At 43.2% G+C, this 72,089-nt stretch overlaps 1 protein-coding gene across 1 annotated transcript; it reads right to left on the minus strand.

Annotated features, from left to right (window-relative positions):
- Positions 1 to 17,155: 17,155 nt before the first annotated feature.
- HEMK1 (HemK methyltransferase family member 1) lies at positions 17,156 to 59,611 on the minus strand. The gene is made up of 10 exons (XM_056862243.1): positions 59,369 to 59,611; positions 58,640 to 58,731; positions 50,830 to 50,923; positions 37,150 to 37,311; positions 30,585 to 30,649; positions 28,205 to 28,254; positions 25,885 to 25,990; positions 24,608 to 24,703; positions 18,312 to 18,425; positions 17,156 to 17,210 (listed from the first exon to the last, which is right to left on the minus strand). Exons 1-10 carry the CDS (start codon positions 59,609 to 59,611, stop codon positions 17,168 to 17,170), a joined length of 1,065 nt encoding a protein of 354 aa, XP_056718221.1. The 3' UTR covers positions 17,156 to 17,167.
- Positions 59,612 to 72,089: the final 12,478 nt, after the last annotated feature.

Here is a 72,089-nt window from a genome sequence, read left to right on the forward strand (position 1 = left end):
GTAAATAACAGATAAAGACGTAACATTTACTAAGCTTGGGACTGATATTTGGAACCCTTCTTTTGACTCTGGCCTTTGTGCTGTCATTTTTGTTTTGTGGAACTGGGGTGGGTGGGAGGTGGCCCAAAGTGGGGGATCCTCCATTGCCTGGTGGAGGTCCGACAACCCTAATTTTAGGCCTAGAACACTTGCAGCACTTGTAGGCCTTTGCAGCATTTTCAGATCCCTGTCACATCTACTTTGGCCCTAAATCCAAACCTATCCTCCTGTTTTACAAACCACATAAGAATGTTATCACCTCTCTTTCCAAAATGTTTCACCTCTACTCTGCTTCCGAATGACAAGCAGTGCATACTGAATACTATACTATAATCAACAAAACAATGCAGATTTGCCAGCACACATTAGGCAAGTGGCTGTGAACATGAATTTTCCATTTACTCACCAGCATCATGAATTCAGAGCTATGAATTTTTAAGTGTCAGGCATCTTGCTGCATATGTGTTTCGTTTAATACGAGGAGGTGTTAAGAAAGGCAGGGTAATATAAGCTAAGGGGATGACCAATATGAGGAAGGATCTGTTCAGGGCCAGAACATTCAAGGTCGAGGTCCTAAAATATATCAGTTTAAGAGGCCCCGTACAATAAATGTCCTGAAATAGCAGAATCAAAAAGTGAATACTTTTGATTGTGAAAGAAGCTGGATATATTTTAAAGAAATAAATACAATTATTATTATTATTTTCACAGAAAGGACACTGAAAATATAAACATGAAAACGATATATAAACACACAAAGGTGACAGCACAAAGAAATATAATGGAACTCTCCCTACTCTTATTTAGAGGCCTTCATATTGTGGAGTCTTAAGACATGGCTTTCTTTGCTTATTGGCCCAAATCCAGCTTTGAACCTAATAGTGTCTTGCAGTGGTGGATACTTTATCCCTACAAGTAAACTGGGTTTAAAATGGCTCAGCATGCTGCTAAGGACTCCTCAAGACTTCATGGGAGTTCAAGGTAGGGTTGCCAGGTCCCTCTTTGCCACTGGGGGGGGGAGGTTTTGGGGGCAGAGCCTGAGGAGGGCAGGGTTTGGGGAGGGGAGAGACTTCAATGCCATAGAGTCCAATTGCCAAAGCACCCATTTTCTCCTGATTTCTATCAGCTGGAGATCAGTTGTAATAGCAGGAGATCTCCAGCTAGTACCTGGAGACTGTCAAGCCTGGTTCAAGGTGGGCTGTGGATTCTTCCTCTCCCTAGCTCACTTGTAGAACTGCAATTCTTGTGACTGAAGAGGCAGAGGGAGGGTGCATGGACACTTTCTAAAAAAATCCACTACTTAGTTCCTACAGGACAGTGTGACCTATAGGGGGCTGAGGGCCAAAGTAGACATGATGGCATCCATGAGGACCCCTGCCACTTAATCATAATTTTAAAATGCAGGATTGGGCCTGCAGTGTAGGGATGCCAGCTTCCAGGTGGAATCTGGGGATCCCCTAGAATCATAGTTCATTTCCAGACTAGATAGATCAGTTCCATGGCAATGTACCCCACTGAGGTCTCTGTCTTCCCCAGACTCCACCCCCAAATCTCCAAGAATTTCCTAACCTGGAGCTGGTACCCCACCAGTTGCCAAGAGGGTCCTCGCAACCCTACTACAGCATAGTGCTCTTCCACAGAACCCCCTCCGCAGCTGTTTCGGCACTTGTGATGGTGGGGAAAGAGCGCCTCAATCTGTCATGAAACAGGCTGAATCAGGATTGGGCCCTTGTGGCATTTTACAATGACTTTAAAATGGTGGCAGTGTTCTCTCTTATGGTGGCCACGAGGATACCATCCTGTCTAGTTTGGCCCTGAGAAGCAGGATGGACTGAGGTCCTTAAAGATGCCCACCTCACTTCTCTGCAGAGGCTCATAACAGCATAGCTGGTAACTAGTCCTTAACAAAGTTGCTTTTGTTTCCCTAAACTGGCAGATTATGAAAATGTCCTGAAATGGCAGAATAAAAAAGTGGCAATGCTTTGCTATCAACATGTCTTTGGTCAGGTTGTTGGTTGGTGTAAATTGACATTACTCTTCTGACTCAAAGTGATGATAGTTTTAAACAGCAGAGAGATCTGGGCCATTAACTTTAATTAGAACAGGCTGGCTAGAACGCAAATCTGGCTCAATATTCCTGGCATGCAGAGCTCAAGTTTGGGTTTGGACAGGTCTCTATATTTAATGTACAGTATGCTAAGTGAAGCAATCAAATCAGATCCCTAAATAGATGTGTTGCTCTGCACGTAATGAAGGGTATAGATTGCTTTCTTGGAATTGCAGGCAGACAGATTCATGGAAACAGTCATGAAAGGAGAAGGAAGCAAGATGTTGTCAACAGACTGCAGGCTATACCCTACAAAGCATACTTCCTTCATCACACACATACACACACAATCTGTGGCCCAAAGCTTTGGAGTTGCCTGAAATACTGGAGTGTTATCAGAAGGTAACATTTCAGAGATTAAAGCTAATGCTAGAGGATTTAATGACCACAGTCAGGGAGTCAAACTGTACTTGGATTTAGAATCGGGTCTGGAGGACATTGATTCATGTTCTCAGAGGGTTCCCTAGCTCCCCCAGAAGGTTTCCTGGATTACTGGAAAGGCTTTATACATTGTAAAGCAGGGGTGGGGAACCTTTTTCCCGCCAAGGGCCATTTCGATATTTATAACATCATTCGTGGGCCATACAAAATTATCAACTTAAAAATTAGGCGACCAAGCCCCAAGCAGGCAGCTGCCCCAGATGACCCCCCCCCCGTGCGGGCAAGCAGGCAGGCATCCAACCAGTGGTGCACTCGCCCACCTGGTGGCACAGGATGGTCTGTTGCACCAGCCAGGTGTAGCCATCCAGCCGCATGCCGAAGTTGCTCCTGCTCTGCATGGTTGGGGCTGGATTTTACAGCCAGCTCCTGCTACCTCTGCCTGCAGGGATGAAATGATTGAGGACACACTGGCTAAGAAATTCCCACCCCCCGCGCACATTCTGGCCATGCCCCTTTTAACCCCTCCATTGTTGCCACTTCCGCCCTCAGCCCTCTTGTAGTATAGAGAGAATATGTTTCTCCATGGCCCGGGTGAGAAAGGGTTAACACAGTTTCTTGGGCGTTCCTAGCAGCTCCATAGCTAATGACTCTTCTGCAAGGGAGAAAAAAGGTTCATTTTCTCAGCAAAACAAACTCACATCTGCCTTGAATAGAGGCTATTCCTGTCAATGGGAGGGGGCAGATCACCAGTCTTAGATCCTTCTGAGCTAGAGATCTGCCAAGACCCATGAAGGGCCAGACCAAATGATTTTGCGGGCCTTAAACGGCCCCCGGGCCTGACGTTCCCCACCCCTGTTGTAAAGAAACGACTTTCCTCAAATGTATGTTGACATTTCTCAGTCTCCTTTGCAAAACTGCTGCAGTTCTCAGTTCTCTAGACTTGGCACAAAGCTAGTCACTCAATGCGTTGTTCCTTCAGTTATATCACATGATCTTGCTGCGTGGCTAAGGGAGAGCTGTGCCAGAAGAGAAGTGGGTGAGTCAGAGAAGGGATTGCTACAGCAGTTCCTTCAGGCACACATCTGTGACAAAGCCCCAAACTCAATACACACGTTTTACACAATTTTACAGACACTAAGTGGGTTGAGGAGCCTTTTAAACTGATGTGCCCTTATCTTGCTACAAGGATGAATGATGTCACACCACCTCCTGGGATGATTTAATTGCAAGTCCACCCTAGTTATACTCTCTGATCCTTTGTGGGAGGTATCCAGAAACCAAATAATTATTGATTCGTTCATAGCTTTTGTTTCCTTGGATGAGAAGAGTTTAAGGAATGTTACAGGAATGTTGCAGTGGGATATGCTTTTTATTAGACCGTTCACCCAAAATACAGTTATGTGTTTCCTATTTATGGGCAGGTGTTTATCTTCCAAGGAACAAAACCTGAAGGTAGTAGCTCTCGGACTGCCCATGTACATGCTCTGCTCACCTACCTTACCGAGAATTGAGCCATATGCAGTCTGAGAAGGATTGTCATGAGGTATTGAAAACAAAAATGCAAACAAAATCAAACATGAAGAACAGTCCTTCTTAGTCTGATTGTAATGGGCACACTGGATCTGCTAGGACCTGTATAATTAAAGCCCTCTAGATCCAGCTGATTCTTGGTAATCTGCCATTAAATGGAGTTGGATACTGACTGACTAATCCAGGCCTGTTGGGGGGGGGTCTCTGCTCATGGATAGGGTTGCCAACCTCCATGTGAGGGCAGCAGATTTCCTGCTATTACAACTGGAGAAAATGGCCACTATGGACTCTATGGCATTATACCCCATTGAAGTCCCTCTAGGGTTGCCAGGTCCCTCTTTGCCACGGGCGGGAGGTTTTTGGGGCAGAGCCTGAGGAGGGCGGGGTTTGGGGAGGGGACTTCAGTGCCATAGAGTTCAGTTGCCAAAGCGGCCATTTTCTCCAGATGATCTGATCGCTATCGGCTGGAGATCAGTTGAATTAGCAGGAGATCTCCTGCTACTACCTGGCAGTTGGCAACTCTAAGTCCCTCCCCTTCCCAAACCCCGCCATCCTCAGGCTCTACCCCCAAAATCTCCAGGTATTTCATGACCTGGAGCTGGCAACCCTATTCATGGAGCATGCATGCATGAGTGTTGGAAGAAAAAACTTCTTTGCCTGTAAAGGAAGCCTGGATCACTTTTCGTGTTTCTGCAAGACTACAACATCTCCCCCTCTCCTATTCCTGGCAGAGTGAACTTGGTGACAGGCTCATGTGGAGAAGGTAACACAGCAAGTCCGCCAGAGTAAAGCCTTGACAAGCTGATTCAAAGCACATGGGGACAGGCAAAGGGAGAGGGGTGGTTGGGGAAGGGAAACAGAGCTTAGAAACAAAAGAAAAAGAGTTTCTGGTTAACTTTAAACTGATTTACGATGTTTCTCTAATAATCATACCTCCCTTGCAAAAGCTGGGCAAGTCTTTCCCCCTCTCACAGTTGGAATCTGATAGGGCTCACAACTGGCAGACAGATGCTGGTGACAAAAGGCCTCCTTCTTGCTAGTCCCAACTGATTTGGCATACAGTTTAAGAATTACTCTGCCACATAGGGACATGCAGGGACAAAGAGGCATAAAACGTTAATAACAGAACATCTAAAGGTACAGCCTGTATTTGTGCTGTTGCTAACCCTGGAGATCTGTTGATTAAAGAGCAGATTTCTAAGAAAGGGTGTGGATGCTAATAGATCACATGATAAACACTTACTAATTTGTGTCTGTACATGCTATAAAGCCCCAAGTCTTCAACCAGGAGAGAATTTGCCCTTCTTGAGTTAGACGAAAATTTGCTCCTTGAAAGTCAATTTTGCTAATGATCTGTGTAATACAGAAGCTCTTGGCAGTGGTGCTATCCAGAATGCAAAGGTTTAAAACCATTCTAGCCCAATAGTCTCCCATTTGAACTGCTGCCAGATTCCCACCGGTTGAGCCTGGGAGCAACTGGGAAATTTCACTACTCCTGCTGCTTTCTCACTGATGCAGGAATGATAAAAGGAGAATTTATGATAACCCCTTCAGGGTGGCTTGCCTTTCCTAGGAGGTCCACGTAAGCCTTCCGTTTGCAGCTGGAACGAGAAAAGAGTAAAAGAAGAAACGCATTGCTAGTGAACACCTTTCTGGATGGAAAGCAGCCTCTGCTTAGGGGAGTCGCTGGTTGTCCCCCCAAGTTTCACTGGACTTCATATCATGTGAATTGGCTCTTCTTATTTAAAAACTCTCCCTTGCCACTGACTGGAATACTTGTAGTCAAACATGGGAGGATTATGGAACACAGCAGTATCCATCTTGCTTAGTTACATTGATGGAGGTGGAAAATAGGTAGGGAAGGATGGGCTCCATTATAATCAGGGAAAATGGGATTATCACCTGAATGTCAGTGAATTAATCCAGATCTGCCAGATTAATGGCTTTATTAGTCTTAGGAGCCCAAGGGCCTTTGGATAGGGCTGAGATGAACTCTTGTCTTGTGAAATTCCTGGAGATTTGGGGTGGTGTCTGGGAAGGGTGGAGTTTAGGGAAGGGAGGGAGGTCAGTGGGGATGTGATGCCATAGGGAACATTCTCCAAACCTGCCATACCCCTGGAATTTGGGTTGCCAGCCACTGGCAACCAGTGGGAGGGGACAGGGACGGGGATGAAACCAGGTTTTGACCAATCCTGGAGCTTTGTGCTGATGACACACTGGTGACATGACATCACTTCCAGGTATCATGCTATGGTTTGATGCTATTTGCTGTTGCCCATCTTTGCTGTTACAATCTTGTTAATACCTACTTTTATATCATACACTCCATCAAATATCCTCCTTAATCACAAGGAAAATAATAAAACAATATTAAGGGCTAAACTAGGTCTCACCCCAGCTTTCCTCAAGGCTGGCAGATACCACTGGGAAAAGACTGAGAGAGCACATAGAAAATAGCTTAGTAGATTCATAACATTTTGCTGCAAAATGTAGAATTAAAAGTTATAAAGTTTAAAATCAGCATAGAGAAATGGCCTGAAGATAACACTAAACATCCCACAAAATATCAAGAGAGCTTTGATTGAAATGGCCTTTATTTTGAAGCTACATGTATACATTATGTACATATACTATATTATACTCCAAAATTTGACTTACTTTCCGGGCTTAATGCAGTCTTTGCATTGGCAGTGAGGCTTTGTGTATAGGCAGGAAAGGGCTTACTCCAGCATGGATGTTACTTATATTAGTTGTACCTGACAATGCTGTGGTGTACAGAGGGTGAAACATGTGCTTCACGTAGCATGTATTGGCACCGGCGCAGACAGGATATCCAATACTGTATACACTGAGAGGGCTGGGCTAACAGTCACATTTCCAGTTTTCTTGGCTACCATACTTTAAATATTTGCATCTCCTTTCTGCAACATTTACTAACTAGGCAGATATGTCTATGGAGGGGGGGATGGTTGGGAGAGAGGAGGAAAAAATGTCATATTTTTGCTGTGCACACTAAGCATTATTTAAAAGGCAACCATAAACCTTAAAATGCAAATAGTGACGGTTATTTATGAGGGATAGGAAATAGGTACTGTCTCCATTACACATGGAGCAGTGGAAGAATATGTAAGTGCAACAGAGTGCAAAAGGCTACATAAATGCATCATAGTGCTATTATTGAATGACAGTATTACTGAGAAATCACATAAAATGTCCATCTTCCCAGTGGGAATATTTGCTGTTAAATCTTCTGTCAAGCTGCAGATGGTCAGTGCAGGGCTGTCTCTTCCTCCAATACAAGCGATTGCGTGGGGTGACATTCAGGAGAACACTGTTGGCAGCAACTCAATCACTGTCAAGTTGGGAAGGAAGCTTCTGCCATTACCTCATGCGCAGTGATAAAATGTATATATTTAGAGACATTCCCTTATATTTAGCAGTTAGACTCTGCCTAAAGGTGCACATGCTAAAAACTGTGATTTGAAAGTAATGATTTGCATGCGCTTTCAGTGAGGACTAGTGTAATGTAATTTAAGACGTTAATTTGTAGTTTGATATTCCAAGTATGATTTGCAGTTTTCTGTGCAAGCTGCAGCACATGCTTATTTATGTTTGCAGGTAGCTTACATTGGCCCAAAGAAAATCCATGTTAAAACCTTTCATGAAGACTAACAAAAAACAGTGTGAGAGCTTTCAAGTCCTCCAGAACTCTTAACCAGGCTACCTATTATAAGACAGATGGAAGAGAGGGAGAGACATCAGACAACTGAAATCTTTCTTTTCCACCCCCACGTTTTTGCTTTTTTAACTTCCAGCCTGATGAACAGTCCATCCTAATAAAAGGTATAACAAGGCTTCCATTAGCATAAATGTTTTGATGAATATGTTTTGGTTACTCGTGCTTGATAAATGGGTAAGTGTACCCAGCTGTCTATCATGTTTTTATTCTGCCTTTCCTCCATGGAGCTTAGCACACTGTGTTACTTTCCCCTTCATTTCATGCTGACAACCAAATCTGTGAGGCTGAGAGGATGACCGGTCCAAGGTCACCCTGTGAGTTTCATGACTAAGCAGCAATTTCAGCTCAGGCCTCCCCCACCCTAGTCCAGCTCTCAATGCCAACCTAGACGCTTACCTCTTTTTTACTTTGCCAAGACATCTAGGGTTGACAACCTCCAGGTACTAGCTGGAGATCTGCAATTACAACTGATCTCCAGCCGTTAGAGATCAGCTCACCTGGAGAAAATGGCCGCTTTGGCAATTGGACTCTATGGCATTGAAGTCCCTCCCCTCCCCAAACCTCGCCCTCCTCAGGCTCTGCCCCAAAAAACTCCCGCTGGTGGCGAAGAGGGACCTGACAACCCTGTTCTTTGCTGAGTTAATAAGCCATGCCTCAACTCACATCTAGACTTAGAGATGAATGATAACTATTCTGGTAGGCTCTTTCACCATGTTGTATTTACAGAAAAAAGCCAGGAGCAAGCAAAATGTCAAGAATCCCAAATAATCTAAGATCAGTTACACAGATCTCTTACATTTTTATTCCACCCACTTTATTCAAGGACCTCAGCACAGCGTACATACTTCTCCCCTCTTCCATGTGATCCTTCTAGGAAACCTGTGAGATAGGTTACATTAATTACTACACCACACTTGCTCTGCAAGGGCCAGCTAAAGGAATGTCTCCAAGTAAATCACCAGTACCTGAAGCTCCATGTGGCATCACAGGGCATACTTTACAAAGTTGAGGTGGTCTGAAAATGATTTAGCTATCGTGGTTTCTCCTGAAGAATCTTGAAAGTTGCAGTTTTGCGAGGAGGATGAGAATTTATTTAAAAATTGCTTAGCTTGTCAGCAAGCTGCAGTTCCCAGGCTTGTTGGACCGGAAGACAACATATTTTAATATCATTCACTATTGTGGTGCAGGACAAGTCTTGAGATGAATTGTTGGTCCAACTTCCCCTTCCTAGAAACATCATCGGGTAACGAAAACTGCAGTGGACTCCAACATGGGAAGCTTGGGCCACTCACAGTCCGCAGAAGCCACTCAGCCCCATTATGTTGACTGGCACAAGAAGCAAATTATCCAGTTTACCCTGGTTGATGGAAAGCAGTTCTACTATTTCCTCATGAGAATATCCTGTCCTTTCCTGGGGCACTATGTTCTTTCCAAAGATACCGGCTGACAGAGACTCCCTGTTTGTTTGTGAGTCGAATTCTGTTTCCAAGTGGATTTGTTTCTATTCTCAGAAGTATTGGTTGTTCCATAAACAGGGATTTGTTAAGGATAGAATGTAATACTTGGAAGAAAGCTGTGTCCTGCTTCTTAAGAACTCTTAAGGGGCATCTGTTTGGGTATTATTTGTCGCCAGCATTCAACTGGAAGCATGAGAGGAAGGGCACCAAAAAGTCCAGATCCAGATGGCATAGGAACACCCTGGACGGACATGTTGGTACTTGCAGATAGCATACATGGTACTAACCCCATGATTACGCCTGACTGCAGCACCGGTGGGACAGGGATTAGTGGAAGCTGAATGTAGTTTCTGTATGATTTGCAAGGATATTCTCCCCCAAAAGCCCTATATGGAGACACCCTTATAACTTAAAACTACTATTGCATTTTTAAGAGAACTAGAACAGTGAGGAGTATTGTGTATTAGCAGCAATTGAATATACACATCCTCAGTCCCCTCTGCAGGACAAACAGCCAGACACTAGTGTACATACAGGATACATCACACAGTTATCAGATTTAAACTGTAGAGGCTCCAGAAGGGATCCAGGGAATTACACACCAGTTAGCCCAACATCTGTTCCAGGTAAATCAATAGTAATGGTTATTAAAGAGAATTATTAAGCACATATAGGAACAAAGTCTGTGAAGGGAAACTGACATGGATTCCGCGAAAGGAAGTTCTGCCTCACCAACCTTCTGGAGTTCTTTGAGCCGGTTAACAAGCATGTGGATAAGGGTGATCTGGTAGAAATCATACACTTGGTTTTGATGATGAATACGTAACAGTACATTGCATCAACAAATGAGGTTGAAGCAAGCATAGCACAAATTCAGTGAGCAATCGTGGAGCTGGGAAAAAAATACACCCATGGGCCAGGCCTCGAGTTTTCTTCATAGCTCACATCAATAGCTGTTCAATAATCATATCAGTCCAGAACTTCTCTGATTTCTATCTTAGGCAGGCATTGTCATTTCTGCATCTGCTGGCGGTACACAAATGCTGACAAAGGCTTACATAAATTTGGATCCAGTGCGGCATTTCTCTGAGCGAATGGGTTTGGCCCCAGAAGTGCAACTGTGCAATTTGCCCACAGAGTGTAATCTTCAACTGCAACCACGAATGCCCCCTGAAATGCTGCTCTTGGGGATCCCGCCAGGAGCAGAATTTTGAAGGCAAGGTGAGACAGTCCCACCTCACATGGGGAAATCCTTCTGCTCACTGAGACACTGCAGGGGATCCAAGCCATACAATAATGTGAGTGAACAGCTGCATGCAAATATGGAAGCATCAGCTGAATGCAGTACTTGTGCAGATTCCAGTCTCCACATGGCTGTGCCCTAACTAACAAATACATACTGTTAATTTGCCAGTAATTTTGCACCTTCAAACTCAGCATCCTACTCAACAAGTGCTGGCAGGTTTGAACATTGGTTTAGGTTTCCTCAATATGAAACAGTGCATCACTGGAACAGTCCAGCTCTTGAATCAGTTACCAGGCTAGAATTGTCAGCACTTGAGATAGAGGTGCTTGTTTGTTTTGGTTCAGAAATCTGGGTGCTTTTAGCTGAATAGGTAAAAATCTGCCATTTTCCAATATGGTGGCTTCCCCCAAAGTTCAATGTGTTTTTTTTTACTTCCAAAGGGCCTTTCCACAAGGAGGGGATTTTGGTTTTGCTACTGCTAAGCTTCTTTACTGCATCAGTTTTTCCCATATCCATACAGACTGTATCATTTGCTAGCAGTTGCTGTGCCAATTTTTATTTTCTCTCAGACCACTTTTGCACCAATGTTTTTGAATGGCTCTCTCCTGATGCATTCAGGGGAGAGTGTGTACATTTTGATGCATTTTCAAAGGACTGCTCCACAGCCAGCAACCTGCATGCCCTGCTTTCTAGCCCCATTCTTTATTCCCTTCCTTGCACCCAGTTTTTTTAATCGCTCCCTATGCATGCTAAATTGTAGCATTGCCCACCACTATGGTTTTATTACATTGACATATGGTCCAGCATTTATAAGCTCAGAGAGCACGGTGAAGATTGTTCTCCTACATGCCCTGCTTCCTTCTACCTCCTCCTGTTTCCCCTGGAAGCACCCTCAATTTTTTTTAAAAAAACTTGCAGCATATCAATTAGAGTTGCCAGGTCCCTCTTCGCCACTGGCGGGAGGTTTTTTGGGCAGAGCTTGAGGAGGGCGGGGTTTGGGGAGGGGAGGAACTTCAATGCCATAGAGTCCAATTGCCAAAGCGGCCATTTTCTTCAGGGGAACTGATCTCTATCGACTGGAGATCAGTTGTAATAGCAGGAGATCTCTAGCTACTGCCTGGAGGTTGGGAGAAAATAAGTACCAACACAACGTAAATGCAACCTAAGTTTAGTACAGTGAAAAAGTGCACAGTGAACAAACAACAAACATTACAAGCAGGAAAAATACATGGCTCTCAAAGAGTCTCACGGAATCTTCAACAATCTTCACTGAAGTTCTTACTAAAGTCCAAAAGGCTTCAACAAGCAAAGTCCATAAGAAGGACGGTGGAAAAAAACGGATAGTGTGAAACGCAGTCCGGATTAACTTTAACGTTTTCACCGCCGCGCAAGCGGCTTCATCAGCACACCGTTCTAATATCGGGAGACAAGGCTCCTTTTAATCTTTGTGGGGAGGGGTTCCCTCTTGCTGCCTCCTGCATTAGTTGCTTTTTCAGGGTTTTTAAACTGCCTGGAGGTTGGCAACCCTAATATCAATATACTGCTGTACCAGATATTCAAAATGAGGGTGTTTTTTTGTGGAGGGGGGAGGAAATATTGTCTTACAGTATAACCACATGCTTACATATTCACATTCCTTTTTTGTCTTTAACATGCTGTTACTATATGCACTGCCTGACCGCCAGCCCTGGTCATGGCACCCACACCAGAGACTCACTGAGCTGTTTGAAACGTGGTGCCACCTGACCTCCAGCCCTGGTTATGGCAACCACACCAAGGACTCATTGTAATGCCTAAGTAGCAAAGCCCGCTGCTTTGGCAAGCTCTCTCTCTCGCTCCGTGCAAGCCAGGCTGTCCAGGACAAGAGACCGGGTCTCCCTTGCAGAACCAGCAAAAGGGAAGCCATGATTCCTGATTGTCTCCTGATCCAAAGGGAAGCCATTACGCCGAAGCGAGAGCGTTACGCCGCTCTCCTCTGCATCCCCCCTCCCGTATCCTGTCGTATCCTGTGTGAAAATGAAAACATCCTTAGCAATCTACATTAAAGGATTCCCCTGCCGCGTCCCTGGAGTGTAAAGATTTACAACCTCCGGAGGTCCTGTCGAACGTGAGAAGATCCAGGTCTAACCATCCCTGGAATGTATAAATCAATGGTGCCAGCTTAGTAAACAAATTGCCACTTTGCCATCTTCGGATCTGAAGTCTTTGATCCCTTTTGTTTTGGGAAAGGAGCCATATGGGGAATCTCACTCCTCCCCCCCCACCCCCAGAGAAGGGTATATTTTGCCCTCCCCAACAAGGTAGTCAGTTCAGATCTTCCCCTTAACTCTGTCCTGCCTCTCTCATGTGTTGAGTTCCACGGAGCTCCACACCCCTTCCCCCCCCCCTTTCTGGTGACTTGGCTGGTTCAAGGCTCCAGAAAATCCCTCTCCCAGACCACATTGTACTTTGTTTTACATCTATGAGCCACCCCAAATGCAAACAGTTGGTGTCAAGTACAGGAATATTTGCTCATCACTAGTATTAATTACCAACTGCATTTGGCTTTCCAGGAGTAGCAAACCTTCATTTTCCATTAATAGATATGCACAAGTAGGGACCTACAAGAAACTTGCAGGGAGGATGCATCCTTTCCCCCCTTTGTTTCCTTCGCTTTCCCTTCTCTAACAAACTTCCCCCTCTTTATCCCCTCCCTTTCTGCCAACCTTTCCCCACTCTATTTCTCCCCCCCTTCTCAAACTTTCTACCCCCTCCCCTTCTCTCTCCCCCTTTACCTTACCAGCCATAGCAGCTGTGGTATCAGGACATTGCTGCAGACCTAGAGTGGCTTCTGTCACTGAGCCAGGTGCTGCTCTAGGCCTCTGGGCCTGGCCACAACCACAGCACAGCATGGAAGCTGCTCTGGCCCTGGAGTTTGCAGAAAAATCTGTTTAGTGTCAGTGTGGCCCCAACCCGTGGATTTAGAGATCCACAGATGGGAGCCAGATTTTGCTATCAGATTTACAAAACACGAGTCTTAGGAATGATCAGGTCCTTGCCACTCTATGGGATATGAGATCTGTTAAGTGAAACAGGGCAAGCCAACTGTGTCTTTTCTTATTCCATATGTTGATGGCTCCATGTGGCTTTATGTTGGACCAGCTAAAACAAAACAGTGTAAGTCAGGGGATCTGTTTTATGTTTCTTAAACAACAGCCTCTCCATTAATATCTTAACAGCAAACGGTTGGGCATATGCGTGCTGATGGCTGGTGTTCCAGGGAGAATGGGACGGTGGGTGCTTAAAACTTCCTAAGTGGGTTGCAAAGGTAGTCCAAGTACCAAGACAACTGAGTCATGGTGAAGGTAACGTAGCTCAATTCCTGGAATTCTGAAAAGATTGCTTTCAAGTCAAGCAAGTGCATTCAATTCTTTGAAGGGGAGAAAGTTTCTGTGCTTCCTGTTCTCAGTCATGTGAAAACAAATTGTCTCACTTGGCATACAAAGGACCATAGAAATGTTTCTTAGAAATAACACATTTTTTTCTCTCTCCAGACCTCAGGAAAGATGAGCACATTAGGCAGATCACTACCCAGGACATGACTGCCTGAGTGTTACGGTGGGGGAGAGCTTACTGCAGGAACTTAGAACTTATCTGTATATGTTGAGCTATCCAAGATTTTAAAAGTTTGCCTTTTCTCCTGGTCACTTCAGTACATAGCAGTTGCAGGTAAAAAGCCTGCTCATATTGACCCCAATCCATTCTCAGAAATCCAAGCCAGCTGGGAACAATCCCAGTCAATCATAAGCCTAGCACTAACTTGAATTAGGCTGGAATTTCATTCCTAGTTTGATTCAGAAGGACAGGAGAGCTTTCTTAAAGCAAAACGCTTCCCACAGTAATACATAGCAGAACACTCCTTGCAACCGGGGTTCTCCTAATGATTCTCTAAAATCTGATAATTAAATCAGCTACAGTTGGAATGCCTGTGCCACCTCCTGGCATCTTGGCAAAGACCACATTATTTCCAGTTTCTTTTCCAGGAAAGCTGGTCAAACAGATGCCGCCTGTTGTCTCCAAAGAAACCCCACCTCCAGCAGCCTCAGAGGAAAACAAAAGCCTTTGCAAATGTTATTTCAGACAAAAAACACCCTCCCCCGCTGCTGAGGCTGCTGAGAATTAAAACATGTGCCAATTGACTACGAAGGATCTGTATTAATTTATATGATTATGTAAAATGAGAAAACAGTAGTGTTAACCTGCCTGAAGCTTTATTAAGCAATTAAAAGCTATTAAGATTGCAAGGACTCAAGTCATAAACTTTCCACGCCATAATTTTCCCTCTTAGAGAAAGCAGTTCTGGGATTGCCACTCTTCCTTTGGAGACTGCAACGTTAATACTTTCTGAAATGCTTCTGTGCCGAGTTGTTTTGCCTAATGTGTATCAGACACTCCTGCATTCACTTTTCCGGGGGATAAACCACACACTTCCCTTATTAGGGAACTTTCGGCAAGTAGCCCAGCCTCACAGAAGAGAGAATATCTATACTCCCATTGTGTCCCTGTCAACTAAAGAGTAGGCCAGCTCTGTCATGTTACTTCATTTTTACCATGCCTTTCTCCCCAGTGGGTATCCAAAGCAGCTGACACCATTCTTCTCTCTTCCATATTATCCTCCCGACAACTTTGTGAGGTAGGTTAGGCTGAGAAAGGGACGGGCCCAAGGTCAGCCAGTGAGCTTCTATGACAGAGTGGAGATTCGAACCTGAGTTTCCCAGATCCTAGTCAGACACTCTAACCACTACACCACACTAGCTCACATGTGATCTTAAAAGACCATACCATTTTTGGCACAAGTACTGGGCAATGAACATGTATAAAAGAAAGAAAATGGGAGGGATACTATAGGGATTTCAACCAGAGTGGGCCAGTAGAGAGTATGCTAGACTTGGGTATGAGTGCCAGTCCCACCTTAGCCTTACATCCTCTAGGTGGCCCAAGACACTTAATTCTTAGGCTGTTTTCCCTCTGTAAAATGGGAATGATGGTGGTTGACCTCCCAGGAAGAATAAGAATTACAAAGCATTTCACAACCTCATAGCACATTTCAACGGCTTGTGTAAAAACATGCATTGTGTATGTTTTTTACTCTCCTAAATCATTTTAAGGAGATTAGGTTGTGCTTCCTACTTGTGTTAAGAAACTGTAAAAATACTTCAGGTTATCCCATATTTAAAAAGCATATTAATATAGGAATGAGTGCAATTATCCTATCTGATATATGGAAACTAACAGCTGGAATCCTCTCCCTTACCAAACCTGAGCCTTGATTAAAACAGATTGAAGAGAAGGATGATAGGTCATGCTAATGGGCAATTAAGTAATCAATCTTTAAAATGCACTTTAAAGAATAGATTTATGAATACAAGGATAGTACCAGAGTCTCCTAAACTCAGAATAATGTTTAATGGCAAGAATGCTCTTTCACAAACAATCCAGAAAGTATATACCAAAAGCATAACATGTACTTGGAAGCCAGAGGATGGCTATTACCATTCCAAGTGTGAGGCTTGTGCTCATATTCATGGACATTTGATGAACAGGCAATGCAGAATGAAACTGCTCAGTTATTAACAATACAAACTGTGGTCCTTTCCTTCAGCAAATTTATCCCTTGCTTCTTTAGACATTCCTCCTGGTTTCTGATTCTTTTTTTCAAATCACCACAATAAAACTTACCCAAGGCTGCTGAATCTGGACTTGAACTAAGTTTAATTCAAATTCATAGTAATCAACACAATTTATAGAAAGATACACATGCATTCTGATACAACAATTCTTACACATAATGACCTGAACCTCTGTAGGGGTGGCCCCCAGACACTTGGCTAACCTAAAGGGCTAAACTCCACAGTCCAAGAGTTGCACCCTCACATTCTAAAGATATCCTAAACATGTCATATGGCCACCTGAATGGTTCATCTTGCCCTGAACAAGTATTTCTGGTAGCATTTGCAATTCTGGGAGCTCTAAAAGATCAGCAGAAATAAAGATTGCTCCCAGCCTTCCTATATTAAACAGAAATCAAGTCAGGAATATGGTAACGGTAGCCTGCTTCTAGGTTTGCATGTATGAACACTTCCCCTTCTTAACAAAGCCAGATTTGTCTATGCAAAGTTTAGTTCTTCCTCCCATCCCATGTGAACATTTGTTTTTTTTGTAAAACTTGCACTAGCATGTAGTTTTGTGGATTAGGCAGTGTGAGATTCATGAAGGATGTTCTGCACAGCCAAATTTAGATTCATGTCCTGAACTTCCTCTTGATGCAAAGCGCTTGTTGGTAAAAGTCATTGCCAAAAATGGATGCAGCTAAGCTAAAAGCAGGCGAAGAGCGATAATGTGATAGCTTGAAACTTTTTTAAAAATTTAAAAGCTTTATTTCAATGCACAAAACGAACAAACATAAAACAAACATTTCTTATGTACTGTCCACTACTGGCAAGGCATTGCCATCCCAAGAATGAAATGTCAATCACTTGTAGACCTGTTTATCATGGAAGAACTGGCTGCGTGAAAATACACCCTGGTAACAAGCCCCCCAGGAAGTGAAACTGAGGCTCAAATGCCTGTTCCAGCACTCAGCGCTACACAAAAGACTCATCCGGCAAGTAGGGCATGGTCAGAACTATTCATGACCTTCTCTCATATTTTTGGATATGTAAGAACCTTGGCCTGTAAGGGAAGAAGACAAAATCACAGCAATAAACCCCACTGGAGAAACTACAAGAGCTGAAGTGCCCTTTATAAGGTCACTTTATGAAGTCATGCATGTGTATGATGGAACAGAAATATTTGTCTCTAACGTCGGCATAGATTACGGTCATTTATGCATGGGAGTTTTACCTAAGGTTTGTTGCTGGCTGGACCCACACTTTCCAGTTGGGAATCTCTGCACCAGCAGCCTCCAAACTCAAATCAAGTCCTGCCCCTTTTAAATGCTGCTTTGTAATTGGCTTACTTTGCAGTGCTCATTGTGAGAAAATTCCCCACCCCCAAAACCCAATTGCTGCATAAAAAAGCATTTTAAGAACAGAAAACAAAAAACGGAGCAATCTGAAAGAAAGGGGGGTGAGAGAAATCCAAGCCTTGGTTTTAAAAGCCTTTCTTTTGCTCAGAAAGAGCTCTGAGAAAGCAGGAAGTATTTGAATCCCAACCTCTTTACACGCTGCTTTGTGATTGGCTGTGAGAGAAAGCTATCTTCTGTGTCCAATGCTTTCTGCAGGGAGATTCCAGCCGGGCTGAGCTCAGGGGAGAGGGAAGAGTCGGGTTAACAGAGGAATGGGAAGACACGGACATTGCGAGGGTTGGGCATAAGGTCATTTCTAATGGAAGGAAAACTCATTCAGAATTCCAAGGAACAACCGAGTCAGACAGGGGGTGAACGTGAGTCCAGGTACCCATGCATAAATGACCTACATCTCTATTTCCCTATCATCGCCAACATGACTGCTAAGGCATTTGCACTTGCAACACATGGGAGTCGGTGGGCACTTTCCTCCATCAGCCAGCATCCCCCACCCCCCGCCACTGAACCACCCAAGGCCTGCTATTTAAACAGATAATTGCTATTCTTCTGTAGTACAATAATGTTATAATGATCTATTGCCATGATCTATTAGAAAGAAATGATATATTGCCATGATCTACTGGGGAAAAAATGGCACCAGTATGGGCAGGACCTTTCCCACCCACATGACTTTTTAACATACTTGTTTCTGCAAAACTACATTACTTGATAGAAGAACAAAGAAGAATGTAAAAAACAACTCTTACTTTCCACAAAAGTCCTTGTGGATGGCAGACACAAAGAGAGATAAGTCAGGGTGACTGTGCAGCCAGTTCTTTACCATCTCTGGATGTCTGGAATCAACTTCCAGAAATACACTCCTGAAAGCAGAGGGAAAGTGAGAATATACATAATTAAACTGTCATAATGAAAATGTGGGATCAGTGGATACATACCGATCTCATTTTTATCCCACCTTTCCGCCAAAGATATCAGGTTGGCACTCGTTGCCCTCCCCTCCTCCATTTTATACTTACAAGTTTAGACTGACAAAGACTGGCTGGCCCAAAGCCACCCATTGAGTTTCATGGACTGACTAGCCTCTCCAGCTGAGAGCCAGCTTGGTGTAGTGGTTAGTGTTGGATCAGACCAAAGGCATGTGTAGTTTAGCACTCCATTTCCTACATTAGTTGAGAAGCTGATAAGTAATAGGGGTGTGCAAAAAAACAAAAATTCAGGATAATTCAGGTTCAGGTATATTGAACCTGAAAAATTTCAGGATTCCTGAACATTCCCAAATCCCCATGCCAGTATGGATTCCCCCCACCCCCCAGGAATCTGAAAAAATTCAGCTCCATTATAGCCTATGGGGAATCTTTCTCAGGCTCTGGGGGTGGGGGACTGTTATGGTAATAGCATCAAATTTGCAGCCCAGCTGCTAGCGACTCTTGTAAAGAGTCACTAAAAGTTTGGTAAAGATTGGGTGAGGGGGTGCCCCAAAGACAGTGCCCCATCCTTCCTCCATTGTTTCCAATAGAGGAAAAATGGGGCCCCATAAAATTGGACCCTCTGACCCAATCTTTACCAAACTTGGGGGCTCTTGTAAAGAGTCACCCGCAGCTATGCTACAAATTTGGTGCATCTGCCTTAAAAAACAGCCCCCAGAGCCCCAGAAATATTCCACATAGGCTGTAGAAGGGGGGAGATGTAAACTTTAAAGCGCTGCAGAATATGGCACAGATCTGCCGAAGCAGGGTTTTTTTTCTCTTTTGAAAGGGGTTTCTTTCCTTTTTACTGTTGTAGCTGGCAATCCCAAAATGATCCCAGGAAAAAGCCAAAATGTTTCAGCTTTATCGGGATTACCAGCTACAGTTTAAAAAGCCATTTTTTTCTGGTTCAGCATTACCGAATGCACACCCCAAACAAGCCAAGCAAGGTGGAGATTTCAAAAATCCTGTTGCTTGCCCTCAGAATCTGTCAAGCAGAGAGTCATGGCTTCCTAACATGGAGGCTGTATTTAGCTGGCATGACTGGTAGCCACTGGCAGACTTTTCCTCCGTGGATTTGTCTCATCTGTGTTTTAAAGCTACCTCAGGCAGTAGTCACGCCACCTCCTCTGTAATGAGAGTACATGATGTGGAGTAGCACTCTCATGCTGTCAGTCCAGAACTTACTGCCAATCAGTTTTGCCGAGTGTCCCTGAGAGTTCTAGCACAGTGAAGGAATTCAGCTTACACATTCTGCATATGCCTAACATTCATAATCCTTGCCTCCCCTAATCGTTCCTTTTAAGCATCAGAGAAAAGTCTAAACCATTATTTGTATTGTATCATGTGGTCTCTTCCTGGAGTACTTGGCCATTTTCAGTCCAGAGCATAAGGATTCGTCACCTTTATTAGAACTAGTGTCAGTCAGCCAGTCAAAGAATCTCAAAACATAAATTCCCAGGGCATACTGAAAGCCATTCTAATAACTATGTACCAAAACCAGTGCTTTTTTTTTTTAAAGAAAAGTGGTGGGGGAGGTGCTGGTACTTATATGTAAGGCTGTACAGATTTCCCCCAATTCCTCCCCCACAGGACTTTGGAGAGCCTCTCCAAAAGTTGCCAATTCCTCCCCCCCAGGACCGTGGAGAACCTCTCCAAAAGATCCCAAACCCATCCTTATTCTCAACTTGGTCACAGTTTATGGTAGTTTTGCAGGCTACAAAATAAACTGACAGAGAAAGAACCAAACCCCAGCAGTAAGTGCTTCTCGGAATTCCACCTTTTCCCCACACAAAACGCTCCCTTTAAAATAACCAGAGAGTCAGTCACACTAACAAATGGGTGTGAATCTCATCTGTGACCTTGGCAAAACTCTTTTTCCTCTCAATGCCTCCTCTATTTCTAAGGCAAAAAGGCCAAACAAAGCCCCAAACTAAAAAGTGGAAATGCTAGGAGACAGTGGTTATGCTTCTAGGCTAAAAATGACAAGTGCTGATATAACCTCTGAAGCATGAGGTCTCGTGGTTCCACTTCACAGGAGTGATTTCAAGTTGCTTTATTTGGACTGCTAAATCATCAGCACTTTTTGAAAACTCACAACGATGAAGTAATATAATGGTTTTAAGTTTTCACTGTTTTTTTGCTCAGGAAGAAACATTGGAAATTTCCCTCTCAGTTAATCTATTATTCAACCCTCTTTCAAGTGTTTATTTTTCTAAGCTCAAGTGCTTTATTTTTTAAGAGACCTACATTTTAGAAGGTTTAAAACTTTCATTCGCCTTTTTAAATGGCGTGTTTCTGCACTCTGCTAGTTGAAATGACATGTAGTGTTTTTCAACTCATCTCCAATTGTTGGCATTCATATGTGGAAAACTCAACCTTCTAAACTATGTACATAAGTGCTGTCAAGTCATAACCAACTTTTGGCAATCACAGGAAGGGGTTTTCAAAGGCAAGTGAAAAGCAGAGGTGGCCTGTAGAGTCTTCCTAGAGTCAACTCTGCTTAGCTTCTGAGATCTGACAAGATCAGGCTATACTATGCCACCTTCCCTCCCCAGTCTAAGCTTGTGATAGACAATTTCCTCAGCCCAGGGCCTGCATCTTCCATGATCAAGCTGATAGAGGGGCTAATTAGCCCCAAATTAAGTCAATGCTCATTACTTCACACCTTAGCCAGAAAGGGTGTTCTGATCTTATGGGCATTGTCTCATTAAATGTAGTGCCAGCCACCCAGGACAGTAGCCTGAAGATTGGGGCTACCAGTAATCCCCAATCTCTTCAGACCAGGGGCCCAACTTTAACCCCATCCCTCCATAAATTTGTCTAACAGTCATTCCTTCTCCTAAGGGACTCTGGAAACTGCAACTGTACGGTGAGTTAAGAATTCTAAAAGAAATTCTATTACCAACAGCAAACTACAACTGCCAGGATTTGGGAGCCAAGGAATGCCAGTTAAACCAGCATAAATCTGTGCAGTCCAGCCCACCAGTTAGTCTTCTTCCCAAGCCCTGCTCTCTGTGCCTGCAGAGGGAAGGTGGGTGGTGACCAGAGGCAAGGCTTTTTCAGTAGCATCTTCCCTTTGGAATGCCCACCCAGCGGAGGCTTACCTGGCACCTACATTGCTGTCCTTCAGTTGTAAAGCCAAAACATTTATTTTGACCCTGGCTTTTCATGGGAGGGGAGATTTTTTAAAAACTGCTTTTATGGCTTGCCTCTAATCTGAGTACGCTTTTCATGAATATAATTTTAGGTTCTTGGATATTTAATGCTCTGTTTAAAGCTTGTTCATTATTGATAATTCATATGCTGTTGTTTTTATGACTGCATTGAGTTCCTACTAGAGGTTAGAATCCAGGCTTAAAGTCAGATTGAAACTAGTTAAGGTCAGATGTGCCATCCAGAAATCCCTGTAGCTATTTTGCCACCGCAGACACTATGATCTTCCTAGAAAAAATTAATTGGACACCACCTATAATAGGCCATCTCAGCCAATGACAGTTTAAGCAAAGTTCTAATAACTGCTTCATTCAAAGGGAAACCTCAGACAGTGAGGCATTAACAATTTTAACCAAAGGCTGCAATACCTTTTCTGGGAATGAATTTGAAAGCTAGGATAGGCATGGGTCAAGAGCACAACTGTTGGGTCTCACGACGCTAAGGATCCTGTCAGCATCCATTGACAAGATCAATCTGAAACTGTCCATAATAAAAGGAGAAGCCTGTGCTTTAGATACCTCAGGAGACCCTCAATGTGGCCTTGTTACTGCTTATAAATCCCCCCCAATCCCTACAATAACAGTGAATTTACCATTCTTTTTCAAAGTTCCAGTTTATACCACTGATTTACAAATGAAGCAAATAGGCATTTTCTAACCAGTATGTTTCTCAGCAATCCAAATGATACAAAGTGTAGTAATGGACCAGCCTTCCATCAAGGTTTGTACAGAAGGGACTCATTCGGAATATAATTTTGTCTACACTAAAGGATGTTTCGTCAACTTGTTTTTGCAGTTACATTGTGTCAATTCAACATGACTGTTTTTGCTATTGCCATTATTAATATTGTCTTTGTTCTCTATTATTAAGGTTTCCTATTATTTTAGGACTGGCATTCCTGTCTCCAGTTTCATTATCATTAGTTCATTCTATTCTTATGCCCTCCTTTTTTTTTGGTTGTTGACCCAACTAACTTCTCCCTACCCTTTCTAGCACTGCTGTTGGTTTATGATGGCTTATTTATTAGGTCTCCACTGGAGACTGTTGCACAGCTACTAAGAGAATACTCTGTTTCAGTTCCTTTCCTTGTCAGTGCCATCCTAAGCAGAGTTATACTTTCCTAAGTCCAGGGAAGTTGATGGACTTAGAGGCGTTAGCTCTGCTTTAGACAGCACTGTTAATGCGACTCAAGACTCTCTCAGTCTTCACGGTATACGGAGACAGTTTAATTCACAACAACTGCTATCTATAAAGAATTGATATTTTTGATGCTTTGTGATCGGTTATTTTGTTGAGTTTTCCTCAAGTCTGATAGACTGTTGTAGTTATGCAATGAGACAGTGGGTTGTTATTTGTTCAGGACACCGACATTGTATTTAGCAAGTGTCTGTCTTTTGTTCAAATGTAGATTCAGCCAGATCTGTATTTGGTTATCTGGTTAGTGAAGCATACAAATTAAGAGAGACTTCTCAGACTTATTTATCACACCTACTATAGTTTCCCTCCTTGCAACCTTTCTTTGGGGACATCACTGCTAGCACAGCCAGTTTTTCTAGCTGAAGATGTATCCCTAATACCTGTAAGTAACACCTTCTGACATGTATGAGTTGCAGCAGGACACAGTATAATCTTTACAGAGGAATTTTTCCTATTGCTAGATACTGAGGACTCGTTTTATGACCATGCCGCCTTCTCCATTTTTATTTTCCTCAAAGGAAGCTTCCTAACACATTATTTTAGGGTCCCTTTTGAAAAAGGTAAGGAACATCTCTTCAACCCCAAGTACTTACTTTAATTCACCTTTTAAGTACTATTTTCACATTTTCTTCTTTACCTCTACTAGTTTTTCAATTCTCTAATCCTTACATTTCAGAGACACCATGCCATCCTAAGCAGAATAATACCCTAAATCCACTGACTTCAGTGGCACTGAAATACACCTAGTGACCTTCAGACACACCAAGCAACAGGGGGTACAGACTTGCCTTAGGCTAGAGAAAGTTCCTTAAGCCTAAGGGAGACTTCCTCCAACTTGTGTCTCTTCCCTTGGAGGAACAAACACTTAAGTTGAAAGTTTCAAACTTTGCTCAGTTGAGTGGTAGGACACAGGCCACAATGTTTAATCTATGGGAAGGGGTGCATGATTGAGTTTACAACCAGTAATTATTTGTGTGTGTGTGTTAAGTGCCGTCAAGTCGCTTCCGACTCATGGCTACCCTATGAATGAAAGTCCTCCAAAATGTCCTAACTTTGACAGCCTTGCTCAGATCTTGCAAATTGAATGCTGTGGCTTCCTTTATTGAGTCAATCCACCTATGATGAGACAAAACCCTATGATGAGACAATCCAAAATGAAAAAAAAAGTAATTATTTAGAAGCTGTCATATAGTAATACTTTTGTAAATAAAATTCTAGTAGCTTATTTTATTAGCAGGCCACTTTGGAGTAAGAGTGCCAGAAAGCATATCTCCTTTCTTTTCCCTCCAAATACTTGAAAGGGAGGAGATAGAATTCCCCAGGAAAAGAGAAGCTTTCCTGATCTTGGTCTTCCTTCCATCCTGTATGATGGAGGAAAGTCAAAATAAACACACAGACTAGAAGAGGTTAGGATGTCCCCTTTCACTAGTATGCTATCTTCCACCTGAGGAAGGTAGGTCGGGGAAAGGGACAGAAAAGGAAAGGAATCAGGAAAGACTGAAGCTGCTCTAATTTGCACCATTCCATGTATTTCTCTAAGCTTTTTTTCAGGCTGGGATGCCAGATGGCAGCTATCAGGTGGCATCATTCCCAGTTCCTGAGCCCTACAGCAAAGGAAGTAGACAGTATCTGTAGTCTGCAAAGAAGCCAGTATGAAGACTCACCCAAAATCTTTGAGGATGTAAGAGGCGAGGTTCAGAATTTCTTTGATAACATTCATCCCATCATGTCCTCCATCTAGGGCATCAAGGTCCTCATAGCTAGGAACCAAAAGGAAAAGTCTATAAACTAAAACATGACCCAACTTCACAAACAGAAACAAAACATATATGTCACCGGAAAACAAGCGCTAAAATGAGATCCTACTAGTAATGCTGCAGGTACTCAACATGGAAAATGGAGAGTACTGCTAATGAATTTTCACTATCATTCCCTCAGTGACTTATGCCACCCATTAGACGTCTGAGAAGGAGGTGAGACGGCAAGGCCTTCTTCATTAACTGTGCTTCCTCCCTTCCTAGAACTCCCTGTAGCTATTCCATCTGGTCATTGTGTAACATTAAAATATCTGAATTGGTCTGTTTTCCTTTCCTGTAGCCTTTTGTTTGCATTGACTTTGTTAGTCAGCCATTCTAGCAAGGACCCGTCTGCTTTATTCTCTTGAACAATGTTTAGAAAGTTCTTGTAGGTTATCCGGGCTGTATGACCGTGGTCTTGGTATTTTCTTTCCTTCAGTGTTACTCCTCTGAAGATGCCTGCCACAGCTGCTGGCGAAACGTCAGGAAAGAAAATACCAAGACCACGGTCACACAGCCCGGATAACCTACAAGAACCAATGAACTCTGACCGTGAAAGCCTTCGACAATGTTTAGAAAGCCTTTGACACCCTTAATCAACACACGTTTATTATTAACTGATAATTGGACAAAATTAAACTCAATACACTGATTTTGTTTTGTGCTGGCTGGTGACTGCAGGGCTTGGAAATGAATGCCTGGAAATGCACTGATAAGATCCAAATATTCCCAGTTTCTTACACCGCAATTCTAAACAGAGTTATATCCTTCAGTGGGCTTAGAAAGGTTATGCTCTTCTTAGGATTGTGCTGTTAGAGAGTGAAATTTATTCATCTAACATATTTTTATCCTCAGGGCAGCATACAGCATACTATATTATCCATTTGTCCTTCAAAATTTAAGCCAGGCTGAGAAAGAATGATTGGCCTATGACCACCCAGTGACCTTCATGACAAATTTGTGATTTGAAGTCAAACCATATCCAGTTCTGTTCTAACCCTCTATCCTCTACAGCACACTGCCTTTCAGTTTTATCATCGCTAGGTCTTAATGGCTGATGGTGATTTAAGAATCCCAGAAATCTTCAATGGGCAAGAGGGCAAACAAAGAAGCAGCAAGATTAGAGGGAAGAGGTGTCTGACTACCGAAGGATCTCTGCTGCCAAGTGACTCATGTCTTCATGGAAAACGTAAGGTGGATTACTGATTATAGTGTCTACCAAACCCCAAGGCAGCAAGCATTCCCAGGAACCTGCATTGAAGAAATGGCAACAACACATTTTAAGAATAATAGTTATACTCTGATTTCTCGATGGTATGTCAATAAAGGTATTTAAATTAAGAATAATAATAATACACCCAAGTGTTACTTCCCATATTAAATTTGTTGACTCTCGTTATCATATTTTTCATCCTGCCACAGTAACAATTTTTGTCCTAACCCCCCTCTCAATAAACAAGCAAATTTAAAAAATCCCATCCAATAACCATTGTAAAACAATGTATCAGGCTGGATTTAAAAGTGAATATAAACTGTAAGATGTGGTAACAAGGATAAACAATATTTTACGACAATAGCTATTATTTCCTATTGGTGCGAGAGGTTAACACAGGGATGGGGAACCTCAGGCCCGGATGCCGTATGCGGCCCCTGAGGACATTTTTTGTGGCCCTCGGGAGCTCCGGGGCCCTGCCGCGGAGGTGCGAGGCAGGGCAGCCCTCCCTGAGGGTGTTCCTGGGGCTTGCAGGGGTGCTGCGGCACTCTTTGGACCTCCTTTCACCGACTGACGGCTGTTGGTCGGCGAGAGGAGGAAAAGGGATGCTTCCCCAAAGGCTGCCCCCTATAGGCGCAGCGTGCAGGAATGCCAGGGCACACTGTAATCCCCTCTCGTTGCCTGTCAGCTGTTGAGCAGCGAGAGGGAGGGGGGGAAAGAGGCTCGCGGCAGAGCATGCACACAGGAGCCAATCGGGCTTCGGGGGGCCTTTTGTGGACTCTGGGGGGGGAGGGCATGGAACCTGGGGCCAGGTCGGGTGGGGCTGGCGGGTGTGTGTGTGGGGGGGAAGGCTTTTCTCTCTCCCTCTCTTTCGGTCTCTTTGTCTGTCTCCCTCGGTCATTTTCTTTCTCCCCCTCTTTCCATTTCTTTCTCCCTCTCTCCCTTTTCCTCTTTCTCTGTTTTCCTTCCTTCCTCCCTTGCTGATTGACCATGGGCTGCGCCCCCCTGGCACCTCGTTTGCTCGGGCCCACCGCTTGCTGCCCTCCCGTTTGGGAGGGGGAGGACCGGGGGAGCGGAGCGCCCTCCAGGCCTTCTCTGCATGGTCTCCCCTGGGGTTGCCAAGCTCCAGGTGGTGGCCGAAGACCTGGCAACCCTAGCCTCTCTCCCGCCCCCCCACCGGGAGGTCTACACCTGCTATCGCCCTCGAATGATGTTATAAATGTGCAAATTGCCCTTGGCAGGAAAAAGGTTCCCCACCCCTGGGTTAACAGTTAGGATATCAGCCTTTAATAAAATATTGCATGTAATAAAGAGCTGACGCCAAAGCTCACTAATCCACAAACATTATGGCTGCAATCCTAACAACGTTTTCCTGGGAGTAAGCCCCACGGAATAAAATGGGACTTACTTCTGAGTTGACCTGCTTCGGATTTATCTGGAACAGTTTCAAGAGCCAAATGGTGGCTGCACCTAACTCTACTTAATTTAAGAATCTGGCAAAATGGCAACTTCTGCTAAGACTTTTCAGCTGATGAGCCAGGAGAAGAATCAGCAGAGAATGGCTATTGAATTGGAACCAGGTAAGTACCCCAACATTCAAATTGTCCCCAAAATAGGCAGAGACACTGTACTTTCATTTGATAGCTTTTTCATGCCTTCTGCTGAAAATCTTGTGGGTAGCTATGTGGGATATGGCCTTCCCAACAACAGTCCTGAGACTCTGAAACTCTCTCCTAAAGGAAGTTCATTTTGTTCTATCTGTGCTGGCACTTGGTACAAGGCAAATGATGTGCTCTTGAGGAAAGCACTTGATAGCAAGGTATATTCTTTCGCTTCTACCAATTCTGATTTTGTTCGTGGCCCTTAAAGCTTTTCATTTTGTACGGATTTTAATTTTAACTGATTGTTATCAGTTTAGGGATTTTAGAAAATCAAAGGGTGAGTTACACATGATTACTTAAAAGTTCAAAATAAATCGATGCAGCAGTGTGAGCTTCATACTGGAGCACCTATGCTTTGCCAACATGGATGCCTTGTGGTGACCTCATTGTGAAGGTGTTCCCCTCAGATGCTCAGAACATTAAATAATATGCTTGGCACCACTGAGCACTGATGGAAATTCGGAAACCATTTCTGACAATGGTATGCTGCAAGTCACTGTACGGTGTGGCCATTCTACCTCCCTTTCATGTATGACAGATCCCATCTCTATCCCCTTGTCCTATTGAAAATGAAATATGAAAGGGACTTACTTGAAGAGACATCATGGTGAAGAATTTTTATCCTCTTCTGCAGCTGTAACCTATGGAGAGGAATTTTAAAACTCATCACAGCCCATATTATAGATACAAAACCACCAGGGTAACCAGCAGCAGAGTGATCTAGCCCTAAAACCATGGAGTAACCAACTTGTTTTCTTTTGCGCAAACTTGAAACAAAGCAATCTGTGCAATCACCTTGTAACAGCCACGTCGTTGTTGGTGCAACCCGCCCTTTAGGAAGGTTTTTTAAGCAATAAACTTTTGCAATCAATGCAGTACTTCCTCAATTAAAGAAAACAAAATAAATCATTATTATTCCATTTACAAATGCAATGCCAAGAAGTATGCATCTGCTGAGAGCCCAACCAGTCCACTGCCAAATACCCACATGTACACTTCCAATTCACATCCAAGGCAGAACCACTGTAGGATCTGTGTTTTAGGGCAAGCAAGATCAGTTTTGAGAAGTGATTTAAAGGATAAAGGGGGCATGTTGTGATATGTGTGCGCGCTGGAGGAGGGTTGTTCTAAGCAAAGGGAGCATAATGGCAAAAGCCATGAAAAAGGAAGAAGAGCAGTGGGGTAGATTAGCTTAAACTGAATGGAACTATCAAGGAAGACAATGAAAGGAGATGGGACAGGAGATATAAAGCTACTCAACAGGAGAAATCCATGTGACTTAAGTGCACTTTAGAGTTGATGTAAAAAGCAATAAGGAGGAAAGTTTAATAGTGTGTCAGCATCTCCCTTCTGGGAAGGGTTGGGTCCCTATCTAATGTGCTCTGATCATAAAAAACAACACATTGCTTCCATCTTCATGCTGTTCCCCAACCCACTGACGGAAGAGGTGACTGTGGGACTAGGGTGTGTATAACCCACATGATGGCAGCAGTGATGAAAATCACCCCTGTAAAATGGACAGAGGGACTGATGCAGACCTTGAATTGTAAGCCACCCTGAGCAGGACTCAGAAGAGGCAACATAGAAATTACATAAATAAAACCTGGGTTTAAGAAAGATACTGCTCTGCCAAAACACCTACTGACCTGCATCCAACCACATCAAGGAAAGGCAAGTATCCTTCTTTTGCTTAAGACATTTCCATCAATTCCCCCCTCCCACTGCAGACCCCTCCTACGCTGTTCCTGAGGGACTGCTGATCCCCAGGGGGCTTCCTGGACTGCAGCAAGAGGGGGTAGTTGGCAGAAATTGCTGCACCATCTTTAGAAAAAGAGCAGTAAAATTTTCCTAACCATATTAGGATACAGGACCCTATATGGATCTTGGACCAGCTGCTTTATGACAGCCTAACCCTTCTCAGAGGGTTGTTGTAAAGCTAAAATGGAGCAGCCCTTTGTAAGTTACCATGAGTTTTTTGGAAGACGGGCTGGTGAACAAAGTACATAAATCCTTACAGCTGTATAATGTTCTGTGGTATTTATTATGTGAGTGGAAACAGAGAACAGCTGTTTGGCAAGTACTTACATGACCAACAAGTCAGTGGCACGATTCAGGAACTAAGAGAAAGAGACGCCAAGTCCTATGGGTATGCCCAAGTTCTCACTACCAGCAATCTTAAGCAAAGCACAAATCCTGGGTAGCAATGGAGCCTACGCCCCACCCCCCAATTCAATCATACTGCAACTATATGCCTCTGGGAGATACGGGTGTGGTACTCATTTGCAGAGAATAGTTTGTATCCCAGCCTTACCTACAGGGGAACACTGACATTATAACATAAAGCTTTAAAGGGTGGGTAAGCCCATTAACTGGCTTAGATTGGAAGATAACATGACTTCACACGCTGGTTTCATGGAAAACAGCCGCAGGAGTATGAGCTTGGGCAGCTTCTCAAGGTTTTAACCAGAAATGAAAAGGTGATTTGCTAAGCTTCATGTTGGCTTCCCACTAGAAGATCCTTAATTAATCCTGCTGTGTTAGCAGCTAGGGAGACAGTGTGCCTGACCGGGGCATCCAGAAATGTTAACATGCGGGTGGTTTCTGAGCCAAGCAACAGTAGCCCATATGGCAAAGGCTGCCCTTGTGAAACCTGTTGCTTAAAGCTACAGGCACTCCTTTTATCATTTTCGGTTAAAAAAAACCTCATTTTTTTTTTTTTTAGATTTCACATTTTACGGCAAACTTGGGGGCCTTTTCAGGTTTGTAGAAAGATCTGTCTTGCCTGTTCACTACTCCAGTCACCTGATCTAAGTATTCAAAAATTTGGCCAACTTTGCAGTTAGTTTTTGAGTCAATAAAGGCTCAGATCTAGATGACAGGATACTGGGTTGGTTGTGAACTAATTATGCAACTGTAGCAGAGAAGTAACATTTCTTGGCTGCTGTCACCCTTGCTTCATAGGTGATCTTACCTTTCAGCATTCTCCTTTGTGAGATTCACAGCAGCTTCTAATCTATCTATGGCAACTGCCCGGCTCTGAAAAAGAAAAGTAACACAATACAAACACACATATACACATTATTGAGTTGGATGCAACTGGAAAATAGTGACAAGAGCAACTGAAGTAAGCAACACTCATGCACTGGAAAAGAAATCTAACTTTTCAACAACTGTAGTCTTACAGACAAACATATACTTCTTTCCAAGAAGAATTCTTATCTTGAAATATTTTCCTTGCACTTTCTGATGCATCTCCCCTCACATTATGCCGGTTTGTTATATTCTGCAATGTGACCTTGATCTTTAAGCTCATGTCCCACTGTTAATGATATCATAAATACTCAGGTGCATCTAGAGAAATGCCAGTGTTTGCTTAGAGACTACCACAGCCTGGGCTGTAAGGATTTTAACTGTAGGGAGCTGATGCATGGAGGCTCATTCAAAAAACCATAAGCAGCAAAATAAAAACAAGAGTCAGTGGTACCTAAGAGACTGGCAAAATTGATTCCAGCACAAATTCTTATGTCAGAGCTCACAAATGCTCATGCTGGCACAAACTGTTAGTCTTTCAGGTGCCTCTACTGCTTTTGTTTTGCTGCTACAGACTAACCTATCAACCCACCTGGAATTTCAAGCATCAAGGAGATGGACACATTATTGGCTGAAAAGTGATGTCACACTCAGATGCTTCCTTTTCTAGCACAATCATTTCACACCTTGTGACTTGGTGCCAACAGATACAGTCCTTTGTAACACCTCTTTTCACATGACCTTATTTGATCCGTGATGGTTACCTGTTTTCACTGAACTTCCAGTATTTCCCAAAAGCCAGTCCTTATGTGCAATCTCTGAAACTAACAGCCAAGGGTGGCACCTGTGTGGATAACTTAATCCGCAAAACAGGATCAGCTCCAGCTACAGTTTATAATTCTGCAAATCCGAGACAGCCTCCAGATTTGCAGAAAAATCCAATTTTTTTTTAAAGAATCGGGAGGGGTAATCCCCCCTCAGTAGCACCAGTGAAATCTGCAGGTGTTCATATATATATATTTTTAAGTTGGGGCATAAAGGATTGCCATAACAACCCCATGTACCATGTGAAAATATGTGGCAATGCAGCAGGAGCATGTGAGACAAGGATGCTAAAGCTGGCTCTGGTTTGGTCCCCTTGCCTGCCTCTTCTCTTTCCCCACACATTTACTGTGCTGATGGGGAGAGGAGTGCACAAGAAGTGGGGGGGGGGGGAGGAAGACCAACTGAACTGGTAGGAGAAGTGGAGCTCCAGCTTTGGGGGGGGGGATTTTTCTTCCCTCATAAGTCATCCTCTAGTAGTAATACTAATAATAGGGTTGCCAGATCCCTCTTTCCCACTGGAGGGAGATTTATGGGGTGGAGCCTGAGGAGGGCAGGGTTAGAATTATAATAGTGACAGGTATTATTTAGAATTTTAATAGTGACAGGTATTATTGTTTTCTTGTATATTGGTTGTTAGTAAACGCATATGGAATAGTTTATTGTACTTTCAAGCACTGGTGCTGTGTTTTGTATTAACTTAGTACCTGGAGGTTGGCAACCCTATTTACATAGCATATTTCAGGTGTGCAAAGTGTTTTACATACATTAATCCCCACAACAACCCTGTAGGTCAAGTCAGTATTATTCTCTCTATATTGCAGATGAAAGACTGAGGTGGAAATACATTAATTTGCCTGAGGCCCCAAAGGTATTTCTAGGGGAGGTGAGATTTTGGCTCATGATCTTACACTCTTAATCATTATGATATACTACCCCTAATAAATGAGGTTATACACTACAGCCATTACATTACAATGCATGTGATGTGGTTTGAGAGGGGGAAATCTGTACTACAGTAACTAAGGTGTGTCTGCAAAAACAAGCTCTTAAAAGATCGACATACTTTGTTGGCCACATCCTGCCTTGGGCATGGAGATGGCAGATTCCCAGGGCACAAATCCCTAGAAAACTTATGCGGCAATTTTCAACAGACATTGCAAAATGTTCAACCCATTATCCCAAGATCACCTTTGACTTTCCTCATACTGTTCCCAGTGTATAATCTACCCAAGCCTGATGTGCCACAGGATGGAGGGTAAGAAATTACAACGAAAATACCAATGCAGTCTGACTGCATCACCAGGCCCCAATACGGTACATGAGCTAAATTATAGCATTAAGCTCTGATGATTCATCTTAGCAGTAGTGCAATCTAAGCATGTGGAAACATCTGCCCAACTTTCAATCCCCATCTCCTGCAGTGGTTCAAATGTTGAGTCAAAACCCGAAAGTGTGGTTTTCATAGAAATCATGGAATCATAGAGTTGGAAGGGACTACCAGGGTCATCTAGTCCAACCCCCTGCACAATGCAGGAAATTCACAACTACCTCCCCCCACACCCCCAGTGACCCCTACTCCATGCCCAGAAGATGGCAAAAAGGCTTCCAGGATCCCTGGACAATTTGGCCTGGAGGAGAATTGCTTCCTGACCCCAAAGTGGTGATTGGCATTACCCTGGGCATGTAAGAAAGGGCCACGAGAACCAAACACTGACACAACCCTTCCTGTTCTCCCTCTCATGATCTGCCTAAGGTTTTGCTTCTGCATAATGTACAAAAAAGCCATGAAATACAGCCTGCTGCACACAGTAATACTACATATCTACAAACAGTAAATCTCAAAAATAGAATAGTTGTTTATAACATTTGTATGGCATCTTTCCACCAAATTTAGGGTCCCTAAGGTGTCAAATAGTCACAATACTAAAAAGCATTTAAAATACAGATTATATATAAAACATTAAAACAATGAAAGAAAACACATACACATGTAAACATGGAGAACTATAAACTTGTTCAGTGTTAACTGATGTGAGAGTCTTGTGTTTTATGTCAGGAGGGTGAAATTAAGGTAAAGTTACATTGAAAATAAGTTTTAAAAAGTATAGTAAGTTTAGAAGTGGGTTGCACTTCTTATAAACCTGAGAATCACTGCCATATTCTCTTCACTGTCTTCCCAGAAAGCAACATCACCATCACACAGAACATTTCCCCACCCAACAGGATCTGCCTAATGCAGTTCTGCCAACATAAGTAATCCTGTCGAAGGCTTTCACGGTCAGAGTTCATTGGTTCTTGTAGGTTATCCGGGCTGTGTAACCGTGGTCTTGGAATTTTCTTTCCTGACGTTTCGCCAGCAACTGTGGCCGGCATCTTCAGAGGAGTAACACTGAAGGACAGTGTCTCTCAGTGTCAAGGGTGTAGGAAGAGTAATATATAGTCAGAAAGGGGTTGGGTTTGAGCTGAGTATTGTCCTGCAAAAGTATTGTCCTGTAAGTATCAAGATAATGTGCTAATGAGGGTATGGTATGTTAATATGGAACCATTGTATCCTGAAGTGATCTGTTAATGTGTGTAATCCAAAGCTAATCTGTATGGCTATTGTTGAATGTTGTCTTTGTCTGGAGGTTTTTCAGGGCAGGAAGCCAAGCCTTATTCATTCTTAAACTCTCCTCTTTTCTGTTAAAGTTGTGCTGATGTTTATGAATTTCAATGGCTTCTCTGTGCAATCTGACAAAATAGTTGGTAGAATTGTCCAGTCTTTCAGTGTCTTGGAATAAGACCCTGTGTCCTGTTTGTGTCAGTCCATGTTCAGCCACTGCTGATTTCTCAGGTTGGCCAAGTCTGCAGTATCTTTCATGTTCTTTTATCCTTGTTTGTATGCTGCGTTTTGTGGTCCCGATGTAAACTTCTCCACAGCTGCAAGGTATACGATATACTCCTGCAGAGGTGAGGGGGTCTCTTTTGTCTTTTGCTGATCGTAGCATTTGTTGTATTTTCTTGGTGGGCTTAAACACTGTTTGTAGGTTATGTTTTTTCAAAAGTTTCTCCATCCTATCAGTGACTCCTTTAATAAATGGCAAGAATACCTTTCCTATGGGAGACTGTTTTTCTTGAGTTTTCTGATTTTTGTTTGGTTTAATGGCCCTTCTGATTTCATTCTTGGAGTAGCCGTTTGCTAGCAGTGCGTGATTTAGATGATTAGTTTCTTCCTTGAGAAACTGTGGTTCACAGATCCGTCTTGCACGGTCCATTAATGTTTTGATTATTCCTCTTTTCTGTCGGGGGTGGTGGTTGGAGTTTTTGTGTAAGTAGCGATCTGTGTGAGTTGGTTTCCGGTAGACCTTGTGACCTAACTGAAGGTTTGTTTTACGGATGACAAGGGTATCAAGAAATGGGAGTTTACCCTCAATTTCCTTTTCCATGGTAAACTGAATGTTTGGATGGATATTATTAAGATGGTTTAGAAAGTCCATTAATTTTTCTTCACCATGGCTCCAAATGGTAAATGTATCATCTACGAACCTGAACCAGACTGTAGGTTTGTAAGGTGCTGATTCTAATGCTGTCTTTTCAAAATATTCCATGTAAAAGTTTGCTATTACTGGACTGAGTGGACTTCCCATAGCTACTCCATCAATCTGTTCATAAAATTCTTGATCCCATAGGAAATAACTTGTTGTCAAACAATGGTGAAATAAGGCTGTTATATCTTCTGGAAAAATCTGGTTAATCAATGAGATTGTGTCTTTTACTGGAACCTTGGTAAAGAGGGATACAACATCAAAACTGATTAATATATCCTTTGGATTGAGTCTTAACGGACTGATTTTGTTGATGAAGTGAGTTGAATCTTTGATGTAAGAAGTGGTTTTTCCAATGTGGTCCTGTAGGAGGGTGGTCAAATATTTAGCTAATTCATATGTTGGGGAACCAATGGCACTCACGATGGGTCGGAGTGGAACGGAATCCTTATGAATTTTAGGTAGTCCATATAATCGTGGTGGTTGTGCTTCAGTCTTGCATAGTTTTCTGTGTGTGTCGGGATGAAGAGTGGAATTCTTGATCAGAATGCTAGTTTTCCTGGTAATTTTGCAAGTTGGATCTCGTTTTAGTTTTTTGTATGTGGCAGGGTCCAGAAGTTCCTCAATCTTCTTTTTGTATTCTTCTGTTTTCATGATCACTGTGGCATTGCCTTTGTCAGCTGGTAGAATAATGATTTCTGGATCTGCATTGAGGGTCTTGATGGCGTTTCTCTCCTTGCGTGTTATATTGCTAGCAGGGGGCTTTGCTTTTCGTAGAATTCTTGCTGTCTCTCCTCTTATTTCCTCAGCATCTTCTTCAGGTAGATTACGAATGGCAGATTCTTGATACCCTTGTCATCCGTAAAACAAACCTTCAGTTAGGTCACAAGGTCTACCGGAAACCAACTCACACAGATCGCTACTTACACAAAAACTCCAACCACCACCCCCGACAGAAAAGAGGAATAATCAAAACATTAATGGACCGTGCAAGACGGATCTGTGAACCACAGTTTCTCAAGGAAGAAACTAATCATCTAAATCACGCACTGCTAGCAAACGGCTACTCCAAGAATGAAATCAGAAGGGCCATTAAACCAAACAAAAATCAGAAAACTCAAGAAAAACAGTCTCCCATAGGAAAGGTATTCTTGCCATTTATTAAAGGAGTCACTGATAGGATGGAGAAACTTTTGAAAAAACATAACCTACAAACAGTGTTTAAGCCCACCAAGAAAATACAACAAATGCTACGATCAGCAAAAGACAAAAGAGACCCCCTCACCTCTGCAGGAGTATATCGTATACCTTGCAGCTGTGGAGAAGTTTACATCGGGACCACAAAACGCAGCATACAAACAAGGATAAAAGAACATGAAAGATACTGCAGACTTGGCCAGCCTGAGAAATCAGCAGTGGCTGAACATGGACTGACACAAACAGGACACAGGGTCTTATTCCAAGACACTGAAAGACTGGACAATTCTACCAACTATTTTGTCAGATTGCACAGAGAAGCCATTGAAATTCATAAACATCAGCACAACTTTAACAGAAAAGAGGAGAGTTTAAGAATGAATAAGGCTTGGCTTCCTGCCCTGAAAAACCTCCAGACAAAGACAACATTCAACAATAGCCATACAGATTAGCTTTGGATTACACACATTAACAGATCACTTCAGGATACAATGGTTCCATATTAACATACCATACCCTCATTAGCACATTATCTTGATACTTACAGGACAATACTTTTGCAGGACAATACTCAGCTCAAACCCAACCCCTTTCTGACTATATATTACTCTTCCTACACCCTTGACACTGAGAGACACTGTCCTTCAGTGTTACTCCTCTGAAGATGCCGGCCACAGTTGCTGGCGAAACGTCAGGAAAGAAAATTCCAAGACCACGGTTACACAGCCCGGATAACCTACAAGAACCAATAAGTAATCCTGCTGAGCCAGTCATCCTTTTGAAGTTAAAATCATGTAATTAATTACAAATTCACATGTGAAAAACGAATATACTATTCTGCCTTTTCTATCAGGCCTCGCATCACAAGCTCTTACAAGAAGCAGCTCTTCTTTTTTCATGTTTTTTCTAGTGCAGTAATCTCATCATTGTTTTCAGACACCCGGTGATAGCTTCACTCACCTGGGGCAGCTTTCTCAGGAGACTCAACACAATGGCTCCCGATCCACAGCCAATCTCCAAAATCACAGGGCCAAGAGGATCTGGGGGCTGCCAGATGTTCTTGAGGGATACTGAAGACAATTTTCTCTTGTATTTATCAGCCATGACAAGGGAAACTAGCTCCTAGGAGGCAAGACAAGTTCTGAGATGGGTAAACTGCCCATTATGAGCACTATGCTAACACACCCAGAAGAAGGCTTTCTTGTAATGGCTTACAATCTAAAACAAGATTCTGCACATACAAAACAGAGTATTAATAAATCTGCTTTAACCAAGGACCCTAATAATAACACTAAAAGAACTAAGCAAATATCCCCAAAGGAAGATTTTAGGATTCCACGGTACGGTAATCAAGCAAGCCAAAGGATTCCATGGATCTTGATGGGGGGAAAAAACCTTGTGTAAGCTCTGACTAAGCTCCAGAAAGCTTCTCAAAAGGTCTTGGACAAAACAGAACAAAAACTGGTAGTAATGAGTTATTCCCTACCAGCTACCTGACTAGTCAAGCACTGAACTTATCTTATGCACGCGCATTACAGCCATGTACCCTCAACATGGCCACAGACAGACTTTCATTTGTTTAGGAAATTGTAATGCCTCTCTAGGAACCTGCCCGAGGCAGTTTACAAAATAAAAATAACAAAAACAACAAATTACGAGATATTAATTAAAATCCAGTATTAAAAATGCGGGCCAGCATAAAAAACAGATCACAGAGAGCTTAAAAGTACCATTTCCAGACTAAAGTAGTGCTTTTAAAAAAACAGCCCCCTAATTAAAAGCCTGGGTAAACAGAAATATTTTGGCCTGGTGCCTAAAAGAAAGCAATTCAATTCAATTCAAAACCTTTATTGGCATCACGAGTCATTCAGGACATTCCATGGTTAATAAAAATCAATAGACATATTGGAGTATGCCAAAATAAAATGAATTTGGAATACATATAAAATAGGTATCTAAAATAGACAAATGATTATATCAGCTATTGTATTTTTGATTTGATCTTAATCATTGAGGTGTACTTCAAAAACATGGCTGTTTCTGTAATTTCTGGATCGTAACCATTCATTAGGGATCTAAAAAGGGAATGAGGAGAAGAATTCCTGTTTACAATTAACGACATTAAAAGTTTGGTGCGTAAATCGACTAACACTTCACACTCCAATAAATATGATGAATGGAATCTATCCGATTCATGCCGCAACAGCAAATTCTCCTTTCCAAGGGGGTATTATTAAATCTTTCCAAGGGAGTATTATTAAACCTCCGACGGGACAGTCTTGCTAGCGTAAAAGCCCTACGAAGGGAGGGATCACTTAAAGAGTAGAAATAACCCATTGCGGGCAAGATTTTTTGTCTTCCTAAAAGAAAGCAAGACAGGGGCCAAATGAGCCTCAAGGGGAAGCACATTCCTTAGTCTTGCCTGGACTGAGTTTCAGTTTATTGGCCCTCAGCTATCCCATTACCATTCCCAAACACCTAGTCAGGACTTCCACAGACCCAAATGACTCAACTGTTAAGAAAAACCAGACCTGGGTATTCTCTGCATACTGGTGACACCTGACTCCAAATCCTTGGATGACCTCTCCTGGTGATTTCATGTGGATGTTAAATAGCATGGGGGGCAAGGTGGAACCCTGCGGGATCCCACAGCATAAATGCCATAAGGTCAAGCACCACCTACTGGGATTGGCCAGTCAAATAAGGGTGGAACAACTGTTCTTGTAGCTCTGGGTCTGGCAACTTGTCTTTATGGCTGCATAGGGGGCATCTCCCCCTTTTGTGGAAACTGAAACCAAACTGCATTCCTTCCTTAAGGTTGCCTAAAAACCTGGGGAAAGTGTCCTGTCCCTTTAATAGAGGCTTAATGGATAATTTTGCCAGGTGATATTGCTACCCCATGAAAAGCTTCACCTGCTCATTTCCACACATAAAGCTCTGTTTTCATTTTTTTTAAATGTATGTTTTAATTTGTTAGCTGCAGTTGCGGGCCTTGTGAGGACAGAAAGGCAGGGTCTAAATTTTGTAAAACAAGTGGGACCTGCGATACTCATGGGGGACCCCTTCCACCTCTTACCTTTATCCCTCCCCCACTGCTGCTGCTGGCTGAGCCCCCCCACCCCGATCTTTTCTTGTTAAAAATAAGGCCTGTATGTAGGCTTCCCCATTGCCAGTTATCCCTTCCTAGGAATTAGGGTTTGGGGTTTAGGAAGTGGTGGGACTGGTAAGGAAGGGTATATGAGTGTCCTCCATTTGCTTTTTCTGCATATGCTCACAAAAACTTGGAAAGACCCAGGAAAATTCCCAGGGAAAACTTGGAAAGAGTAAACAGATTCAATGAAGAGCCAGGTGGATCTCATCCATCACTAGTAATTCCCCTCATGGATTCTCAAGTGGTACAGTCTCACAGAGTTGTATGGCATGCTGTTTCTGGATAGGCCAACCTGAGAAAACTACCTCTCACCCTTTTAAAAACACACACATCCAAAACAGGGGTTAACTCCTCCTTGATCTGAAAGCAGAACATGAGACTGCTCATGACCCTCATGTTTCTAATCTTGCAGAAATAGCCTAGTAACCACAGACTGAAAATACCAAAACAAGAGAGTTGCCAGCACGTGTTTATTTTTGTCAGTTGAATTTAGGGAACCAGGCTACATATCCAGCACAACAGCTGGGTCATGGCCCGATGACAGGCAGATCGCATCAGTTCTGGGACCACTTTTTGGGAGGGGCTTTTTTATTTGTAGCTAATGATTGTCATGGAAGGCAGGTGGTGCAAGGGAATAAAAATGACACACGTGGGAGGGAGAGGAAAAGACAAGGGAGAAGACAGTGCGTGCTAAAATTGGAACGATATATACTAAAATTGGAAAGATACAGAGAAGATTAGAAAGAAAGAAGCCACTGAGCATTTCTGCATCAACAACTGGCTGCCCAAGAAAGGAAGCAGTAAAAAGCTGCACAGAGAAAGGAAAGAAAGATCAATTAAAACAGACCCCATGTAGGGCCAATGGGGGGGGGGCAGTTCTGGGAAAGCATAAGGCTACTACGCCGGAATCTGCAGTCCATGGACTTGCCTTGTTTGTAAATGAAAGCTATATTTACCACATCAGAACTTCCAAAATACTAACATTATGAAGCCGAAGAGGTCTTCAGGGGTCTCCGTTTCTAAATAAAGCAGTGTCTAAGAATATACAGCAGTTTTGTTTATATTTAAAGCCAGTGCCAAACCTTCTAGTGTGAAGAAACAGAAAAAAACCACATCAAAGAACTATTTGCAAGCATGGGAGCATAAAGTGATATATCATTTTAGCAATCATTAATAATCTTGGTGGCAGAACTGCATGGAAACTTGTGGGAAGGGCAACTGTCTTCATCTCAGAGGCTACAACAGCAGAGAGGCCTGTTCTCCTGCACAAACCTGTCGGGACTTAAATCAATAACTGGGTCAGGCTTTTACATCTTTCTCTTTCACTCCCCCCCTTCTCTTTAGACTCTTCAAGTTCATACTGTTTGTTTAATTAGGATTTAGTAGAATTTAGGGTCTGTAAAACATTTCTTAGTGTTTGTATGTGAGTCTGTCACATGAACACATGAAGCTGTGTGTAAGACATGAAGCTGCCTTCTACTGAATCAGACCCTTGGTCCATCAAAGTCAGTATTGTCTACACAGATTGGCAGTGGCTCTCCAGGGTCTCAGGCTGAGGTCTTTCACATCACCTACTTGCCTAGTCCCTTTAACTGGAGATGCCGGGGATTGAACCTGGGACCTTCTGCATACCAAGCAGAGGCTCTACCACTGAGCCACAGCCCCTCCCCATCAAACTCTGTATTCAATTTGCTAATTCCCTTTGCTATTATTCTTTTATTTCCTTAATAAATCTTTAACTGTAAACCAGTTTATTCTAAGAATCTGCACCCCCTATGAGATGTTACATCAAATTCTTGGACCCTGGTATATATCAGGCAATAGGATCCCAATAATATTTGCCCTAAGCACAGGTGTGTATAGGCTTCTGACCCCTTACACCTGCTCCTCTCAAAACTAAGCAACTGGAAAGTGGATCACAGAGCAGCATAGGCAGCAGAAGCCTGGAAGGAAACTCCCAGTTATTCCCTACCATAGATGTGTTGTGGCATTACTCCCAGTTGCTGTGGAAACAATTAGGACATTGAAAACAGGTAAAGAAATGTTAGCAGACAGGACAGAGAAATCCCTGAGGGCCCAATTTCAAAATATTTACCTAGGAAGAATGGTTAATTGGATTTACAAAGGGAAAAAACGGATTATGCTGAGTGTTGGCACAGTTTAGGGTCTTATGCCCATGAGACACTCATTCCCATGAATCATCTTGGAGGTAATCAGTTCCCCAGGTCATTATAAAAGAGAAGAATGTAAATGGGCTTTGTCTAAATGGAGCAGCCACCCACCAAAATTCATTCCTAAACTGAACTCTGAAATGGAATTGAGTCCTTAGAACAAGCAAGGTAATAAGGTTTTGGTGATGGAAAGTGCCATTAAGTTGTAGCCAACTTATGGCGACCCCATAGGGCTTTCAAGGCAAGAGATGTTCAAAGGTGGTTTGCCATTGCCTGCCTCTAAGTAGCAATCCTGGGCTTCCTTGGTAGTCTCTCATCCAAATACTAACCAGGGCCAACACTGTATAACTTCAGAGATCTGATTAGCATGGGCCATCCAGGTCAGGGCAGTAAGGTCTTACCAATATCCAAAGTTTTATAACACTAAAAGTATGGATGACATGTAGGATTTTATACAACTCCACTCCAGCGTGGTGTAGTGGTTAAGAGCAGTGGTTTGGAGCAGTGGATTCTAATCTGGAGAACTAGGTTTGATTCCTCACTCCTCCACATGAGCGGTGGACGCTAATCTGGTGAACAGAGTTGGTTTCCCCACTCTTACACAGGAAGCCACCTGGGTGACCTTGAGCTAGTCACAGCTCTCTCAGCCCCACCTACCTCACACTGTGTCTGTTGTGGGGAGGGGAAGGGAAGGTGATTGTAAACTTGTTTGATTCTCCCTTAAGTGTAACTCCTCTGAAGATGCTTGCCACAGCTGCTGGCGAAATGTCAGGAAAGAAAATACCAAGACCACGGTCACACAGCCCGGATAACCTACAACACTGGTTCCCAGCCAGGGGTCCGTGGACACCCAGGGGTCCGTGAGAACTAAATGAAGGTCCACAAAACAAAGTTATAAACCCATAATAAATTAATATTTTCAATTAAAAGTTCTCTATTATAAAAATATATATTCAAATATTATTCTAAGTTTAATGTTTAACTAACAGTTATGATTAAAGTTTATTTTCAAATTCTCGGAATTTCTATTTTGAACCTTGGGGTCCCTGCACCGAACAAAAAAGTCCTAGTGGTCCCTGGTCAAAAAATGGTTGGGAACCACTGACCTACAAGAACCAATGAGACTTATATACTTCTAAGCCCAATGGTTTTAGAAGGGTGTAACTCTGTTTAAGATTGCACTGTTAATTAAGTTCTTTCAGGAGCAGCTAAGCCTGTTCCCAGAAGGTAACTACCTCACAGTCCCCTTTTAACGTGGCTCTCTTTTCCCAAGCAGACTGCACAGATTTATTGGAGTGGAATATATATGGGTGCAAAATTTCAATTTCATGTAATCAATATTTATTAAGCATCCAGGAAGACGAAGAGCATATGCTGGGGAAATTAAGAAGTTAATGGAGGACGAATGTGAAACAAAATTAAATGCTACAACAAGAGCTCTGCTCCGGCTGTGTAGCCTCTCTATACAGCTAGTGACGAACAGCCTCTGCGGTAGGATTTGGAAGATGGAGAAATCTGTGTCATATTACTCAGTGTTTTTTATGTGTCGCACTAAAACCTTGAAGATACATCTCAGAAATCTGGCCTGGTTCCATCTATATTCCATGGCACTAGATAGATGAGTCACCAGCTTAGTGAAGAACTGTTCTAGCTACAGGAATATTACAATACAAACAACTACTTAATAGAGCATGCTACTAGTCACTAGGAACATAACCCACATACTAGACAGTCTGAGTCATTGGCACAGGATACAGAATTCGGGAATTTCTGAGTCTCCTTCCTAGAACTAGTGGCTGGGTACCAGCATTTAAAAATTAAGTCTCTTTTTCCTGCCTTGTAAAAGCAGTGTCAGCATTCCAAAGCCTTTGCTCAGGTATATGCAGCATCACTACTGGAACAGAGGCAGAATCACAGATGGAGGGTTGTTTTGATTTTCATTTGTTTAAAAGCAACTTTTTACAGAAATGACAGAAGATAAAATGGGGCGCGATCGCTTGTTAAAAGCAGTAAGTTACCCATGGCAAAACAGTTTGGGTTGGTAGAAAGAAAACATACTACTAAGCATAAAAACAGAAAATGAAAAGGGAACGAATATGGAAGTGTACACTGATCTTGTAGTCCTCATCTAAGGTAGTCCTCTTCCGCATGGGGCTTCTGAACTACCTAACTTGATTCGTAAACCACTAGGTTTTCAACACAAAGCTAGGCAGCAGTAACTCCTCAACCAGAACGTCAAATCAAACTCCATGTTTGTTAATATTTGTCAGAGAAACAACGTTGAAGGCAACAGAGTCACAGCCATGCCACCTTTGTTCAACAAACATACCAGGGGCCTTCACCAGAAGATATATTCCTGGAAGCAAAAAGTTTCCAGTATGGAGAACATTTTTCACAGAATGTCAATTCTGGGTGCTCGTTAGAGAGCATCATGTCACCCATATATTCAACCAATATTTCACTAAAATCCATGGTCAATGGCTGGCTTGTAAAAGTATGACTGGGCCAAAGATCAATTTGAAACAATTCAGCAAACCATGCCCAACTTTTTACAAGCCATCGGTGTGGGATGTGAGGGAGTGTGTGAGCACAAACATTAAACAATTATCATGGTAAGTTGTGCACTGTCATTTGGTTAGGAGAAGTAAAGTCTTATAAAGTAAAAGAATTTCACTGAGGAAAGTAAGGGAATTAACTCCATGGATTTTACAGCGCAGAAACAAACTGGCACAGAAATTATACAGATCTAGAACAGGATAGTAGGAATTCAGGAACCTTAACAATTGCCAAGCGTCAGCAATAGCAGTTCTCAAACTTTACCAATGCAAGGACTCCCATTTTGATTAAAACATTCTCATGAACCTCCCCCCCCCCGCCCAAGCTTCCTCTTCTCCCTCAGCAGCACACACATGTTGGAGAGCACATTTTCCAATGTGTGCAGCAAAGCTATTTATTCCCCATGGGGGCTTCCATCTTGTTGTGGCCTTAAAACAATACAGTCACATTAGCTGGGTGACACAAGAAAGGATTGTCCTCTGCCTTTACCACGGACTTGTGGATCTTTGGAGCACCATCCTGGGCTCCCAGGACCCCCGTTTGAGAAAACCTGAGCTGTACAATAGACATTACAGCCCTGATGAATCTATTAAAGCACTTCCAGTCCTGGTAGAAAAGGCAAGTGAGAGGATGCAGCAAACCTTTGGTTAAGGAATTAGCCTCCAAGGATGATAATCTGTTCTACCTGAATGCAATACTGAGGGGGCAGTAGGCATTAAAATAATACTGGACACCTTGAATGCAGCTTAGCCTCCACCTAACTCCTACCCACGAACAGCACACAGCAGGAATTTATGCGACAACAGTCCACGGGCAGGATCGGGATGAGTCTGAGCGCACACAAAAATGTTTCTGTTGGTTAGTTTACAATGGAATAGCTATGGCCTTGTTGTAAAAGCACAAACATACCAAAAGAGGCTGATAAATTTACTGAGGATGGGTGTCCTAGAATTCTTCAAAGAAATGGGACAGAGATCAGGCACAAGTCATTCCTAGAAGAAAAGGTGGGGCGATTTATTGCTACAAAAAAAAAAACTTTTGCCATGTTTACGTAAGCTTGTGTACAAAGAGAAACGTCAAATAAGGAGAGGTCTAGGGAAAAAGAGGCACCAGGAAGCATATTAATACCAGAAGAATAATTCCTGGAAGTCAAACCAAACAAGTGTTCTCTTAATTTAAAGCAGGACTGCCCTCTCGTGGCCAGGCTGGCTGTTATCCAAACACAAACAAGCAAAGCAGAAAGAGAACATGAACATGGACACATGAAGCTCCCTCATAGTGAATGAGACCATCAGTCCATCAAAATCCGTATTGTCTACTCAAACTTGCAGTGGCTCTCCAGGGTCTCAGGCAGAGATCTTTCACATCACTTACTACCTGGCCCTTTTAACTAGAGTGCTGGGGATTGAAGATGCTGGGGATTGAAACTGGGACATTTTGCATGCCAAGTAGATGCTCTAACACTGAGCCAGATAGCACCATACTGCGCAGAGAATCCCTACAAATCAACCAAATCAGCAAGCCTTTGTGAATTTTTTATGGACTAATTGATGTTAAAAGAAAGCTGGCTGCAATTCTTAGAAGTGTTTTTGCCATGGAATGTCATATATGAAATACTGGGCAAAGTATTTTGATGCTGAATTTAGAGATCTAACCAAATCATTCTTTCACAATCAAAACCACGTGCCCAAATCTGAACGGCTTCACTCCTCTTCAGCACACACTCTCAAATGGGTTCTTATGCCTGTCAACTGAAAAGCATACGTTACAGCCAACTTGTAATAAAGATGTCCCATGTAATGTCTAACAAATACAGAGGTGGCTCTGTCAGCAAAATCAGACATCTCTCCCCCCCCAAAAAAAACCTCCAGTGGTTTGCTGGACAAGAATGAACCTGAATTCCTGGGTCTTGGCTGCTCCCTCCCCTCCCCATAAGCATACAGCAAGATTTGCCTTTGCATAATCTGTGAATGGCCAATGTAGACTTTTACACCATAATGCTTTATATTTACAATTACTAAAAACAAAAAATAAGATATAAATTTCATTGGTGTTTCTTCCTCCTTGTCTAAATATGCAACTTTTTGTAATTATAATAATTAATAGCTTCATTTATAGCCTACCTTCCTCACTGAGACCCGACAAATTACAAAATATGAAAAGCCATTCAATCAGGCAGCCAAGACCTCCAATAAACAGTGTAGTAGGACTAGAACAACACATACAAAAATCAGCTTAAGGCTTGACATACTATAAGGAAGATGGGGGTTACAAAGGGAGAGAACATTGCCGTAAAAAGGGAGGTGATACATACAATAAACAGTGCAATAGACTATATTAGTATCCCTTATAGAAGAGGCCTCCTGTGCTGTTCTATTATACTACCATTCTAATCCCTTCGTAAAAATGCCCTTCAGAACATTCCTGTTCTGCACATCTTGTAAAATGATAGAAATGTGGGCGGGAGGGGGGCTTCCTGATCACCTCAAGCAGGCCATTCTACAAGGTGGGAACTGACACAAAGAATGAGCATGAACAGGCCATTACTAATCTTACCCACTTGTAGGGTAGCATCCTCAAAAGGCTTTGCTCAGATGAGAGACGCTGTCACAGTGTGGCAAAGCAGGACACGCTGCCCTGCAGGTAGGTGGGTCCAAAGACAATAAGGGCTTTCTAGGTGATAACTAGAAGCATGAATTGAACTTGGTAGTTAACTGATTACCATTGGAACAGCTGCAGAATAGATGTAACATGCATGTTCCACTTTGAGCCAGATAGTAACTGGGCTCTGGCATTCTGTATCAACTGGAGTTTCTGAGTTGGTTTAAGGACAGGCCCACGTAGAGTGCATTACGATAGTCTATTCTTGAGGTAACCATCACATGGATCCATGTGGCCAGATCAGCCAAATCCTGAGCTAAGTGAAGTTGAAAGAATGCCTTTTTTTTTTGCAGCTGCATTTAGCTTGCAACTCCAGCAATAAACCTGGACCCAGTATAACCCCTAGGTTCAGCTGACTCAAAAGCGAGAAACACAATGCTGTTTGATCCTTGTGAAGAATGAAAATGGGGAGACATGCTGAGATTACCATTTCTTTCATCATCTACACTGAAATGAAATTCTTGGTAAAATACATGCAACAGCAATCCTGTGTTGACCTCGCAGCCTGTGAACCTTTGGTGGCTAAAATAATTGCTCGGCTTATTGTGCAATAACTACAGAATTGTTGGCAGGTCTGGGAAGCCACACATTCATACAGCATTATCTTACTAGGTACTGCTAGAACACTTGAGCTCTCTCTATTCATGTTCAAGCATCTATCCCCTAGATGTCCAGCTGGGCAGCTGAAGTTAAAACCTTGTGGTTGCTGTGGACATGAAATGAATGGTGTTTTTTCCATACTTCTGTGTATCAAGAGTACAACAAACTGAACTGACAATCACTAGGTGGTCAAGCAGGCATGAAATGTGAGTAAGAGTAACTGGAATGACATTCATTTATCAAATTTCAAGTGTTCAAACTATTTTACATAACTCAGTAACTCTTACAAAATCCATGTGCAAATGAGGCCACCTAACAAATTCATGGCTGATGCAAGATTTCAACAGATTTCCAAGTTAACCTCTTAAATGTATGGTTGCAACTATGCAGTATGATGCACCCCATCTCCTATACACCAAGACTGAGAGACTATGTGAAGTAGTGATTAATGGGAGTTGGACTGAACCTAAACCTGAACCCCCCAAAATGAATCAGAGAAGTGTTTTTCCAGTGAATCAGAACAGAACTTGACTGGCAATGTTACTGTACAGATCCCCCTGACACACATGCAAAATGCATAGAAATCAGTAAGCCCAATAAAACATTTCCCCCCACTGCACTAATCTTTTTTTTTTCATTTTCTTGTTCACCAATAGGTAACAACCACTTGCATTTTGTTTCTCTGTTTGCTGGGCCTGTCCTGTAGAATGTGGCTCCTGGGTACCTATCTAACTTTATATGTTGATCTGTCTCCTCTTCTCTCATGTCAGTACTGTCATTTTAGGAATGCTTGGTGTAAATCATGAAGGTTGCCCCTTTCTGAAGGGCTGGAGCCAATGTGATATCAGTTTAAACCTTGGCTGTAATAACAGATCACATTGAACGTTCTGGATGGTACCTTGAAGCATGTGAGCAAATGGGTCTCTGCTATGAAGTGGTGTTTTTGAACCAGTTGCATGGCTGTCTTTAAAAAGAAAACCTGCTTGGACTAGTTCAGATTAAGCAGGTGGAAAGCTCTTGAAGTCGTTGTGGCTATGAATAAAAGTTTGACAGTGTCTGGTGAAATCTCAGAACCAGAGCAGTGGTATGAGCAAGATATCCAGTACCATCTGTAGCTCTTTCTCGCTATCCACAACTACAGGTATAGAGATACTGGGGGGAGGGTTACAACATTTTCTGCAAAAAATATTCTATTTTCACATTTTCCGCAGAAAATAAAATTTCCATTTTTAAAATGCACAACTAGCACAACTGCACCATGATTATCTATGTTCTAGTAGCATCCAGGCTTGTTACTGTGATGCATTGTGCATGGGGATGCCTTTGAAAACGGCTTGGAAATTGTAGTTGTTTCAAGAGTGAAGTCCGGTCTACAAATCTACATCTGCCTTTAGCACTTCAGACTTCTCTGGTTGGACAGGTGTGTGTGTGTGTTAAGTGCCGTCAAGTCGTTTCCGACTCATGGCGACCCTATGAATCAATGTCCTCCAAAGTGTCCTATCCTTAACAGCCTTGCTCAGATCTTGCAAACTGAGGGCCGTGGCTTCCTTTATAGAGTCACTCCATCTCTTCTTGGGTCTTCCTCTTTTCCTGCTGGACAGGTGCTCCCAGAAATATATGGCCCAGGAGTACAGATCCCCCTGACACACAGCTAAAATTATGTTGTAAGCTTGCTTTCATTTCTATCTCACCTTGCTTGAAAACACCTTGATATGCTGATCTTTTAAATAAAGCACCATTCTTATCACAAGTGGCTGGTGTCTTCTCGGACACCCCTTGAACCTGAAAAAGCAGAGCCTGGATGAATCAGCCTCTGAAGAAAGGCAGCTGGTATCGCCACGGTGTAGGCACCATAGTGATGTTATACCAGGGCCCTGTCCCCAAAGCCGGTGCCTTAATTTGACCCCCCCTTTACATTTAAATAAATTTAAATAACGATGCCATTGAACTGTCATGTCTTAGAACATTTACAAGTAATCAAACACAAACAACTTCCAAGAAAAGCTTTGAATCCATGGAAAGAGTAAAACGGTTTCTAAATTAGAGGCTTTATTATGCTTCTGTGAAAACAGCATAAGTTATGAGGCGTTTAATAGGGATATTATAAATGTGTTTTTAAAGGTATTTTTGTTTAATATAACAAATATAGAGAACACATATATCACATTTTAGAATGTTAGAGGTTAAATTGGGATAAAAGACATATTCCCACCCAGTGTATATACTTTTTATTCTATATAATTGAATAATAGATGTAATATTTTAATGCATTTTAATCCCCTATTGCCCCTATCCCTTTTATGTTCACTCCTTTATTCTCTTGAAAATAAAAAAAAATTATAACTAAAAAAAAAGAAATTCATGGAAAAAGTCTAAAGGGGCTTTATTAGCTCAAGGGAGGAAATTACAGCATTCCAGCCTCTGCTTACAAAACCTCTAGTGAGGCTTAATAAAATTTTATCTGTTTGACTGTAACAGGAGTCCCCAACATGGTGCCCATGGGTGCCATGATGTCCGATGACACCTTTCCTGGTGTCTGTTAAGTGTTTTTAGAAAGTGGGCAGGGCCCGATGGTCTTTTGTCAAGCAGGGCTTCGGACAGGCCATTGGATTGGCTGTGCAGATCTTAAAAAATGCTGCCCCACCTCAACCACTTCATTCAAGCACTTTCAGCTACTGGAAGAACTTTTGAAGGTTAGTTATAAAGCATTTAGTATTAACATAGGGTGGGAATGCAGCCAATTCTAGAGACTTGGGGTATACAGGTATAGGTATATAAGTGAAGAAGGGCAGAATTGCAACTACACTTGGGGCTGAAAAGAAAGTCCATTACTGCATTTCATTTAAGACCACAAAGTATGGAGGCTGGGAGTCCACTGTTCTTTTAGCAAACTCAAACACAGCATAAGACAAGCTTGGTCAGCATGAGCAGTTACTAATTAAGCAGGCATATGGGCTGAGTTAGTAATGCTGTGCTGTTTTTACCACCATTGCCTGCAGCACACAGTTGGCATTTGTTTAAAGATTGGAGGCTAGCGATGTCCCAGTTTGGCAATTTCATACCCATGATTAATGGATGCTTTGAAGGCGGGTTAGAACTGTAGATCTGTAAGGATCTCAAAAGGAGTTTATTCCCATGCCCGACAATAAGGCAGGACCCATTTTGATTAATTGCGGACCTCCGACCTGGAGGCCAATAGAGTTGTGAAACCTATGGTTTACTTTCTGTTTATTCCACACACCAGAACCACAGAGCTATAGAAAAAATATATCAATATTGTTCAAGCAAGAAAAAAACCAACTGAATCCCAAAGGTTTTACTACGGTGAAGCATTCTAGCTAAGGGTCACCCATAAGATTGCAAGATGAATAAGTAAAAAGCAATTTCCCGATTGCTGTCTCACTCTGTGCTTCCTTCAAATCACAGGGGTGAAGCTTGTGTGTCCGTACTTAACCATGCACCACACTGGAGAAGCAACTCATTTTGCTTCTCGTGGCTTACCTCTGTCTCTGGCCGGGGTATGAAAACTGGAGGTTTCATCTTGAGTGTCAAGTCCTGGAAATCCCACTCACCAAGGACATATTGGACAGGCATTCTGGATTAGGGAGAGAGAGAATTATACTGTGTAACCCACAAGATCTTATGATCACACTCGCCTTACCATCCTCCTCCTCTGCTAAAACAAGAAAAACTGTACTGGCAACATCCATTAGGGGGAAGGGAAAGATGAATAGACAGTGCTATCCTAGAGTTTGAAATTGTTATTTGATGTGAAATTAACTACTGAACAATTTAACAAATTTCCCCAATTTTTTGCACCAGAACAGCAGGCAGTCTATCAAGGAGCACACTGGAGCATCCATACATCAGGGCTCACTGACTTCTGCATTACTTGAACCCTTCCCAGATGTCCTGAGAAAGCAGTTTGCGGTCTCTCCATGTAAACTGGTCAAAGAGTAATGAAAACTAAATAAAAAGCCTGAGCATTGTATACCCTGCCCTGTAAGAAAGGCAGTATTAGTGTTCTACTATTCTTTCTTTTCTCTCTGCATTGTCACAGCATAACACATACATGCTTCCAATTGCATCTAGCATATTTATATTTATTTTTAAAATTCAGTCTGAAGACTTCTTAAAGGGCCCACAATAATCATGAAAATGACATAAAACAATTATGAGTCAGCACAAACAGCAAAATGCTTTGTAATGCTTTGTAATTTTCCTAACACATTCCAGAATAACCAAATCATTACTGATTGACCAAAGTCAAGCAGGGATGAGCCAGGTAGGCCTCCCTTAGGTGGGTTGTCATCAACTTGAAGGGGAAAAGTTCTTCCCTGTTAATAGAGGTTTAATGTGACAATATGGGCAGGTGAAGCTTTTCATAGCATGGAAGTAGCAGCATCAGCTGGTAAATAACATCCTATTATGCCTCTATTAAAGGGACAGGACACTTTTTCTTCAGGGTTTTGGCAACCCCGCCCTTGAGAGGGCATGCCATAACTGTTAAGGCGCATGTGCTCACTTGCAGAGTATTCAGTGTGGATCTTAACCATTCGGGTATGGGAAGAAGTAGTTCTCCAAACATAGTATTCTTACTTCATTTAAAGGCTTTAAAGGTCTAAACCAGCACTTTGAACTAGACTGTCAAACACAATGGTAACCAGTAGAGACAATATAAAAGAGTTGTGTACAGCAAGCACAGTAGGTATTCTAACCGGTCCAGCTATCTCAACTTAATTTCTTGCATCTTCTTATTCCATTTTCTTTTCTTACAGAAGATTCCCCGCCCCCATCTCAACCTTGAAAGTTAACACTGGCTTTGGAATACTCCCTCCAAGGAAATGTGCCTGGCACTAAGGCCACCTATTGTTTTTATAATTACGCTTGACTTTATGGTATATTTCATCATGTTCCTGTATTTCAAAGGTTTCATGGAATTGTTAGTGTTATTATTTCCTTATGAACCACCTTGGGTGATTTATAAGGAAAGACAAAATACACTGACCAAGATTAAACACTTTTGTATTCTTCCAACAGGAAAAACTTGGGCCATTAACAGAAATCCCCTTGCCCTTTGAATCACCAAATCCAGACATATGATACAATTCTGTGGTCACCTGGAGGCTTATTTCCACTGTCTATGAATCAAGGGAAATTTCCACAGCATCGGTGAACTATGCATCAGCACACAGCCACCAACCCCTTAGCCTAGAACTGGGCATCTGAACCCACACCGTCTATTTAATATGCAGAAAGAAGAATTCTGCACGGTCTCCTCCTCTGATGGTCCAGTATCAGACTCATAAGAACATAAGAAAAGCCATGCCAGATCAGACCAAGGTCCATCAAGTCCAGCAGTCTGTTCACACAGTGGCCAACCAGGTGCCTCTAGGAAGCCACAAACAAGATGACTGCAGCAGCACCATCCTGCCTGTGTTCCACAGCACCTAACATAATAGGCATGCTCCTCTAATACTAGGTATGCATCATGACTAGCATACATTTTAACTAGTAGCCATGAATGCCCCTCTCCTCCATGAACATGTCCACTCCCCTCTTAAAGCCTTCCAAGTTGGCAGCCATCACCACATCCTGGGGCAGGGAGTTCCACAATTTAACTATGCGTTGTGTGAAAAAATACTTCCTTTCATCAGTTTTGAATCTCTCACCCTCCAGCTTCAGCAGATGACCCCGCGTTCTAGTACTATGAGAGGGAGAAAAGCTTCTCCCGGTCCACTCTCTCCAAACTCGATGTAAAATATCTCCATGAGCTGTGCCTCGTGACTAGGTCACTTAGGGGCACTAACCACAACCTTGGCTTTACAGAACAGAATGCCATATGCACAATCTCAGAAATAATTCCAACACCGAAATCATAGTCAGTCAGAAGAGTCTTTTGTTTCCATAAACAAATTATATGGGAGACTGAGTGACAACTTCCCTCCATCAAGTTTCATACCTCAGACTCCACGGAAGAAGAGCAGAAAGAGGCGAGTCCTGGTCATTTGGACTCCTTCAACAGACCATATGCCAGACAGTATTTAATCTGGTTTAATTAAGATTACAAAACCTGACACAGGCTTTGCCCTTGGATATAAACAACATTTATCCCAGCCACATCACTTGTTCAAGTCATGACTCACAAAAGCCAAGGTAAGTAGCAGCTGCCTTATTTGAGTATCTTGAGGAATACAGACTGAACAAGCACAAAACCGGCACACAGGCGTTTAATATTCTAATTGTAATGTGAGAAGTCCATTTTGGGGAGCAAAAGAGTTCATCTGAAATAGTCACAAGTTGGGTCAGTTCCCATAATTTTCTAACCATTTTAGCCTGTAATCGTTACGACACTTTCTAGGGAACAAGGGCCATTAAACTAAGTGAGACTCACTCTGCATATTTTCTCAGAACAGCTTTGTGCTCATTCCTTAGGATTTACTGCAACTTTTCTTCTGACATTTAGGAGCACATTCATTACTCCACTTAGGTAACGTTCTATCTGTACTCTCCTTTGCCTGTAAACCCTGTCCATGTGACTCTTAGATATTGACATACGACTTATGGGCCTGGTTTTCGCATCTAATTTCAGTCTCCTGTGAGGAAATCTGCAGACTGTAATTAACTGTTATCCCAACACTTACTTAGGTTAATTAATACTGGTAGGGAGATCAAGGGGAAATCCTATCTGTACAATTCCTGGGTCAGATTCGTAGATATAGAACAGACTGCTCCACCTGATATCACGACTGGATGGTGCAAGTGTCCTCAGCCTGGCATTTGGACATATTAAGCAATTGTACAAATTGTGATTATGACAAGATGATCTTGGAATGCATTATCTATGGAGGCAGGCAGCTGATGCTGTGAATTACGCTTGCTTAACAGCTGAGAAACAGGCGCAGACTCTGTTCTCTTAACAGGACAGCGAAATACTCTGGACTATATATTTAGATGTTGTAACCTGAAATTGAATGATTTAGGAGCAGAAGGGTACCGGTACACCTATGAACATTACGGTTTCTTCATTATGCCATGGCTAAACTTCAAAGATAGGACATTTTGGAGGACACTGATTCATAGGGTCGCCATGAGTGAGAAGCAACTTGACGGCACTTAACGCACACACACACAAGCTTCATATACTTTGCCTTTTAGTAATTAACCTTCTGCTGTTGAAAGCAGCATCAAACCTACAACCTACCTTGATGAAGACTGCCTACCTAGCTTGATTTAATTCCTGAAGACTACTTGCCTGTTTCTGGTCACAACTGGAAATGCTGATTTGGCATATAAAACCTCAGATATTTTGGCCTCTGCCTTGCTTGAGGAGTGCCTTCTTGGGGAGTGCTTCCATCCCTGTAATCCTCACTATCTTCTACAAGCAGCTGGGGAAGTCTTGCCAGAAAGCTTCTCGTGTCAGAGCAGGGCCTTTTGTCTGGTTCTAAATCAAAGCAGCTATTGAAACTGTACCCAGAAACTGTACCCAGGATGGCAAGTGAAAGATTTTATCATTGGCATAACACATTCCAGACACCTACAGAACAATCCTAAGCTGAATTGTACCTTTCTAAGACCATTGGGGGAGGGAAGGTGGCATGGTATAGCCCGGTCTCGTCAGATCTCAGAAGCTAAGCAGGCTTGGTACCTGGAAGGGAGAGCACCAAAAAAGACTGTGCAGAAAAAGGCAATGGCAAACCACCTCTGCTTCTCACTTGCCCTTAAAGCCCCTCTTCTGCAACCTGACGGCACTTAACACACACACAAGATCATTAGGGGCAATGGATTTGAAAGAGTATAACTGGTTAGAGTTGACCTGTTAGACAATAAATGTGCTGCCATGATCTGAATAGGTTGAATTTTCCATGTGGTCATCAAACGCTGTTCCACTCAGAGCACATGACAGAAATATAATCCAGATGTTATCAGGGCATAGATACCTCTATCCAGTAAGTGCTGTATCTGGCATTCTAATCCAAGCAGGTAAAGTGTTTTGTGCCACTGATACATCTGGGGCATCAACACTAAGGGCTGGATTTAACAGCACCCCCAAATTGCCAACCTACAGCATTGCTAGTTTTTGTAGCCCATTTGTAAATACATATAAATCATTGGATGACTAAAGAGCTCTAGTATGGCAAAGAAACCCTAAAAGGAAACCAAGTTATCCAGTTTTAGGGAAACTCTATTTGCTGCAATATTTCCAAATCAGGGCATTATCGCACCATGTCTGGGAAACATGTGGAAAACACCTAAAGAGTGATCGTGCTCGAGGCGATTTGCTATTCCCCCCCCCCCGCACTTCTGCCCATTCTAACATCTCTGAGACGTCTCTGAAACGGTAGCCTTCCGAGCGCACCTCCAATGAAACAGCGCTCCCAAGAGATAAAGGGGCGTGGGGGAGCACCGCCTAATCGTGACGTCGCTTGGGTTCCCCTCCACCCCCCCTCTCATGTCAGTGCGCCTGCGTGGTATCGTCAGTGCATCCGGACATAGGGCAATGGGCTCACGGCAGGGAAACCCTAATCACAATCAATGCAGGCATTCCCCCCCCCCCCAAATAAACCAAAATGAGCCGTTCCTTGCACAGAGCTGATCACAGAGCTGCCGTCTTTGTGGGCGTTGGTGCGTCGATGTTGCATTTTATCGCTGGGACGAGCGGGACAAAGACAGGAACAGGGGAGAGCCCTGACGTGTGTGTGTGTGTGCGCGCGCACATGCGGGTGGGCGCTCTCTCTATTCCTCAGTCTCTGTGCTGTCCCCCCTCCCCTCTCTGCCGCTCGCAGCAATTTTGCTACTTTCCCAGCCCTCGCCCTCCTCTGCACAAGAACTTATGGGGGGGGGGGATTTAGTAGCAGTAAAGATTGGTGGATGCAAACGGGAGGGGAGGGGGAAGGTGGTGGGAGGAGAAAGGCTTTTCATTGGGTGTTGCGAAAAGAGGGGAGGAGAACAGAATAGCGTTTGTAATTGCACGCACTCCTTGGCTTGCCGGTTTTGAAATGACATAAGGAAATACATCGTGGTATAGGCGTTTTCGGAAAAAACAGATGTCTGCCACTTCCAAAGCATATTCAAGTTAAATTTCTTGAAACGTTTTAGTGATATTAGCATTAACTGTGGATCCAGATAAAGATTCTTTGCTGTTTGGGCCGCGTATACAACTCACAAAGATAGTCTCATGACATTTACATCTAAGGAAAACACACAGTTGTATAAAACAGATCAAAAAAATTCATTCCTTTCAGCACAAGAGGTACAAAGTAGGTTTGTCTTGTTCATTATTTGCCACACAAATAATGAACAAGAGCTGGCAGAGAAAAGCAGCAAAGGAGGTTATAAAGACAGACCAGCGTGTGATAGCCAGGTATGCAGCTTTTCTGCCTTCTGAAGTTTTAATGGGAAGCTATTTCCCTCATAAATCTGCATTATTTAAATAGTGAAAATACGCTAGTGGTTATGCCAAAGCTCAGATATGCATAATGATAATGAATGCAATACATCTGCTAATAACCCAACCTTCGATCGCCATCATTATTGTGTCATCAAACACATCATGCAAGAAACAGGTTAGGGCAAGGAGCTGTTTAAGAATAAAAAAGCTCCTCTTCTTCCCAATAGAAATCTTGTCAAGGCTCCCTTGGCACTTTCAGACATTTTCCCAGCACTCATGAAGACTAGACGCAGCATTTTTGGGTGGGGATACAATAAATCAACCCTAACATCCCATTGTCTAGCACTTTGCCAGATTCCCCAAACTGAAGAATGTAGAATACTAACATAAACCTTTGCTGCTTTCTACTTTTTAATTTTCAAAGCATAAAGAAATTTTAACACTGAGTGCAAGAACACTCATAGTGTTAAAATCAGGACTAAATTCAAACATCTAAAATTAAACAGCATTGCTACTGTACCTTGAAGTCATATTCTCCATTTGTTCCAAACCCAGTAATAATTAAAGGTACAAAATTCTTTGCATTAATCTAAAAGCAATCCCATCTCTCCTAAATAGTAACTCGTGCAGATAGTAATGGTTCTCTACACAATCCAAGATGCCCTTCATTGCAAATATTAACAGTTTGAACTAAGAAAGCTATAGATCATTTATGCATGGGAGTTTTACCTGAGGTTCATTGCGGGCTGGTCCCACTGTTGAGAATCTCTGCACCAGCAATCTCCAAACTCAAATCAAGTCCCACCCCTTTATATGCTGCTTTGTAATTGGCTTACTTCGCAGTGCTTACGGTGAGAAAAAATCCCCCCCAAACCCAATTGCCGAATAAAAAAGCATTTTAAGAACAAAAAACAGAGTAATCTGGAAGGAAGGAAGGAAGGAAGGGGGGAGGGAGGAGAGAAATCCAAGCTTCGGTTTTAAAAAGCCTTTCTTTTGCTCAGAAAGAGCCCCCAGGAAGCAGGAAGCATTTGAATCCCTGCCTCTTTACATGCTGTTTTGTGATTGGCTGTGAGAAAAACCAAGCTTTTGTGTCCAGTGCCTTGCCTTCTGCATGGAGATTTCAGCCAGCCTGCGCTCAGGGGAGAGGGAAGAGTCGGACTAACAGAGGAATGGGAAGACCTGGACATTGCGAAGGCTGGTAGCGAGGTCATTTCTAATGGACGGAAAACTCAGGCAGAACTTCAATGAACAATAGAGTCAGACGGGGGCGAACAGAAGTCCAAGTATCCATGCATAAATGACCATAGACTGGGAAGGTTTCGCCACCAACCCCAAGCATGTTTTAGTATTCAGAGGGTTGAACATTTTCCCGCTCATCTGGGATCCTGCCTTCCTGGAAATGCCTTATTATTTAAATTATTTAAAGACACTTAATTGTTGAATGGCAGCCTAGCCACTCTGCCTCTGTGTGCCACTTCAACCTCTCCCCTGGCTGTTTCTGCTACAGCCCCACCGATTTCAAAGGGATTAGCTCATGACTGAAGTGGTAAATGGACAACTAAAGCTGCTACACCACAGGGCAGTAGGTGTGGATCAGCAGCTACCTCCTGTGATAGTACATACTGGATCATATGATTTAGTGTTTCTTACCACTAAATATGTGCGGAGTAAAGTTTAGTGGTGACTAGATCCCCTTAAAGGGACTTTTGGGCTTCATACAGCTTCTCGCTCGCCAGGTTCTTTTATGATGCAGGCTTTACCAGTAACTGCAACCTGATTCAGCTATTTGCTATACCCCAGGCAATGCCGTACAAGCAACTAATCCAAAAACCCAACTTACAACTCCACTCACGGACTTACATTCTCCTGTCTTCTCCGAATTCCCTTGAGAAAGCAAAACATGCTAGCAAAAGGGCCCACCTTTGTAGCCGTTTTGCACACAGCTGCTGGACCTGCTCCTGTTGCTTTGCTGAGAGGGGAGTCGAGATGCTGCTGGCACTCAAGCTCTGGAACTGAAGAGAGCACGTGCAAATGAAAACTAAGTTCTTAAGCACTGACAACCCACAAACAAACAAAAAAACACACATTGTTATTAGCCCATCCAACTACATAAATCTATGTTTTGTAACGTGAAGCACCCTAAAAGTCTGAAACAAAAAATAAACCGTAGCCTGCTCCCATTTACAAAAACTTCCCAGCCCGTCCACCCAGAAATAATTCTTAGCACAGGTGAGTGGCTATTGCTAGCGTGGTGATTCCCTGCCTGATACATCTGTGAAAAAGCAAATTTACAAACCAGACTTCTCTACAATAGTATCTCAAGGCCAGAACTCTGAGATTAGGAAAACTAGAGCAAATGTGGGTGTTATACAGTTCTAAGAATGCTGAACACCAAGCAGCAAAACTAATTTCTAGAGTATCACTGGAATAAACTGTACCCCACTGCAACTGAAAACAGTATACCTAAAGCTGACATTCCTGATGAATTTTGATCAGAGGAGAGCAAAGTACCTTGAAGCACACAGGAAGACAGCTTCTGAAATAACTCTTGCTTACTGAAAGGAACTAAGACATATTTTACAGATGGTCTGTAGACATTAAGTATAGTCCTCTGCATGGACAGTCTCTACTTCACCCACAGCACTTAACTGTTTTTGCTCCCAGGACGTGGGAAACAATATACTCAGAAGATGCCTGTGCTTCAGGGATCTCATTTGCTTCAAACACATCTTGCCAGTGGCTGACCAGCTCAGCAGCTGTAACCAGATCGGTCTTAGAACAGGAATATTGTCTTAGCAGGTGATGACAAGGATTCAAGCGAGAACCAAGAAGTCCATGATGAGGAAGCAAATGCAAAATCTTTCTGTATAAAGAACTGACAAGAATTTCCATAGTTCCAGAAGTTGGTTCCAGTTTCCAAGGCCTCCTTTTTTGGGCTACCACCACATAATACAAGCCTCAGCTAGCAGTCTGGCCTATCAGCACATATCATCACTGCAGAACATTCTGCAGCCTTAACATTATGTACGTAGCAGAATATCAAGAGGCGATGTCCCATGTCCTTTTGCTCTTGCCCAGCATTTAGATAATTAATTCATCCTGCAATACCTACAGAAAAAGAGAGAACCAAAAACAAAGGATTCACTCACTTTCACACAGGCAAGAAATTAAATATACATTTGATTTTGATTCCACCATTCCTTCAGAAAGCAAAGTACAATGCACACAATCTCCTCCATTTTGTCCTCACATCAATGCTGTGAAGTATATTAGGCTGACTTAAAGTCATGCTGAGCTTCATGCTCGAGATAGGGATACAAACCCATGTAATACTGGAATTAGTCCAACACTGCAACCACTCATCACACTGGCTCCCAGGGAGACATTATAAACTTTGCACATATGAAGAACTAATGTTACACAACTAGAAAATACAAAAGTACACTAGACGCTCCTTAAGATGCTGATTCTAGCTATATTTCTGTGAAAGTTAAAATACTACTGAAATCACTAGGACTTGTGTCCCCATTGTATCCCAGGCTATAGGCCACTTCCCAGTCACAGATCTCCTACACAAAAGGAACTTCTGCATGCAAACCACATATATGTTAAGGGACAACTTCAGGTTTCAGATGACACTATGCACCAGTAAGCATGCTACAACTGTCTTGGCCTCTTCCATGCCATGACGGTCCACATCCTACTTACCAATCTCTCTATCATCACAGCCAGGAGGGCTTAAGTGAGTCAGGAAGTTTTTGCTGCTCCATTCTTGCCAGGCCATCTCCAACCATGAAGTAGGCAATTGCTTCAGAGGCCTATCGGGCATTCTTCAGTTTCTGGTTGGAAAGGCATCTGGAGAGAACAGAGTGTAACTTTGAAACCAGCAAGCTCAGGGCCTCTTAGATGATTTCCTATTTTTTGATGGGAGGTGCTTCTGGGGAAGGCTATAGAGCAGGAGTGGGGAATGTCAGGCCCAAGGGCCATTTAAGGCCCGCAAATCATTTGGTCTGGCCCTTCGTGGGTTCTGGCAGATCTCTAGCTCAGAAGGATCTAAGACTGGCGATACGCCCCCTCCCGTGGACAGAAATAGCCTCTATTCAAGGCAAATGTGAGTTTGTTTTGCCGAGAAAAGGAACCTTTTTTCTCCCTTGCAGAAGAGTCCTTAACGATGGAGCTGCTAGGACTGCCCAAGAAACTGTGTTAACCCTTTCCCACCTGGGCAGTGGAGAAACGTATTCCCTCTGTACTACAAGAGGGCTGGGGGAGGGGGAAGTGGAGACAATGGAGGGGTTAAAGGTGACAGGGCCAGAATGTGTGTGTGTGAGAGAGTTCTTAGCCAGTGTGCCCTCATTTCATCCCTGCAGGTGGAGGTAGCAGGAGCCGGCTGTACAATCTGGCCCCGACCATGTGGAGCAGGAGCAACTCCAGCGTGCGGCTGGACGGCTATGCCTGGCTGGTGCAACAGACCATCCTGTGCCACCAGGTGGGTGAGTGCACCACCGGTTGGATGCCTGCCTGCTTGCCCGTGCCGGGGCGGGGGGGTCATCTGGGGCAGATGCCTGCTTGGGGCTTGGTCGGCTAATTTTTAAGTTGATAATTTTGTATGGCCCGCGAATGATGTTATAAAAATCCAAATGGCCCTTGGCGGAAAAAAGGTTCCCCACCCCTGACTCTCTTGTATGAAACAGCCACACACTGCCTCCCTCCCGCCAGCAGCTGTCTCATCAGAGGGGCCCCCTGATACTTCCAGAAAGACATGGGTGGGCCAAGCATCAATGAGTTATGGTAGGCCTCTGCTAGGCTGTGGCCCTCCACAGCTGCCCGAATATGCCAATCCTGCAGCCCTGTATAATAGAGCCATGGCATTTGCAGACAGGATACGTGTAATGGGAAATCACTGTGAACTGTGTCTCCCACCCCACAGCTAACAACCTCATGGGATAAGCTACATAGAATTGCACATTAGAAATGCTTTATGTGTTGGATTTTTGTAATGTGTAAAACAGTCTATAGCCTGGGATGTGGATCCTAAATATGTTTTACCTAAGGTTTTAATGTCATCGCTGTTTTTAGCTCTTACATATTTTTCCTTTAAGTCAAACATCAACTTATAAGTCGGCTGTCTGTATGTAGAAACAGTTTACCAAGAATATGGATTTCAGCACTCTGCAAGGGTACAAATTCAGTTTTAATCTGATCTGAGTATAAAGCATTGATGCTTTTTTAGCCTAAAGTGTTATTAAGAACATAAGAAAGGCCCTGCTGGATCAGACCAAGGCCCATCAAGTCCAGCAGTCTGTTCACACAGTGGCCAACCAGGTGCCTCTAGGAAGCCACAAACAAGACGACTGCAGCAGCACCATCCTGCCTGTGTTCCACAGCACCTAATATAATAGGCATACTCCTCTGATACTAGGATATTATATGTCATACATACACGCATAGCACAATCCTATGCAGGGTTACTCAGTAGTAGGTCCCACTGTAGTCAATTGCACTTACTCCTATGTAAGTATGCACAGTCACCTGAGTCATAACTGACCAGGCTCCCACGGTACTCAACTGCACTTACTCCCATGTAAATATGCACAACACCTGAGTCAGTTATAACTGACCAGGTTCCCTTTCTAGCATATGTAAGCAAAGGTAACACAGAAATGATACAGTGCAAGAGATCTGCACAAGACTGTACTAAAAAGAGGCCAATAAAAGAAACAGATTATTAGAATATTAAATCTGAAAAGACTAAGAGTTGCGTCTTCCCTGATGCTAGTGAGGTTTTTCATTTTTAGGATCTATGTATACCAGACTATTATCCAGAGCCCAACTAAATGCTTAGGGAACCAGACACAGTGAGGGGAAAACACAAGATAGTTCTCTGAGAGATGACAGCTATAAATTGCAGCCAGGAGGAAGATGCTGTTGGAAAGTACATATATATCCTCCCCCACCCCGTCCCATCAAACAGGGCTGGAAACTACGAAACCTGCGAACAGAGACGTTAGTAGTAAGGCACATACCCACGTCACAGGAAATGCTTAAAAAACAAACACTATCATCCGTCACTAGCGAAGCGAATAAGAGTTAAGAGAGACAAATCCATCCCAGACACAACAAAGACAAGTGGGAAATAAATAATTCTTCCTTTTCATTGTTGAGTATAAGGGCACAATCCTACAATCCTAAGGGCACAATCCTACAAAGTCCATTTGAAGAAAGCAGGATTTACTTGAAAATCAACTTATATACAGGAAATGCTTTAAAAAAAAACTCTCATCCGTCTCTAGCGAAGCGAATTAGAGTTAAAAGAGATAAATCCATCCCAGACACAACAAAGACAAGTCAATAGCTCTCTCTCACACACTTTCACCTATACTCTCCATGGAAACAGCCATATATATATACACACACACACACACACACACACACACACAAAAACAGCTTGCAACGCAGTACTTGTTTGTGAGAAGCTAAGAAAGAGAAAATAGACGGGACCACGGCAAGATATACGAAATAAAACACTGTATCGAAACTGGGTTGCAAAGTATTTCCTATTCCTCGGATGATCAACTTGGGAGACTCAGTATATTCAACGAAAAGGCTGCCGCCGCCGCTGCTGCTGAAGGGCTTTTACCTGTACGTTTTTACAAAGGCTTTAGACTACCGACAGTGTTTCTTCTCCGGACAACAAACCGCATGAACATCGCGCAAATCAAGACCACCAGAAAAAACACACTTCCGGTCCGAGAAGCAGCCAATTCAGCTGTACGGGAAACTTCCGGCGTCAGAGTAAAGTTCCTAGAACGCCGAAGCCCCCCCCTCCTCCTCCTCCTGAAGGCCCCTGAATGCTTTCCGAGCTCATTCAAAAAAATGACCGAGACAAGGGAGACACCACGTGGAAACCCGAGCAATTACAGCTGCTGCACTGAAGAACCAGCCAGAGAGCGAAGTGTGTAAAAAGATAAAACGGGCATCAGGCAGCCTGATTTCATACAAGTTGATTTTCAAGTAAATCCTGCTTTCTTCAGATGGACTTTGTAGGGTTGTGCCCTTAGACTCGACAATGAAAAGGAAGAATTATTTATTTCCCACGAGGGTTGCCGTCCTCCAGGTAGTAGCTGGAGATCTCCTGCTATTACAACTGATCTCCAGCCGACAGAGGTCAGTTCGCCTGGAGAAAATGGTCCCTTTGGCCATTGGACTCTATGGCATTGAAGTCCCTCCCCTCCCAAACCCCACCCTCCTCAGGCTCCGCCCAAAAAACCTCCCGCCAGTGGCAAAGAAAGACCTGGCAACCCTATTTCCCACCCATTGGATCACACAGCACATCCCAGGAAATACAGTGTCAAATTAGGGTTGCCAACTTCTGGTCAGAAAATTCCTAGAAATTGGGGAGGGACTCAGTTCAGCAGGGTATAATACCAGAGAGTCCACCCTCCAAAGCAGCCATTTCCTCCAGGGGAACTGGTCTCCATATTCTGGAGATCAACTGTAATTCCAGGAGATCGCTTGAGGTTGGCAATCTGAGTTGCATTAGGCTTGCCAATTTGTGGTTGGGAAATACCTGGAGATTGTGGGGTGGGGAGGGACTTCATCATGATATAATACCATAGAATCCCTCCTCCAAGGCAGCTGTTTTCTCCAGGGGAACGGATCTCCGTAGTCTGAAGAATAGTTGTAGATCCAGATGTAGTCTGAAGAACAGCTGTAAATCCAGATGGAGGCGGGCAACCCAGGCTTGTACTGTTCATTATTGCCTTTTGATGCTTTCTATCTTTCAAGCCCCATCTGGTCAAATCTCATTATTTAATGGTTAGCTCAGTTTGTATTGTGTTTAAAATAGCTTCACACATTTGAAAGTATGTGAACCAAGTAGAATAAAGGAAGGGTTTTCAGCTCCAGATTGATAAATTCCTGGAGGTTTGGAGATGAAGCCTTGAAAGGGTGGGGTTTGGGAAGAGGAGAGGAAAGTCCACCCTCCAAAGCAGCCATTTTCTCCTGGGGAACTGATACCTGGAGATCAATTGTAATTCCAGAACATCTCTGGGCCATACCTGGCAGTCGGCAAACCTAAATAAGAGTGTAGTTTGGCTGAAACCAAAGAGAGTATGGCCTAATGATTCCTGGGAATTCTATGAATGCAATATACCTTGATTTCATCAAAGTATTTGACAAAGATTCCTTCAACAGTTTTGTCTGCAAATTGATTAAATGTGGGTTAGATGACAATATTGTCAGGTGAATTCACAGCTGGTTGGAGATCAATAAATATTATTTGACTATATATAACCAATGGTGTTTCATTAGTATAGGGAGGCCTTAAATGGTGTGCCCAGAACTCTTCAACATTTTGATCAATGGATGAAGATCTTGGGGAGTAGGTATGAGGGGGCATAACATTATCTACATCATGATGTCAGTTTGGAGGAAACCTGGAAGTGATGTACGATTGCTCTAGCAATTGCTGGAAACACTATGCTAAAACATAGACTTTAGGGTGATTCCTAGAGCTACCTCATGAAACTTCTAGGTTTTCCATGGAAGTGATATTGAGGTGCAGATGCTAGTGATGTTTTTAAAAAATCTTTCTCCTGCCACTGCTTCGAGTGGTGGCACACAAGGGCAGCCCTAAATAAGTGGTAGATGGAATAATCACACTTGCAGATGACACAAAACTGTGAATATAGGCAACAACACACCAGACTGAAATAAAACTCAAAATAACCTTGATGGATTAGAAACCTGGGCTGAAAGTAACATAATGAAATTCAACAAACAGATTTACAGTTCTGCATTTAGATTTTTTTAAAAAAAGAATCAAATACAAGTATAAGATAAGGGACACCTAGCTTTGCAGAGGTACACGTGGAAAAGATCTCTGGATTGCAGTCGACAACTAGCTGGACATGAGTTGGAAGCATAAGGTGGCTGATATGGCAGAGGGCAAATACTTTGCTGTTCCAGAAGGCAAAACTAAATCTAATGGGCTGCTTTTGCAGACTCACAGGATCATGGCATGCTCACAATAGCCACATTGAGCAGGCCTATGGAGAAACATCACACATATTTTCTAAATAAACAAATAGGCACAGCTGTGCTGGTCAAACAACTATCTGTTTAACAGCTTGAAATGCACAAGAGCCAGGCTAGATCAGGAGCAAGGACAGCTACACAGCAGGGCTGCTGGATGCAGACTAGTCACTGCAGCTGATGGTCATGTTGTAGGTTCCACAGGAGTAGCCCTACACTGTGAATGGGATCCATCCTGACCTCTTTCCCTTACAGAGGGCTGCCTGAAAAGAGTCACAAGCACAGGGCTGAGTAATGTTCAGCAGTGGTATATGGGCACTCCACTATTGATGCAATAGGGTGGTCTCACCGAGGTGTTTTGCTGTTCCTATGTAGTGTTCCCAGGCCCAGCCTCCAGGTGGTGGCTGGAGATCTCCCGCTATTACAACTGATCTCCAGGTGACAGAGATCAGTTCACCTGGAGAAAATGGCTGCTGTGGCAATTGGACATTATGGCATTGAAGTCCCTCCCCTCCTCAAAATCCTGCCCTCTTCAGGCTCCACCCCAAAATCTCCAGGTATTTCCCAACCCAAAGCTGGCAACCCTATTCCTATATCTCCCCCTTCCTCTTCGGCGCTGCCACACAGTGGATTCTCCTGTTAAGGCTTACAAAGTGTAGCAATTGGGCAAAGACTTACCCATCTGTGCTAGGTAATTACAGTGATATTTAAAGTTCCTGTTTGGGATGCAGTCCTAAATAGAGTTGCCAACAGCCTGCAGAAAAAATGTCTTCCCTCCTTAATACAGGTTTAGTAGGATGTTATTTAATTGAATATGCCATAAAAAGCTTCAGCTGCCCATTTCCACACATTAAGCCTTTTTTTAAAGGAACATGATCTCCCCCACCTTCTAGGCCAGTTGACAAATCTGTCAGCAGTCCTTCCTCCTGCACAGGGTAAGTATTTACAACATGGAAAAGGACCCCTTCCAATATTCGTACAGAACATCACTGTGATGTTGGGAGGATGTCATGCTAGTGGAGTTAACAGGCAGCACAATCCTAATTCTTGGTAACTGCCAGTCACTCCATTCCACCCACTGTTACTGCTGGCCAAACACTCATATTTTTTTCCTTATAGGATTGGCTTGCTAACACCCTGAAGGAAAAAAAAGTACTGTCCCTTTAATAGAGGCGTAATGTGTGGATATGGGCAGCTGAAGCTTTTCATGACATGGAGGTAAATAACACCACCTGATAAATAACACCTCATTAAGTCTCTGTTAAAGACAGGACACTATTCTTCTGGCCTGGCGGCCCTAGCTGCTGAGCCAATGCAAAGTAAATTGATGTTGCAACAGAGACATTTGCAGCAGTCAGAATATGAGGTAGAGTTCATCCCCCCACACTTTCCTTTGTAGATTACATTTCCCTTGCATTTTCCATTGGAAGAATAGAAGGCCTAGGTAGGTGCTTGTATCCTGAAGTGAAACCCCTGTAAAGGTTCAGAGTAGAGCAGTGTTAGCATTAACACCTTAGGCAGATGATGAGAGGGAGGGCACCTTGGCCATAGGTCACTGTGTGTGTGTGTGGGAGATAGTTTGGAATTCCCTGCATTGTGCATGGGGGTTGGACTAGATGACCTTGGTGGTCCCTTCCTACTCTATGATTCTATGTGCGAACTACAACCATTCTACAGGAAAAAGCGTCTTCCTGCACGCGGGCTAAGCAAGCGCTGCATACTATGAAGGTTCAATCCCTGGCATACTATGAAGGTTCAATCTCTGGCACCTCCAGTTAAAGGGACTAGGCAAGTAGGTGATGTGAAAGACCTCTGCCTGAGACTGTCCCAGGTTCAATCCCTGGCACCTCCAGTTAAAGGGACTAGGCAAGTAGGTGATGTGAAAGACCTCTGCCTGAGACCCTGGAGAGCTGCTGCCGGTCTGAGTAGACAATACTGACTTTGTTGGACCGAGGGTCTGATTCAGTAGAAGACAGCTTCGTGCGTTCAACCATCTTCAAGTACTTGAAGGGCTGTCATATAGAGGAAGGTGCCGAGTTGTTTTCTGTTGCTCCAGAAGGTCAGACCACAACTAACGGGTTGAAATTAAATCAAAAGAGTTTCCATCTACACATTAGGAAGAATTTTCTAACCGTTAGAGTGGTTCCTCAGTGGAACAGGCTTCCTCGGGAGGTGGTAAGCTCTCATTCCCTGGAGGTTTTTAAGCAGAGGCTAGATGGCCACCCGTCAGCAATGCTGATTCTATAACCTTAGGCAGATGATGAGAGGGAGGGCACCTTGGCCATCTTCTGGGCATGGAGTATTGGTCACTGGGTGTGTGTGTGTGGGAGATACTTTGGAATTTCCTGCATTGTGCAGGGGGTTGGACTAGATGACCTTGGTGGACCCTTCCTACTCTACCACCATTCTGCAGGAAAAAGCGTCTTCCTGCACGCGGGCTAAGCAAGCGCTGCAAACTATGCAGAAGAGCCGTCTGATCCCAAAGGTTATCTAAGGGCTGCGGGTCCTCCTCCTCCCTGCCGGGCACACGATCGACAGCGAGGCCCGCACTGAAGCCAATCCCGGCCGCTCTACAGTGCCCGGCCGAGGAGAGTGACAAAGCGACGGGCCAACGGCGAAGCAGAGCGCTGCCCTCCGCCAGCCAATCCCAGGCCAAGGGGAGATCAAAGCGGAACATCAGAGCGCCGCCAGGAGTGGGCGGGCTGCCGCGAGCATCTCGGAAAGCACAATGGCCAGTCAGGGCGCGAGAGGAGCGGCGCCGCCGGCTCCTGCCTCTCCGCTGCAGGTAATCTGAACGGTAGCAAAGCCGCAAAGGGTCGAGGCGGCCCTGGCTGGAGCAAACCCGCCAGATGGCAGAAGTCCCTCTGCAGCCGGCTGTTTGTGGCGGAGAGGGGGGCAGAGTGCATCCATCTCCGGCACACCAGGCACGGGCCACCCTGTTTGCACTAGGATCACTCTCCCACGTTGTAGGCAGGAGAGGGGAGGGAAGCAAGAGGCAGGCAGGCTCTCCTCTGCATACAAAAAGGTTGCATTCCATAGTGTGGGGGGAACCAATGAGGTTTGTCCTTAACCAGCCCCAGGGATCTTGGTCTGGGCTGCTTTCCCCAGTCCGAGGGGGGATCTCTGGGTCTAGCCGGGGACTCGGCTGGTCCCCTCTCTGAGAATAATCTCCGTAAATGCCAGTGTCACCGTTTGGTTTACGCTGTTAAGGGGCGCACGCTGCAAGGGGAAGAGGGGGATGGGACTTCACTGTGGAACAGGCCACAGGGATTGCTGGATAGCTGGAGAGCTCTGGGCATCCTGGGAAAACCCTGCAGCCCATCTGCTGCATTGGCTGTGTTGCTTCCCATCTTTCCCCGGTGGGCTTCACTCTCGCCTGCATGCCTGCCTGCCTGCCCACCAATGAGGAAACGGGCCAGGTTGAGCAGGGACTCCTTGGAAACATCCTCGTGGATTTCTGTAAGGTGGGCGCTATTCAGACGGAGCTCCTCTTCCACTGGAAGCGCTTGTGCACTTTGATGCAAGGTCAGGCCAAACATGCGAAAGTACTTGCAGTTCAGCCAGGGCTATGGAGGATACTGCTGGGAGTCCAGGGTGGATGGTTCTCCACAAAGAATAAATCAGAATATAATTTGGATGACTATTAAAAACGGAATGATTGTAAATTCTACTGCATGTTTGAGCCACACTCTTCTGAGGGGATCCCAACACACTGCACCTTTTGCCTGTGTTTTTGAAATCATATGGGGAGAGCGGGGTGACCTCTGACGGGCAGAAAAGGCATGCATAATCAAAAGGAAGCCCCGAAGCAGTCGACGGGGGTGACTACAGGGAAACATCCCTGCATAAAAGGCCATAGACTGCAAAAATAAGTTTATGAAAAGGGAGAGGTGTTGCCTGCCTCTAGAAAGAAAACAGACTTGGCATTTAATGTTTCTGCCTGCAAAAGTGCCCAGGTTGTCTTTTCCTTCCCCTTGGGTTCTTCATTCTCATGAAAACTGTTCTCTTCTGGGTAAAGATTTTGCTGAAGGTCTCCTCAAACTGGATGACTGGTGATGAGGTTCCACGTAATGTCCAAGAGTAAAGTGATGGGAAAAGAATCCACACTATGCATGATGATGGGTTGTAAAACTGGTGGGCCTGCTCATGGAAAAAATCTTGTAGTCAGGGTAGAAAATCCTCTGAAAATAGTTGAGAATTGGATTTTATTGCCAAAGGGGAGAAAATAAAACAACATTTAGAATCATGTACAGTTCTGATCTCCCATCTTTAAAAAGAACTGAGTGTCAAAAAGAAGAAAATAAACTAGAATGAAAAGGCTTTAGGGGATGGAACTGTCTTCTGGCTTAACCAGCAGGGACTTTTTGGCATACAAAATTGCAACCCAAAAGGAAACTTTTAGATGTCTATAAAGTTATGTATGATATATGGGGAGAGTGATCAGAGGAAAATATGCAGTCTCGAAAGAGAAAATAGAAAAATGTCATGATCCATTGAAGTTCACAGGCAGCAAAGAGAAGTGTTTTTTCCCCTTACAATCCATGTGCAGAATCAAATTAAATTGGACGCATTATTTGTCTTGCCATAGACTCTTTGTACTGCATCCTAATTCACTGATTTCCCTGGGTGCCTTGATCTGTGGAAAAATGCTGTGATGGCAGTGAGAATAAATATCTTTAAAATGATGTGATGAATATGTTGAAGACTTACTAATTTTTTATGAATTTATTTTATTTGTATTGTGTTTTTCTCCCCAATGGGGACCTAAAGCAGCTCATCACATTGTTCTTCTGTTGTCTCCCTAACCCTCAAAACAACAACCTTGTGAGGTAGGTAAGGCTACGAGAGTGTGATAGCCAAAGGTCAGCTGGTGAATTTCCATGGAAAAGTGAGGCTTTGAACCCAGTCCTAGGTCACAGGCCACCGTTCTAATCACTGTGCCATGCTGGTCCTTAAAGGCAGCTCTATTAGTGGCTACTACGTATGAGAGCCAAAACGTCAGTATCTCAGAGACCCTAATAATAATAATAATTTAATAAATTTTATTTATACTCCATCCTCTCCTGGTGAACTGGGCTCACGTACCTCAAAGTACCAGATGTTGAGGATTGGTAATGGGAGATGGACAATGTCTGGCTTAAAGCCTCCCTGAGGCACTTTCCTGGCTATCTGTAGAAATTTGACCCAGAAATATTGGGCCTGCCCCATATGACAATCAGGTTCTTATGACATGAAAGATTTATAAAAACGAAACCTCTTTAAATTTCATGCATTTTTGTCTTGCCATACTTTGCTTCTGTCGGAATGATATCCTGGATGTCTTGCTGTCTGATAAATTAGTCGTGGAGAAGTGGTAGCCTTCTAGCCCCAAAGATCTAACTTTCCAAAACAATTACTGAGCAATTATATACAGAGATAATCCATGCACTGTGCATTCCTGTGGTACCTCTTGATGTGAACATACTGTGTCTAACATCTTTAGTGCAATTGCTTTGGCAGAAGTTGGCGGATACCTCTGTTGACCAGAGGCTTTTTAGATTGATAAGTGAATTGCATATAGACCTCACAGCTAGAGTCAGAGTGGAAGGAACTGGAAGTTTAACAGAACCTATCCCCCTAACGAAAGGAGTGAAACAGGGTTGCCTGCTAGTCCCTCTCCTCTTCAATTTTTATATTAATGATATAGTACAAAAGATGAATGCACTAACGCATTTCTCCCCCGTTTTGGCTGGAAGGAAAATAACCTTATTATATGCCGACGATATGGCTATTTTGGCCCTCACGAAAACTGGGCTAAAGGAAAGGCTGAAAACTCTGGTTGAATACTGCAACAGGGAATCCCTAAAGATTAACTACAATAAAACTAAAATAGTTGTTTTCGGCAACCGTAGGATTGCTCACAGTTGGACAATAGCAAACCAAAAAGTAGAACAGGACCAGTTTTTTAAAAATATTTAGGCATAATTTTCCAACCCACATTGTCATGGCAAATGCAATGTAAATCTGCTATTCTGGCAGCACATTGAACTACGAGTGCCATTTTAAAATTCTACTATTCCAGAGGAGGCTGTATGGTTGCCCCAGCAATTAAAGCTTTTGTGGGGAAAGTAATACCGCAGTTGCTATATGGAATCGAGATCTGGGGGCAAAAACCGAAAATGTTGCACAAATTGGAGAAAATCCAAAATAGCTTTATTAGGAAGATTTTGAGTTTGCCCCGAGGGGTGCCCGCAGCATACCTTAGAGTGGAGGCAGGCTTGCTGTCAGTTGCCATGAGAGCCCATTTAAGAATTTTACTTTCCTACCTAAAACTGAGAAAATCAACCAACTCAAAATT

This window comes from Euleptes europaea, chromosome 1 (assembly GCF_029931775.1).
Source record: "Euleptes europaea isolate rEulEur1 chromosome 1, rEulEur1.hap1, whole genome shotgun sequence".
NCBI classification, from domain to species: domain Eukaryota; kingdom Metazoa; phylum Chordata; class Lepidosauria; order Squamata; family Sphaerodactylidae; genus Euleptes; species Euleptes europaea.

Coding starts and splice junctions, on each gene's coding strand:
- HEMK1 (XM_056862243.1), bottom strand. CDS start 59,611: ATGGAAATTCTTGTCAGTTCTTTATACAGAAAGATTTTGCATTTGCTT. Junction 50,924..58,639: donor TGTGCAAAACGGCTACAAAG/GTGGGCCCTTTT, acceptor TCCCTAATCCAG/AATGCCTGTCCAATATGTCC. Junction 24,704..25,884: donor TTGGCAGCAGAGATCCTTCG/GTAGTCAGACAC, acceptor TTTGGTTCCTAG/CTATGAGGACCTTGATGCCC.